Source organism: Benincasa hispida, chromosome 11 (genome assembly GCF_027475165.1).
Source record: "Benincasa hispida cultivar pf3 chromosome 11, pf3_genome.v1.1, whole genome shotgun sequence".
In the NCBI taxonomy this organism is placed as follows: domain Eukaryota; kingdom Viridiplantae; phylum Streptophyta; class Magnoliopsida; order Cucurbitales; family Cucurbitaceae; genus Benincasa; species Benincasa hispida.
In genome coordinates, this window is record NC_143488.1 from 56,888,833 (window position 1) to 56,960,921 (window position 72,089).

The 72,089-nt window shown below is 35.3% G+C and overlaps 1 protein-coding gene, 1 long non-coding RNA gene and 1 pseudogene across 2 annotated transcripts; all 3 read right to left on the reverse strand.

Annotated features, from left to right (window-relative positions):
- Window positions 1–12,844: 12,844 nt before the first annotated feature.
- LOC120090729 (peroxisomal targeting signal type 2 receptor pseudogene) lies at window positions 12,845–13,503 on the reverse strand (annotated as a pseudogene).
- A 10,026-nt stretch (window positions 13,504–23,529) lies between these two features.
- On the reverse strand, window positions 23,530–24,877 carry LOC150032762 (uncharacterized). Its single transcript, XR_016524388.1, has 2 exons — window positions 24,076–24,877; window positions 23,530–23,853 (listed from the first exon to the last, which is right to left on the reverse strand). It is a non-coding gene; the product is annotated as an uncharacterized LOC150032762 (long non-coding RNA).
- Window positions 24,878–33,216: 8,339 nt separating this feature from the next.
- Window positions 33,217–33,582, reverse strand: LOC120090731 (uncharacterized). The gene has a single exon (XM_039048445.1). The coding sequence runs from the start codon at window positions 33,580–33,582 to the stop codon at window positions 33,217–33,219; it is 366 nt and encodes a 121-aa protein (XP_038904373.1).
- Window positions 33,583–72,089: the final 38,507 nt, after the last annotated feature.

The following is a 72,089-nucleotide window of genomic DNA, read 5'->3' on the forward strand; positions in this document are numbered from 1 at the left end:
GTACTAGAACTTTATGTGGAGACATACAAGTGGATCAGGTTCGAGTAAATAGTCAAAATGATCTACAGTATATGAATAAGGTTGGGTGCCTTATTTTGGTAACACTATTGGATGTGGCCTACTCTGTAGTTGTTACAAAGAGTTGTAAAGTGCTACAACCGAAGTGATCCTAATTCGTTCATGTTGAGACATGAGGAGTGGGGGCGTCCTATACAAATGAGTTTTGTACAAGATCGGACCATGGAACCAGTCACTTTTACTTTATAATGATGTTACTGTTTAAGATTGACTATTTCAAAGTGATAACCTAGATAACTTGACCTTAATCCTGAGCTAACTAGGAACTCTTGTTTGTTTGGGATTATCCTTTGATCTGCAAACGGTGAGAGTAGACCAATTGTCTCTGTTCAATAAGCTTTCCATTTTGGGGATAAGATCGAATGAATATCTGGGAACATAGGGTGCAAGACGGACTTCACTTCTACCCGATTAGGGTTAGTAGAGAGGTTGTTCCCTTCAAGTGTTAATTCTGGGTCTTGAACAAGAGGCCTCACCCTCTCATTGGCCCAAGAGGGTTTCAATATGTTGATTGGATCGTAAATCAATTGTTCATTAGGGGATTAATGGGACTTAAGAAACAAGAGGTAATTTCGGGGGATAAAACAGAGATTTGATCCAATCGTTATTACGAGCAACCTGTGAAGGGTTAACTTACTAATCATGGTTATATCGAGTGAACATAATATATCTACAGTGAGGGGAGTTCAATTATGGCTTTAGTGGAATCACCCATTAGTTAACGAATGGGGGTTAGATCGGTCTAATGAGTTTAGCTGATTAATCTCGGATTGTTGAAGCCCATGATCTGTAGGTCCATGAGGTCCCCTACTAGCTCGTAAATGGATTAGCTCTAGAGTAGCGTGATAAGTTAATTTGAAATGTTCAAATTAGAATTAAACGAAATTGGAGAAATAATATTTAAATATGATTTAAATATTTGAAGATGGAATTGTGTAAAAAAATTAATTTAATATTTAATATTAAATTAATTAGAATTATTTAAATTGTTTAAATAATTATTTATTAATTTTATCAAAAAAAATTAATTTATGAAATTAATTTTGTAAAATTAATAATATTTTAAATTTTATTAAAAGAATTGATTTATGAAATCAATATTTATCAAAATTGAAAAAGAAAGAAAAATACACAAAATGGAAAACAAGCATTTTCCATTCTCTTCATGAAGCAGCTCACGAACAACACACTCTTCAAGCTTCATTAACTCCAAGCATGAGCTGCATCTCATGCAGCAAATCTCTTTGCATGAGTGTTTGCAATATATTGAAGAGATTGGAGTGTTTTGAAGCAAGGAAACCAATCAAATTTTTTTGAAAAAATCATAAGAGAGGAAGCTGTTATTCTACTGGGTTGCTACTGTGAGATTGTCTCCTATTCCCTTAATTCAGACTTATTTTGAGTCCCACAACTTAATATAGAGTATCAAGAGGACAGTAGGGAAGATCTTGGAGTGGTCTATTACAAGATTTAGAGGAGATTTGTAGCTAGATTCAATCTTAGAGGAAGTTCTTCAAAGGTATGTCATGAAACCCATTTATTTCTGCTGAAACATGTTTTCATTTCTATCAAAATTAATGAATTAGAATGCTTATAGTTCCTGGTCACTTCCGCTGCACGATGGTATAATCCAACAATAATAACCAACATATCATATCTACGAGGTTAATAATCAAACCTTAGCTTTGAATGAGTCTGCTTTCATACTCTACTTATACACACGGTGGATAGTTAACATTTCACATCTAAAACATTTATTAACCTATGTACACATAGTTCTCCTTTTCACGGGCTCAGAAGCTAGGCTAGTTGGCACTCTGACCATCCCATGCAAGGTTCTTCCCACAGGCTCAGGAACTAGACCTCCCAGTTCCCTGACCATCCTGTGAGATTCCGCTCGGGCTCAGGCACTAGGTTTATTGACCCCCTGACCATCCCGATTAGATAATCTCATTCTCGTGCTCATTGCTCATTTGTAACATAAGCCTATACACTTTACTATAAAAGATATGCTTTAAGACTTAAAGGAAAATACCACTCACCTTGGTAAGGTGGGAACCTTTCTCTAGAAGTTCCTTGGTCTTCTTGGGCTCCTCTTTTGAATCCTAAATTCTAGATTCCATTTAAAGCTCAGATTACTCATAGTTCTAAGCCTTATCTCGAGATACGTTCTTCAAGAAACATGTTCTAAAATATCTCAGAAAGCTTACCTTAAAATATTAGCTCGGAACTTCTTGTGATTTGGCCGGAATCTTTAAATTATCAAGACTGGCTTAAGCTGACCCAACAGCTCGACCCTTCTATATTTTCTTCACTCTCCAGCCCGATTCCCTTAGACATTCTTCTCTGGCAGCCCTATCCTGAAAAACTAGTGTCTCTAAGATTTCAGATGGCTTTAGAATCACTCTAAACGCATGAGTAGTCTGGGAGAAATCCTCGTCCCAAATTGATTCTACTTGTAGACTTCACTGTTCGACAACATCTCCTTCTTTTGGAATTTCATGATCAACGCATGGTTATCTCCGAAACTGCTCTTAAACACTCTTCTTATCATAATTTAAGAGGATTTTGAGTAATGTATTGAAGAGATCTCTTGTGGTGGTATGATAACGGGCAGAAATGCACGTTATTACAGCGTAAAGATATAAAACAATGAAGGATTGCGACGGTAAAAATATATAAAATTGCGTCTAAAAGTATTAAGGTTATAACATTGCAATCGCATGCGTCCTCACATTAAAAACAACAAACTTATGTATTTTGTGCAGAAAATGCGTTGACGCAAAGAGGAATTGCGATCCAAGGAAATTAACGTCCAAACGCATCAAGAGATTGCGACCGCAAGTCTATGCGATCATATGCGTTCGCGAAAATATGCTCAAGAAGGTGGCTGCATAGAGCTGGCGCATCAAGGTGAAGGCTTAATAAATCACGATGGGATAGAAAGCTGATGACGGTTGATTTCGAATTAAGTTGACAAGCGGCTAACGACATACTGTAGCAAGTACACTCAACTTTTTGGTGACAATTATTCGGCGCATCAGATAGAGAATTAATGACATCCCATCAGTGCAATCATTCAAGAAAAAAGCTTTTCAACCTGAAGCTCTATAAATACCGAAGGCCACCTTCGTTAAAAGGGTTTTGTTTGGAGTTCGGAGAGTTCGGTTTCGATACTCAAAATTTATAGTTCTTCTTTACCATAGATAGTCGTAGTTCGTAATTTTAGATATTTAGAAGGCGGAGGCGAGTGAAGGGAGAATATGCCGAGAGATCGTCCTGGTAAACTCGGAAGAGTGCCGAGAAGCGTTGAAAACTGAGAGAGGGCCAACTTTTGTGGAAACAATAAAAACTTTCGGGCAGAATAGAGATAACTCAGTGTAAAAGCCTTAGGAAGCAAGATATTGCTACCAGGCTCTCTATCCTTATTTTCTATTGTCATTTTGTATTATGAACTTATTGATAAAATGGAAATTGCATCTTTATATCCGTCCACTCTCTTTACATTACGCACGAGTAGCTAAAATCGTCGAATGGGTTAAGAAACAATTAGCTAGCATAACTTGGGATCTTCACTTTATGCGATCATCTTATATTATGTATGCATCATTCGTCCTTTAGAGATACCCGGAGGGTAGTCTAAGGATATAATCTAGTCTTGGAAAAGTCAGATTAGAATCTAGGCTCGGAAGATTCAGATTAGAAATGCATAACCGAGAGATAAAAGCTTAGGAATAAGTTCTGTTTGCTATTAATGCATCACATGCACTCTAGAGATAGGATATGATTATATGAGGCCACCTTGTACTTGTGTGCTTCATTCATCATCGCATAGGCAAGAAGTAGAGACTTAGGAATAAGCTCTATAGACATCATCGCATACATCGCATGCGTCCTAAAACTAGGAGCTATCGCATTTGCATTGGAAAATGAATTTCTGTCGCATATGTATAGCATGATCGCATAGCTTGAATGCAATCTTAGGAAACGCTAGCTAAAGACCTTCTCAACCCGTTCCTCCGCATACTCATTGTATCTGTCGCATTATTAGCTCTTTTCTTAATTCTGCCGCATAAACTTTATACTTTAAACAACATACAAACTAACACATTGAATTATTTGTTACCGCAAAGTAATTGAAAATTACCATCGCATACTGTTTCCTTAGTTCCTGTGTTCGACCATAGGCTTACCAGGCAACTCAGTAGCATTTATACTTGGATCTTGCTGAGAAAACTTGCATGTACAATGCATATTCCACCATCGCATTCTACACCATTATTTCATCACATTAACAACACGCATCATGGTATTTATAGGCTAAAGAAAATGATCCTTCTCATCTCTTAAGTCTTCCAATGCATGACACCTCCTACTCTTGAAGTGTTTGCACCATGCTTTACCACCATCTACTTCCATGCCATTCACCTACTCTCATGCCACACACCTGCTTGAGTTATCTTCCTCATGCATAAGACTTCCTTTGCGTGAAACTTTATTCGTCCAGCTCTTACTAACCCAAGTTCAACCACCTCTCGATATAGCCATTTGTCCGAGTGAGCTCATCAGCCTCGCATAACGCAAGCCTCAACACCGCTCCATTGTTTAGTCCATCGTTCAACTTTTGCATTTCATCGCTTAGCTCCATTGTCTACTAAACATCTCACCGTCTCTTGTTGTAATCGTTTAGTGCTTGCGTCCATCACATAGCACCAATGCCCCATCATGTAGCTTAATCGTTTAGTAAACATCTTGCTCTCAACGATTTCGCACATAGCCTATAGCATAGCTGTTGCACCTATCGTGTAGTCCATCACTTAACGCTCGCGCATCGTCTAGCGTCTACGCTCAACGCTTAATGCTATCGTTTAGTGCTATCATATAGCGCTATCGTTTAGCTTTTACGCTTATCGTCTAGCATCTACACTGATCGTATAGTGCTTAACGCCTATCGTATAACCCGATCGTGTAGCGCATCTCTTCACATTGCTTAATGCCGTGTGTAGTTACGCGATTGCCTAGTGCATCTCTCAGCGCCGCCCCAAAATTATACGATCGTCTTTGTAGTGCCTTGCACTCAAGATTCTCTTGCTCTCTCCACTTTCGCTCACACCATCTCAACGCATGAGCAACTTAGGCAATGCCTCTAGCCAATACCTAGGCCAATCATGCATCTAGCCTCACAAGCGTATGGCTGCCTTTGACTTAAACTCTTTTCAGCCTCATCTTTTGCATCAAGGTTTCCTAACACCCAAGCATGGCTTCTTTTGACTTTATACTTAGCCAAATTTCACTAATTAAGGCTTATCTCAAGGCTACTCAAAGAGAATCTATTTAACATTTAGAATTTCCTTCTCTTTGACATAGGATTTAACTTACACTTAGTTAATCCCCTCAACTGATTAAGTAGGGAAATTGAAAATTCGGGTTTCACAATCTTAACTAAACAACAAGGTTTAATTTGACAAAAAATAAATGGACCTGGCTCGACCAGGTCTCAACCTCAACTAAACAGCAAGGTTTAATTTGACAAAAAATAAACATACCTAGCTTGATTAGGCTTCAACCATAGCTAATTAGCAAGTCGATTCGATTTAACCAATAGTAGAATAAACAGACCTCACTCGACCAGTCTTCGACCCCAGCTAAATAGCAAGCTGGTTCAATTTAACCAATATTAAAGAAAATAGACATGGCCTAACAAGGCTTTAACCTCAACTGAAAAGCAAGGTTTAATTTGACAAAAAATAAAATAAATGAACCTGAATCGCCCAGGCTTCAACCTCAGCTAATTAACAAGTCGATTCGATTTAACCAAAAACAAATGGACCTAACTTCGTCAGGCTTTGACCTCAACTGAAAAGCAAGGTTCGATTTAACAAAAAGAAAAAAAGATCTAACTTCGTTAGGCTTCGACCTCAACTGAAAAAACAAGGTTCAATTTAACCAAAAACATAGACAAACGAATCCGACCTTGTCGGGCTTCGACCTCAAAAAACAAGGTTCGATTTATTAAAAGCTTAAGTCATTGAAAACACACTAGATCAATGCCATTTTTTTTTTAGTGAACTTTGAAAACTCTCGCTTATGGTAATTGTCTATATGCATGAAATAAGAAAACTAAATCACTCATAAAAAGTACTCAAGGTTGAGCAAAAGTTCAAGTTTAAGTTAAAACATTTATGCAAGTGCAAGCTTTGCAAGGTCCTATTGATGTGATGAATTTACGCTTAGGTAAATTATACATGTGAGTTAGACGAATGCAATTGCCCTAATGTTACATATGAAACATGATAGGAAGAGGCTTTCTTATGTAAACACATGCCTAATTAGACCTAAGAACGGATTATGCAAATAACAATGTATGATAACACATGTCTTGGTTATTTTTCTTTTAGCCAACAAAGTCAGCATTTGACATGCGATGCAATGATGTACATATATGAGTCTTCTAGATACAACATAATCAAATCGAGACATTTTATTGACATGTTCAATTGACTTAAGTGATTATGCGCTAGTAATGCATGGAAACATATGCTCTGATTCTTTTAGGTTGGCCAATGATTTTAACTTTTGAGACGTGATGTAATAATGTATATTTATAAATCTCATGGATGCAACAAGAATAAACTTCTTAACTAGCATGCTCAATTGAATTTAAGGAGTAATAATGCTACTGATGCATAAAAACAAGTGATCAATGATTTCGACACTTGATACATGATGCAAGAACGCATAAAGATGCAACATGTATGCATGACATGCATGGAACCTTTGCACCAATTAATGAAGTTATGAAAATGAACTTTTAGAAATACTGATGCAATCAATGGCGTATGATCTAATGTAATTCATCAATTGTGAAATCATTTCATTTTTTTATTTAATGCATTTATCTATTTTTTAAGTGATCACTTTTGTCTGTTCTTAAATCGTTCTCATTAGCAAATATTTAACATAGAGTTGAACAAGCAAAGTAATGTCGTTATTGGAGAAAACGTCTATTTTTCTTATCTTTCTTATCTTCTTTTTTTCTCTTTTTTTTTTCTTTTTTTTTTCCATATAATTTTTTTTTTATTTTTTACTTGGAAAGGAACACATGAATCATGAACACTCAACCATATTGGGTATGGAAGGCTTTTTGAAAGTATCTCATGTGCCAGTTTTAAAGAACTACCAAAGGTAATTTGTAGTATTGAATCTTATTTGATTAAACTGCTTCATAACATTAACCATGTAATGAATTAGAAGACTGAGTAAGAAAATGGATTTGGCTAAGAATCAAGTGTTGGATAAGCCAATAAAGGTATAACGAAAACTCTCTTTCCAAAAAGAAAAGGAAGATGAATGTCTAGATAGAAAATCTCTTGAACAATTAGAGATTGATTGTAATTTTTGACTTTTAAATAAGATATCAACATATAATGAATAAATAGATGAATGAAAACGATCTATTTTCTTTGAACAAAAATTATGAGAAGTAGAAGTAGCTCTTAAAAATTCATCTCATACATCTCATCCTTTCTTTGAGTCTGCTCAAGGTCTTTGATGAAATAACCTCTTACAAACTTTATTTCCTCAATACATTATTCAATGCAAATGTGGCTTGACTTTTCCTTGAATGTGAGAAAGATTCCTTGTTAGAGAAATGTAGTCCTCTCAACTATAACTTAGTCTTCATACTTTTGTTTAGCAGTGAACGTCTGGCCCCAATTTAGCGACAATAGCTTGCTAGTAAAACAATGAAAGTTTTGCCCTAGTAAAGCAGTGAAGGTTTTACCCCAATGTAACAGTGAAAGCTTTGATGGCTTTGCCTTAGTTTGATGATGATGACTTGGCTAGCTCCAGCTTAATGATTTGCAATGAAGACTTTGAAGAGAAACTTTTCCCATACATCGACTGTCCCAATCTTGCAATTGAGGACTTCGTGATCTTCTCATACTTTATTATTATTTTATTTTCCTTTTTTTTATTCTTTGTTTTGCCCTTTTTTTTTTTTTTTTTTTTTTACTTTATGGTCAATATACTTTGATATGATTTAGCAAGATGGCACAGGAAGATGTTGATCTCATACAATTTATTTTTTCGTGTCACTTCTTTGTTGATGCTCCTTGGTGTCATGTAGAGATTGTTCTTTAAGTAAAACTCTTTGAATAAAATTGAGACTTTAAGACTCCTTCTCAAATCACTAACTCCATAGTTCTCAAAACTCTTATCTTCAGTCTTGGAATCACTTCCAATTTAAGGAAAGAGAGAAAGACAAGGATAGAAATGAAGAAAATAATTTAGAATGAATTAAACGAAGTCAAAGATGAACAAATGTGAAAGATTATATGTCTTAGTTATGAAGCAGTACATCTTAAGAGTCAAATGCTATTACATTACCCTTGAAGCCCTCTTGGTTTGGGTGGATAATTTTAAAATTTGGCATACAACTTATTGTGATAGACTAGCAAAAAGTTTCAATGGAGATTTACCACACAACTGCATGTGTTATGGGTTATAGACTTTATAGAGGGTCGATAAAAATAACGGTTTATCATAACTTCAAATTTAGTCATTGGTTAGGCATAAGGTTTTATAATGAGTAATTTAGATTTTCGTTTTAAGGGAGCGTTTTCCCCAATGTAATAATTAAAACCTTGTTTGGTGGTATGGTAATATAAGGCTCAACACATGAGAATTAGGAAAGGTAAGATAAAATTGTCTTTAACTTGAAATTTGGCTCAACAATGAAAAAATATTTCAAAAGAGGGATAAAATGGTTGAAACTTGAATGTTTTCCTTCATTCTCAACAAGAGTAGTGAAAACATCTTTTCTTTTTCTTTCTTTTTTCTCTTTTTTTTTTTTTTTTACACATTTTCTCCAAATGACAACAGACCATGACCACTCAAAATTCTTACTAAGGTTTAAGCTAATGAGAATGATTAGAATAAATTCAAAAGTTTCACTTTAAAAAATATTTGAAATACGAAAGAAGTATTTTCATTTTACTTCCAAAGAAAAAACCTTTTTAAAGAAATCATTTTTTTTAAAGCAAGTATCATGACATGAGTGACGCTTGAGTGCAAGTGCAAAATAAAACCTATTGACCTTTTTTAGAAAAAGAAAATGACTTATCTTCACATATTCACATTCTTTCAAGTATTTAGCTAAGTCATGGTTTGATGTTACTTATTATTTACTCAAGTCAAAGAAATCAACTTTATTAATAACAAAAAAAAAAAAAAAAAAAAAAAGGAACAAGAGATCAACGTGGCTTGTTCCATCTCATTATCTCTAAATTTTGAATTCTTAAGTATTGAGGACAAGAAAAGAGCTATCCACGTTAGCAACACAGATGGCACAACTAGTCTACCTGGAAGGACAATCAACAAGTGATGTGGCCTTATCCCAGCCAATCGATTCTGTTGAGGATCACCTATTATAGAGTGACACATGTATACTGCTATTATTTTATTCACTTACTATTTTTGCCCTTTGATTCTAGGGTTTGTATATTAAAAACGCTCGCAGCCTTATTTGGTCTGAATCTGTGAAATAATCAATATTGGAAGATAGCCGTTTGAGTAGTCCTATCAGCCTCCTCTGTATCTTACCCTTTCTGTGCTTCTTTCTTCTTTTTACGTTTTTCTAAACCTTATCTTTAAGATTTGCTCTTGTTGACTAATCTTTTCTAGCTCCACACTTTAAATCTTTGTGATCTTCTCCTGAATCTGATTAATGATACGTCAATTCCTTTTTGTTATACTTTCCCAGGATTTCGTCTTTTATCTTATAAAAATAGTGAACATGTGGTTGTTGAGCTATTTTCTTTAAAAGGAAAAGACAAGGAAAATGTGCATGTTCTTTTTAAAAATGAAAATGGAAACATGTTAATGATGTGATGATGAATGCAATAATCCTGAATTTTTCTAATGCATGTATGGTGGTATAATTGATATTTTTTTAATGCAAAATGAGATGATGTTATATACAAGAAATTAACTTTCTCAATTTTTTTTCAATCAATGGTGGATCATGCATGTCGATGTAATGTCCGACCTTAAATGTAACATGAGTGAGACTTTTTTATACAAGAGTTAGAATTCATTTATAGTCACATATGAAACGAACATAGATACAAATGCATGACCCTTTTATTTTAGATATGATCTCCTTAAGCCTCTCACAAATGCATGACCCTTGTGTCTACATGAACGATATTAACAACATCTTATCCTAAAATATCAAAGATGCTCAAAGACGTTTTGAGTGATTTGGTGACTTTTATAAATGTCAAAACTAATTTGAGGATAAATCCTAATTTTAGAAAAACCAATGGTTTCAAATTAGTTCAATGTTATATAATAACAAATAAATTAACTTGAATGAGGATCTCACACATGCACAATGTTCCCTCCAAAACACTATAATACCCCTAAAGATGTTATGTGTATCTTGATATAAGTGAGAAACTCGATATCAAATTTAGAAAAATGCAACCACAACGATTTTTTTTTTTTTTTTTTTTTTTTTACAATATTGAAAATCATTCTTTCCTAAAGACTCTCCTCTTGAGGAGAAAAAAAGTCCAAATTCAAAACTCTTTATGAAAAACAAATTTTTAATTTTTCTTTTTTGGCATTTTTAGATTTTTTTTTTCTTTTTAAGAGAATTTTTACAAGACTCTTCTTTTTTTAAAAAAAAAAAAAAAAAAAACTCTTTTTGTTTGTTTTGCCTTTTCTTTTGAACTTCTTTTTCTAAATATCTTCCAAATTTAAAAGCCTTTTGTGACTTGTTTTTTTATTTTTAAAATATTTTTTAGAAGTTTTTTTAAAAGACCATACAAAATCCTTTTTAGAACGAAATTTTCACGATTTTTTTTTGTTTTTATTCTTTTTCTGTGGAAAAAAAAAGAAAACTCATTTTTCTTTCTTTTGCTTTTTTTAACCATAGAAAAATCTTCTTTTTCTAAAGACTTCCATCTTGAGAAAAAAAAATCGATTTTTAAAACTTGATAAGAAATATTTTTCTTAAAATTTTTTATTTTTTGAGACTATTTTTTTTAAAGACATCTTTTCATGACCTTTTTCTTTAAAAGAAAAACGGTTCTTTTTGTTTTTGTTTTTATTCGTTCTTGTTTGTTCTTTTTTCTTTTATTTGATCATAGAAAAGATTCTCTTTCAAGAAAAAATAATCAACTTAGAATCATTTAAAGAACTTTTTAAAGAAAATTTTTGGATTTTCTTTAAGACTCTTTTTTTTTTTTTTTTTTTTTAAAAAAAAGAAAATATCTTTTTTAGGTAAAGAAGTATATATATATTTTACCATAGAAAATTTTCATTTTCTAAAGATCCTCCTAACAAAAAATCTAATTAAGACCTCCTATGATTTTTTTTTTCTATTTTTTCCAAAAATATTTTAAAAAAATCATTCTTTTCTATAGACTTTATTTTTGAAAAAAGGAAAGACTTTTTATGTGAAAACTTGCTTATGCTTTTTTTTGCTTTTGTTTGTATAAAACATTTTTTTTAGAAAAAATATATATTTTTTAAAAGCCATTGAATTTTCTTTTTCAAAAAAAAAAAAAAAAATCCAAATTCAAAATCCTTGTGAAAACTTTTTTTTTTAAAAAAAGAATTTTATAAGACCTTTTTTGAGGAAAAACTCTTTCAATCCTTTTTGTTTTTGTTTTGTTTTATTTTTTAAAAAACTATTGAAAACTCTTCTTTTTATATGAGAACAATTTTTTTTATATTTTTAATTTTATTGACTTTTAAAGGATTTTTTCCCGAAGATACCTCATTTTTTAGAGAAAAACTTTTAAACTATAGAAAATTATTTTCCTAGAGGCTCCCATCATGAAAAAAAATCTAATTTTAAAACTATGGTTTTTTTTACTTTCTCCGAAAAAACCTCATTCTTGTTTCTTAAAAAAGAAACTTCTTTTTCCTTTTGAAAACCATGAAAGTCTTTTAATTTTCTAAAGACGTAAAGAAAAACCAATTTTAAAACTTTTTATGAAAATTTCCAAATTTTTCATTTTTATTTTTTAATTATATTTTTAGAAAGACAATTGAAAAATATCTTTTCCTAAAAGACTTTGAAGAAATAAATCCAATTAATAACCTCCTAAATTTTGCTATTTTTTAAAGACTTTCTTAATGACTTCTATCTTCTTTAATTATCGGTACGAACAAACCTACATTTTCTAAAATGCAACTTTGATAAGCGTTAGTTTGCTTCAAAATACATGACAATGTAAGTTTAAGTTCTAACATTCCAGCGAAAAACGTTCCGTAAGCCTTACAACTGTTTTCACAGCATAGTTGACATGGATGGAGATTTTGAACTAGGTTCCACGTAGGTCATATTATCTAATCCTAATGGTATAACCCAGGTAGGAGACTCGTGAATGTGCCTATGAGAAAACAATAAATAAACTATCACAAAATTATTTACAATTAAAGAAAATAGAAACAGTTAAATGAAAAACAAAATAGACTAAAAAAAATGCATGAATAACATAAATAAAACATAACATTACAAGAATTTTGGGCTTTAATGTCAGTTGAAAAAAGTGAAATTAGATGTATAATGTTGGTTTTAAACAAAAAAAAAAAAAAGAAAAAGGATCTTTGATGTCGGTTTTAAACCGACATTAAAGGTCTAATTTATTTTTTTTTCTTACTTTATTAAAAAATCCCTTTCATTTTTCAACTCCTGCGTCTATCTCTCCTAACCAAACCCTTTCATTTCTCTCTTACCCAAACCCTATCTCTACTTGGCCGTGCGAATCAGGGTGTCTGTCGTTCGTCTGTGGTTGTCCGTCGTTCGTCCGTTAGTCTCCATCACGTTTGGGTCTCTCCTGGTCGTGGGTCTCTCTATGGTGGAGCTTGGTTCTCGCACATCCCAAATGCGAACGGTGCAATCGCCAGAGGTGGAAGCAAAGGCAACGTCGTGACGAGGGTTCCAGACGGAGGAATAGACGTAATAGGCATGCTCTTTAAATGTTCTGACACTGGTGGGGTGGTTTAGGGCCCAGAGCTTGGTGGTATCGTCCCAGGAGGAAGTAAAAAATAAGTTGAATGAACGGGGTTGTAGTCAGTAAAGTGAACCTCGCGAATATGTTCGTGGAAGGAACAAATGGGATTAGATGTGGGGGGAAGAGCGAGGTTGTAAAGCTTGACAGAGCCATCGGCGATGGCGGCAACGAGAAGGGAGTCGTGAGATTCGGACCAAGAGACGTCATAGACTCCATCAGCAGTGTCGAAGGAAATGTGCTCGGATATGAGACCGGCGGGATTGAGATCGAGGACATGAAGGCGACCATTGCCAAGGATTCCGAAATTTTGCATGGTGGCAACAACGATGCGGGATTCGTAGAAGGGGCTAAACTTGATGGAGTAGCCATTGAAGGGAGCCTTAAAGACGGGCATGATTGAGGAGTGAGGAGCACCTCTCTGTCTCTCTCTCTTTGAAGTCTGATCTCACCTCTCGGTTAGTTCGAAGCTACGCATCTCTTTTTTAATCCCTTTATCCAACTACAAATTGCCCATTCTGTGATCAAGTCAATGTCGTGGTTCTTCTTTTCAGTAACATGGTGAGTTTGTTTGTAGCTTGTTTCTGGTTTGATTTTTTTGCTCAATCTCTTGGCTTTAAACATGGGGTTATTTCAATATTATGGCTCCAGAACTCTTTAAATTAAATTTTTAACTTTAGAAAAGAGAATCTTTTACTACTGTGTAATGCTAGTAAATGAGTTGATGTATGGTTGTGGTGGTGGTAATTAATAAAGAGCCCTATGTGAATTGTGAAATGCATTATATTCCTCAGCTTTTAGATTTTGGTGAGATATTTTTTTTTAATTATGATTATTATTAGGTTAAGTAAAATATATAGAAAGCATATGTGGATCAAAATAATGAAAGCAAAGAAGAAAATTGAATTGTTTATGGCATGCATAATAGTTTGGTAATGTTAGTGCATTTACTGTTATAATTTGTTGTTTGTTTTTAATTTCTTTTTATACATACTCTCAAAATTGTACACAAATTCAATTCATTTTCCAAATTAATCAAAAAAGTTATGGTAATTCCCTTTGTCTTTGTCAATGGCTAATGTTCCTCCTCCTTCCTTTTGTACATTTCATTGATTTATGAATCTATGAATTGTTGTGATTCTATTTTTTTTTAAGAAACAAAAACAAAAACAAGAATGATAGCATATGATTTTGCCATCTCATATATCTTTCTCTACTCTCCGTTTTTTCCCTTTTGTGTACTTTGGAGGATGGATGCTCGCGATTTTTAGTGGAGGGTTGAATTGAAGGATGGGATAGGAGGTTGTTTTTATAGGAGGGATTTTGATTGCTTGAATTGAAGTATCAGCTGTCAAAGTATTAGTTTGTTATCCGATCTGGTTCTGATACTGAGGTTTTCTGGAATGATGCTAGACATTTGAAGTCTGAGCCTGTTTACAAGCATCAAGTGAGTATCCTTTAGCCTGTCTTGAATATTGGACTTGTTTTTATATCTAAAGTTGCTACTCTCTCCTGTTTACAATCATCAAGTGAGTATCCTTATGCACATTCCCAATAAACACGGTTAGTTGAATATGAATTCTAATAACATTTTCACTTTCAATCCTTTGTCTTAAATCTTTTTTTTGTGTGTGTGTATTTTTTAGGTGTTTGGAACCGCTCGGAAGGTGTTTGTGTCTTAAACATTTTCACATTCCCAATCATTTTCACTTTTGGAGGCCTACTAGTGTCTTTGCTCTTCAAGTGAGGCCCTAAACGCTTCTGTTGTTCCTCCGGTTCAAGCATTTTGTTTCCAGAGAAGATTAATACTGTTAAAACTAAGAGAAAAATACATGGTAAGTTGACGATCTTGAACTTTTATCTCAGTTAATTAGCTGTATTGAGTAGGATTGATATAAGAAATCAGATGATCACGTGCAAATGGTATATGCTTAATTGTTATCATGTTAAGCTGAACTTTCCAAATCAATAATGGTAAATGGTTAATCCCTTGCAACTAATGAGAATTAGTATCGGAGTCATTGATCAATATGGGGACATTGATCTGAAATATTTTTGGGGCTTCAAAATCTGACAGCCTTGTATTCGTTTCTGAAATTAGTGATTTAAGTTGTTCGAACAATGTAATGTAATAGTTTTCTTCATTTAATATTCATTTTGGCATAGAAAGTGTTTTAGTACATCATCTGAGTTTAAGTTTATCTGGCTGTGAACAAGTTGTGGAACTTGGAAACGACATGTTTGGATCAGATGATGTGGATATGGAGAAAGAGACAATGGCAATACCAAAGAAACAAAACTATGTTTCTCAATCTGTAGTTGCTCTACGCTGTCGAGTTATGCCTCCTCCTTGCATGAAGAACCCGTACTTGAAAGATGCTTCAGATGTAGGCGTAGACCCATTTAGTAATCAAAGAACAAAATGTGCAGGTACAATTGACTTAGTTCTTAATGACATCAAAAGTAATAAAACATTTTTTTGAAATCGTTTCTTCTCTGTTTTATCCATTATTATATTTTCCTTTAATATCGTTTCTTGTAAGTTTGAGCATTAGATTCTTTTTATTATATCAATGAAAGGTCTTGTTTCCTTTAAAAAAAAATATTTTTTTGAAATCGTCTTTTGCAGTATGATAGATTTTTCTGGAAAATGAATTAGTTTTGTGTTTTTCAATTTTATGTAGGTTTTTTTCCTGCACCGACCACTTCGAAGACTTCCATCCCGAAGAGAAGGCCCAGAAGTTATCCTTCTTCAACTGATGGATGTTCAGCATTTTCTTTGGCACTCTCTTTGCCACCACCACTCTTGTTTACATACAAGAGAATGTAGGATGGAGCTTGGGATATGGCATTCCCACTGTAGGTCTTGCAATAGCCATTCTCATATTTGCTGCAGGCACACCCTTTTACAGGCACAAGCTCTCCACTGGAAGCCCTTTCATCAGGATGGCTTAAGGTCATTGTAGCTACTGCTTGGAATTGGAGGCAACCCTTTCCTTATGACCCTCGGCAACTCCATGAGCTTCAGCTTGAGGAGTACACTAAGCAAGGAACTTTCAGGATTGATTCCACTCCTTCCTAGTCATTCGTTGCAATTTCAAAACTTAATCAAGGTACTGATTACTAATGTCGTATTTTGTTTTCTCTTCATTTCTACTGACTATGCCTTTTGGCCTGGACTCATCCTCTAGTGAACCTTATGGTGGAATCTGGTCATTATATACTTACCCATGTTTGCATTTTTTCCCACTAATTTTACTTTCCACTAAAAATGTAAAAAGTTGTCATTGTCAAAAGGTCAAAACTTATGCCAACTAAAGTAAAAATGTATAAAGTTGCATCCTTACCTTCCAAAAGACAAAAGAAAGCTACATTTATTTTTTCCCTTTAGAAGTAACACTCGTCTATGACTCATGGGTACTATTTATTTCTCTTTGGACCATATTGGATTAGAATGTAACACCCGTTTATGACTCATGGGTACTATTTATTTGTAGTTTAGATTTGATTCAAGATGCTCGAGTTTGTAGGTCGTACTATGGTAGTTTGTGGGTTATTCATGCACTATGGTAGTCTTTGTGACAACTTTTGAGGTTTGAAGTATATTGTGAGCTAAATTTACTTATTGATGTATGTGTTCTTGCATATTCATTTTTTGGGAATTCTGATAGTTCTGTTGAGAACAAGTGGTTGTGAAATATTTTTGGGAGTGTGTTTCTTTGAACAGGTTCAAGGTAAATTTTTGGTTTTGTTGTGGTAGCATCGTTATGCTGCCGAAATTTTTTCATTGTCTTCGTATCTCATATCTAGGTAACCAAGCTTCTCTTCTTCAAGATCTTGAAAAAGAAGATTCTCTCATTTATTCAACTATTGAGTTTTCTTATTTTGCAGATGCAAAAGGAGTAAATATTTGGTATCGCAACCTCTTTATGCTTTTTCTTGGGGAACTTTAGATCTAACACATTCATTACAAGAATTTTGCCTTGAATGTACCATTTATGCACATTCCCAATAAACACGGTTAGTTAAATATGAATTCTTATCACATTTTCACTTTCAATTCTTTGTCTTAAATCTTTTTTGTTTGTGATCCTTTGAACAACAGTGGTCAGACAAAGATGCCTATAACCAGACACTGCTGAAACTAGGGGTTTGGTTCAAGAAGAATTATGAAGGGATCCATACTTACCAAGTGGAGAGAGACAGTAATCTCATAATGTTTGTATTACTTGTAATTTGTATTTTCAAGACTTGAATTATTGTACAGCCTTTTAAATTATAATTTTATAGCAGAATTTGTGGATTAAATGTAATAGATTTATAATCCATACATGTATAATATGTCATAGCCACAACGTTCAATGATGATGTGTCATGTTGTACTTTTTGACCAAAAAAAGGGATTCGGCAACGAAATTTAAAAAAAAAAGACAAATTCGGGCTTCAATGTCAGTTCATAATTAAAAAAAAAAAAAACAGAGGCTTTAATATCGGTTGGAAATTTCACCGAAGGTCTTTAATGTTGGTTGGAAATTTCACTGAAGGTCTTTAATGTCGGTTGCAATTGACATTGAAGACTGTGTTATTGAAACCTTTTAATGTCGGTTTAAAACAGACATTAAAGGCAATCGACATTAAAGTGCTTTAATAACATTATCTTTAATGTCGGTTTAAAACCGACATTAAAACCCAAATTTCTTCTAGTATAACGAATTTGACCCTCTATAGTCCCCAGTGGAGTCGCCAAACTGTCGCAACGTCATCACGACGTGAAGACGACATCCTCTCTTTCGAGGTGAAAGGTTTGGAGTCGTCACCAATCATTATGAGTGTAATTGGTCACCTATTTTTAAAGAAAAAAATGTGGTCTACTTAATTGAAGTTAGGTTTGGGGGTTGTTGAGCGCAGGGAAGGAATTAAGACCCTACAACACTCGTTTGAAAACATCTCATTTTGTTATCCAATTTATCATATAAAAAAATGTTTATTTTATTAAAAATTCAAAAACTGTTAATGAAATTAAATAAAATACAACTAATGAATAGTTCAAGGTAGAGGCGTTCCTTTACGGTCAACTTAACTAGCTCAGCCTAGACAGAACTTATTGTATATAGTTAATTTTATTTACAGTTCATTGTCAAATTTTGTATTATTTTTTAGATACAATTTAGAAGATGAACATTCCATTAACACATAAATGTCAAAATAAATGTAGATAATGTCTCACTAAATCTCATTCCAATTTTAAATAATAAAGTAAAGTTAACACTTTGTGAGTGGACAAACATCCATTAATTTATTATCATATCGATGTTGGAATTTCCCGATTAGAGAAACATTTACCTCAAGAATTAGAGATATTTGACAATCTCAACTCCGTCATAGGATTAACATGATAGTTAAAGAAATGTCTCAAGTAGATCAAATCACATTTTAGAGATAAAATATGAATTGATCCTTATGAGTGGTGTAAGCCCTTCAAAGGAAGATTGAAATTTATTTTGTAAACCAAAGTGAAAATCCAATTGGAGCTTCATTTAGAAAATTCAAATTTAAATGTAATTGAAATACATTTGAAAACTTTGAATTAAAACCAATTTAAACATCATTTATGAAAGATTCAAATTAAAGGTGAAATTGAGGTTGCTTTTAGAAATTCCAAATTGAAATGATTGAGAATCATTTAAATCAAATAGAATTTTATTAGAAAATTTGAGTTAAAAAAAATTTAAAATATTTAAAAATTAAAATTGAATGGAATTGAAATTCAATTGAAAAATGTGAATTAAATAGCCAACAATAGCATAGCCCAATTGACATATTGTTTATACTAGATATTGACGTTATTTTTTAGAACTCCAATTTGAAGATTAAATTGAAATTTGGAAAACTTATCGAAGTTAATTAGAAAACTTCAAATTAAATCCAAATAAGTTTTATTTGAGAGTCCTAAATTAGATTTTTTTAAAAAACAACTAATTGAAACGAAATTGAAACTCCAACTATGACTAGAATCGATTGATTTTTTTTTTAATATAACAAATTTGAAAACCTTTAGAAAAATTGATACAAGTTTTATGAAAATTTCAAATTGATATAAAATTGGATTTTAAAATCCATTTAAAGAAGGAAGGTTTTGGAGAATAAATAAATAAAAGAAAGAAACTAAAGTGATCAAAGAAATTAAAAATGAGACTCACCACACTTCTTTACCTTTTCTTCTCTTCTCTTTCTTCCTCCATGATTTTTCTTCTTCCACCCTTTCTTCTTTCTTTCCTTATCCTCTTCTTCTTTTATTATTATCTTTGCAAGTGGATTGCAGCTTTGGGTTCATCGGAATCTAACTCGCACGTCGTTCATGTGCGTCGATGGGAATCTCGTCGGAGTTTACACTGTGATGGATATCGTTGGAATGTTGGATATTTACTAAGATTTTCTTCTACTCTTTTCTCTAAAATGTCTCCACCTAAACTCTCTTCTCATCTCATCTCAAATTTCTTTCTTAAATCTCTATAATACTCTCACTTCTCTATTTTCAATGTGTATAAGAATTCCTCAATCCCCTTCTTTTCACCTAAATCTCTTTTCCATGTGTTCTTCCACTTCCAAAATGTATCGTGTTCCCTTTTTATAAGCCATATTAAGCCTTAGTTAACTTAGAGAGTCCATAAAATGGAGGAGAAAAGTGGGGAGAAGGAGAGAGATGAGGAAGAATAGGAAGAATAGGAGAGGAATGGGAAAGAAGGAAGAATGGAAAAGAAATAAAAAATAATAATATTTTAACTTAATGTTTTTTTTTTTACTTTTCTTTCATTTCTATAAAATATTTATACTTTTAGATTTTTTAAAAACTCCATTAACAAAATAAATAAATAAATAAAATAACATATATTTTTTTAAAAATCGAGTTAGACCAAATACGGTGTCTACATGTAGCCTTGAAGTTGAGCAATAAACACATTTTCTTTAAGAGTGTCCTGAAGAAACGCATTACTAACATCCAACTGATGGATAGGCCATTTCTATGTAAGGACAATAGTGAGAACAACCTGAATTGTTGAGGGCTTGATCACCGGACTGTATGTACCAAAGTCAATACCAAGGGTTTGTTAGTAGTCTTTGGTGGCAAGGTGAGCTTTATACCATTGAACATTACCATCATCATCACGTTTGATTTTATAAATCCATTTTATGCCAATGAGAGTATGAAGGGGAGGTGGAGAAACTAACTCCCAAGTTTTGTTACTTAGAAGGGCTGCAAATTCAACATCCATGGAAAGCTTCTAAGGGAGGTGAGTGAACAACATCACTGAATTTGGTAGGCTCCACATGGGACCAGTCAAGGTTGGGGGCAAGTTGAGTAATACTAGTGAAGGGGTGTTTTAGTTTATAGATGCCAGCTTTAGCACGTGTTACCATGGTGTGAGTGTTTTGAGAGATGGGAAGAGGGGAAGGAGAAGTGGACACAGCAGGAGAGGAGATTGTATTGGTAGGGAGAGGTGAAGTATCATGTGAGTTAGAGATATCACGGTAGATGAAGCGGATGCAATGATGGGGGCTGCAAGGAGAGGTAAAAACAATGGGAGGCTATGGAGAGGAATGATTGGTTAAAGTATGGATTAGGGGTAGCCATGACAGTATGGTGGTGGGAGAAGGAATATGGTTAGATTGGGAAGTGGCAAATAAAGTGGGATAAGGAAAGTTAAATTCATTGAAACTAACATGACGAGAGATGTAGATTTGTCCCGACGCATTGAGGCATTGATATCCTTTATGTTGATCACTATGTCAAAAAAAGATGCATTTCTCTGTACGAAAGAAATTTTGTGAGATTGATTCAGACGCAAACAAGGGTTGCAAGAGGAACCAAATACACGTAAGGAGTTATAATCAGGATGCTGTTATTTTAAGAGGAAGAAAGAAGTAAATCCTACCACGATTGGTGAAGGTAATCGGTTAATTGGATAAACAGCTGTATGGAAGGCTTCCCACCAGAAGTGAAGAGGCATTTTTGCTTGAGTAAGAAGAGCTATCCCTGTTTCAACATGTCTATGTTTTCTTTCAATTCTGCCATTCTGTTATGATGTGTAAGGACAAGCAAACTGAATTGAGATTCCCTATTCTTTCCCATAGTTAATCAATGGTTGGAATTCTCCCCATATTACATCTCACAGTTTTAATTTTACAGACATACTGATTTTCTACTTGATGTTGGAATTGTTTAAACACATTAAGAGCATCTCCTTTAGATGATAGAGGAAAGATCCATGTGAAATGTGAGTAATCATCCCAAAAGGCAATATAATATTTGTAACCAGCAGTAGATTGAATTGGAGATGGTCCCCGCTGAAGGAACCGTCGAAGATTTTTGAGTGGAAACGGATCGGACCCAAATCCCAAATTTTACAGAATTTATAATTTTATAGAAAAAGCACAAAATGTTATGCATTTTAATAAAAAAAAAAAAGGTGCTTACAAATAAAAAAAGAAAGAGAGAAAAGAGAATAGAGAGATGAAAACTAGCCCTTGAAGAAGGATTTCTTCACGTTTATCCTCTCTGCAAATTCACAAACATGAAACCCTAATTTATCCCAAATGGCCACTACCAATTGATTTTCTCTGTATTCTCTGGGATGAGAATCCATTGATTTTCTCTGTATTCTCTGGGATGAGAATCTAGGAGTGTGTGGAGCATTTTGGTGAGGGAAAAATTAAGAGATTTAAGAGATAGGGAGGAGAATTACTTTTAGAAACCCTTTCTGTAAAAACCCAAAGGAGGAAGAAGATGAAGAAAATTCAACCAACCCCACACATCCCTCTGAAATGTGGGATTCATGAGAGAAATAAGGGGAGGGAAGTTATTTAATTTAATATACATAAAATAAAATAAAATAATTTAATTTAATTTTAATAAATTAATAAATTATATATATATATATATATATATATATATATATAATAACTAATTTAGTATACATATATACATAACTATATGTTGTATCATATATAACATATAACCTATAGTTTCTATAGTATATCAGATACAATATGCTTTATAGTTTTAATTCTCTCACCAATGACTTTTAATATAAATCCCATTTATGTTAAATTTAATTATATGAATTCAATTCATATAATTAATATTTGAATCATATTCAAATATTTATTTCCTCTCAAATAAACTTTATATTATAATGTATCAAATACAAAATAGTAATTATATCATACATAGTTAAATTAAAATCATTATATCACATATAATTAATTCCCTCAATTAATTTGAATAATTCAAATTAATAAAAAAATTGATTCTCATAAATCTCCATTAAGTTATAAAGAAGACCTCATGGACCTGTAGCTTGAAGCACCAATGATACTTGAATAATTAATTAAACTCTTTAACTAATTTACTCAACATTCATTACTTGTCGGTCATTCTACTAAAGACCGACGACTGTACTCTTTATATTACAAATATATTTCTATGTCCATTGGATATAACCAATCAACCGCACGATGACCCTTCACAAATTGCTCATAAGTCATAAGTACAGTTAGATCAAAATTACCGTTTTTTCCCTGTAGTTACATCTAAGTTTACCACTAATCCCTCTAATTAACAATAAATCATAGTCCAACTATGACTAAACCCCTCTTGGCCGGTGTGACACTATATTGTTCAAGCCCCAGGATTAACTCTTAAAAGAGCAATTTATCTGCTTACCCCTACCTTAGGGAATGAGTGAATTCCGTTTTGTGTAACAATGTTCTCAGCTCCCCAATCAAATGAATCCCCAAAATGGTAGACTTATTGAGTTGGCGATCTGGCCACTCTCACCCATACAAATCAAAGAACTACCTTCATGGGCAGGAGTTCACAACTCACTCAGGATTCAGATCATGTTACCTATGGTCACCCTGGTGAAATGTAAGTCTCCATTATGAACAGTGTTATATAATAAGACTAGTCATTTCGTGGTCTGGTCTTATACAAACTACTTTGTATAGAATACCCTCGCTCACATGTCTCCACATGAATGATTAGGATTAGATCATTTGTAGCACTTTACAACAATTGTAACATCTACAAAGCGGGTCGTACTCGTAGTGTCACTAGGATAAGGTATCCAATCTTATCCATCTACTACAGACCATTTAGGTTATCACTTAAACATGACCTACCTGTATGTCCCTACATACATGTTTAAGCTACAAAAGAAAACTTTGGATGTTAGTTTATTGGTTTTGGGGTTTAATGCTACTAAATGTCAAATAAAACGTCTCATATTTTATTAAATAAATGTTTGTACAATACAATTACAAACTATAAAACCCTACAAGATTTAGGGAACGAACCTCAATATCCATAAATTTGTATGAATAAGTTCAAGAGGTCTTAGGGCATGAGAATCAGAGAGAGAAAAAGGTAACTGATGTGACTTTCCAAATTTGCAAGTCTCACAAAAAGTCATTTTGTCATTACTGTTAACAGAAACATTACACTAAGCCAAGATTTGATTCAAAATCTTAGGGGATGGATGGCCAATCTGTGGTGCCAAACAACTACTTTCTTCAGATCTTGTGGTCACTGTCGCACAGTCTCCATGGAGTTAGTTACTGACATGTAGACTAATATTTCAGCTTCTTTATTTAAAATTTTCTTTACTGAAGCTTCATTCACACCAAGCAACTTCTACAAACCATTCTTAAGGCTCCCTACCAAGCACACCAGCTTAGACGTCTTTTCCTTATCAAAACATAAATTTTCAAAAAATTCAACTGAGACATAATTATCTTTGGTAAGCTAAGAGATTCTAAGGAGGTTCTTTTTTTTTTATCAAAGGAATAACCAGAATATCTTTAAGAACTAGACTTCCAGTCAAGGTTTTGACATAGACAGTCTCAACACAGTTAATAGGTAACTTTGAACCATTTCCCACAATAACATTTTTGAAGGCAGGGGGTTTACCTTTGAGAGACAATGTCACACCCCTTCCAAGGTTACTCTCTTAATCCGAGAAGAAATGTGAAGACAACAATTGTCAATCCTCTTATGATAACTATTGCTCAACATACTCTTGAAAACCTATATCCTTAGCACCTGTTACACTTGATTAGCAGTTTATAATCATCTAGAACTTAACACACAGTTTCAGAAATAACTTTAAACATATAATTTATTGCTAATCAGAAATATCAACATTAACATACATAAGAATTTTTAAAAAACAAACCATATACAATATCTGTTCAACATAACTCTACCCTTTTTCTCTGACATGGACATAAAACTAAACAACAGAACATGATGAGCCACCTAAATTTTCGCTCTCCGTGGGTCAGAGAAGTGATTGACTAGCAGAACTTCTAGGCTTCGGGACGTTGAGCCCAGTGAGTGATTACCATATGTAAAACATACTTTAAATCATAAATAATGTGAACATGCTTATCAAGGAAACATTTATAACATCATAATCATGATTTTGAAAATGGAGCTGAAATCGTAAAACACATCATGTAAAAACTTGAAATAAAATTCATTAACATCATCCTGAAAACTTTGCTACTCCACTACCTAAATATGTGGGAGAGTCATTTTGCTCAATCCTTAATAACCTTAGTTGAGAGAGAACCCTTTTGCTCGATCTCATCAACATCGATAACATGGTCATACGTGCACGTAGAGCTGAATTGGGTCTTGATCACCTTACCATACCTTTGGTGTCGAGGATCCCTAACATCACTGAAATCTGGGTACTTTACCATATCTTCTGTACAACATTAGAGTACGGTTTGTACAAGGTACCAACATTTAAACATATAAAAACATACACAAAATACATATTTGGAATAATCATATTTCATGGTTTCATATCAACACATAGTGCCTTGTAAAACATGGAGTATATTTACGTTATTTCCTTAATAAATTTCATCTTGCGATAAAACATGGCAGAGGCTTACTGAAAAATGCATGTTAAAATCATAAATAACTTCATCATTTAAAAGCATGGATCATGCAATCAACATTCATTTAAAGGCATGTGTTGAAGAAAATCATAATATAAAATCCTCATATAAAATGCCTATGCGTTAAAACTATTCATAAAACTAACATTGGAAAAACATTTATTAAAACTTATCACTCACTGTCTTAAGCTGCTTATCCAAGGTGTTACATGCCTCTCCTATTTGTGTTTGCCTTGAAAAAGAAAGGTCCTTTGGTCAGTATACTTAGCTCATTTTTTAGCTTAACACATAACTTACCTTTACCGCATATTTATAGTCATCATATCACAACTAAGTTCGACGCATCGAACTATCTTCACCACATCGGCTATCCTTAGCCATCTTACCTTATAACTTGGTTGAAATTGGGAATCCTTCTTCAAGGTTTTTCGAATAAGTGCTGAAACACCTTCTTGGCCTATGCGATGAAGGACTACTATACGACGTACTCTAAGTGCCTTTGTTGTGAACTGACTATGATGTATATGTTAACACATAACATCACTGGGTCAACTGCTTGCTTATTCTTAAGCAGTTGTCTGCTTATTCATCCACAACATCATTTTCAGATTCAATCTTCCAGATTTCTTAACTTAATTCTAACATTCATAAAAACTAAACTCCATTTTAGGAAATTGCTAAAAAACATCTTAACTTTTACTTACCTTAGAATTTGAGCATCATTTCTTCTAGAATCGATTAGAAATTCCTCAAATTTTCCTTTAGTTGGCCGAAAATTCTTTAACTTTCAAAATCTTGAGATGACAGCAACACTTCTCATTTGGGCGTTAGAATACATTTGGCAAAACAATCTCTTTCATTGCTAAGCCTATTTATACTTTAACGTGCATGAAGAGTTTGCTTAATTAATTGTCACATGGCATGCTTATCCTTTCATTGACCTTTATAAGGCTGCCACGTGGCGTACTTACTCGTTAATTAAGTTGAATTCCTTAGCTTAAACTTTATCGCATGGCCTTGCAGCCACCCAAGCCTTCTCCCTTCAACGCATGTTCTTCTGTCGCATCACTTGTCAGCTTAGCCTCAACATTGATATACAAATTTGGTTGCATAATTTTTTCATACCACTTTGTTGTACTTAGCCATAACACCCCATTTGTTGGATTTTTGGCAGCGTAGTTCAACCGGACTGGCTGCATGCCGCCTCATAGTTCCAACGCATGGATCTCTCTCTACCTTCTCTAAGTGTTAACTTGTTTCTACTTCACCTGAGAACTCAACGTTCCACACATAACATATTTTCTTGTCCTTTTTCTAGTTTACCATTAATAAACTTCTTAAACTCTCTATGTGTCAACCATGTTTACAACTTGAACGCATATAGTCATAACACTTAAAAATTTTTCCTTCTCTTACATTTCAGATGCATTATTCATTATATACACTTAACTTAATCTTTCCATTGATGTTAATATACATCTTTAACTCATAATTAAGAGGACTTGAACTTAATTAACTAGTGAAACACTATCAACAGACAACTTGCTCAAGTCAGATGCTACATGGTTGCTTACTCTACTATCAAGATACCAGGGCTAATCTTGAAGAGTTTCAGGGAACACTATCAATGCAGATGGAGAGTTGGGTTCTTGATTGGGATGAGATTAGGTCGAATTCCTTAGAGAATATTGAGTGGCAGTAGCCTCAGGTTTTTCATACTGATGATAACAAATAACAGTTGTGTGTCTTAACTTTCTACACAATTGACAAATGGAACAAGAGTTGGAAGAAGAAGAGTTATACCTTCCTCTACCTCTAGATCTTCCTCTCTTTGAAAGGATGGACAACTTCCTTGAAAGCCTTGATTCTGAGTGGAAGTACGAGAGGTATTTTTTTGTTTCTCCAGACTTATGTAGTTGGCTGAGGCTTGATTCACAGTAATAGTAGTCTTGGAAGTTTGAAGATGATCCGTACGTTGCTCGTTGGATAAAAGTTCAAATTGGAGCTCACTCCAAGATAAGTTCAGGCTTCTTACCACACAAACAATTGGAGTAAATTCTTCATCAAGTTCAACAAGAATATAAGATGAAAAAGCTCACATATGCATTGGAAAACCAACAAAATGTAAATTATCAAAGTAACCTTTCATGGTAGTTAGATAATCTTCCATTTTGGTGTTACCTTTCCTTGTTCGTTGTAGCATTTGGCGATTGAAATCCTCTTGAGATCTAGAGTGCACTCCATAGTATTCTTGAATTGCCTCCCACAGTGATTTAGCTTCATCGTGACCCATGACTTGAGCAGCCACAGTAGGGGACATTGAGTTGTATAACCACTAGAAGTTGATCTATCGCGAACCATATGTCATACTTCGGATTAGGAAAAGGAGTCTCTTTGGTTCATCTTCACATAGTGCTATAATGAGTGATTGTTCATGAGGAGGAGTTTTCCCAGTGAGATGTCCCTCTAGTTTGTAGCTTTTCAGGATTGGCATAACTATGTTTTGCCACAGAACGAAGTTGCTTTTGTCGAGTTTAATGGAGGTCACATGGTTCAAGAGGTTAGTGAAGGCAGGGGTACTGACTGGCATAGTTCCAAATCTTACTTGGTACCTGTTAGGATCAAGTTGAATTTCTTGGCTAGTTTTGAGCTCAGATTGGTTGTGAACAGAGGTTGAAGGAGTGAGAATGATGGGTTCTATTGTTGGAACTTTGTCTTGAGAATCGTCCATGATCAGACGCTCTGATACCAAGATTGGTTATGAGGAGAGTGGCGGAGAGACAAAGAAGAAGTGAACTTAACTTGTTGCTACGTTTTCTCATTAAACAAATAGAGATACAAGTGCCCCTTAAATAGGGAGAGAATGGAAAGATTGGTTTACCTAACCGGAGAGAAACAAGGGGTTTAGGTAAGAAAAATCAGACCAACTAAGTAAGATTTTGACAATTTGCACAAGATATCAAATACAGTAAATGAGTGCAAGAGGAGCCAAAAACATCAAGTCACAACAATAAAGATTAAAGAAAAAATTAATTTCAAAATAATATATAAACTATACCTTAAAATGAAAATTGAGGTTTCTTTTTCTTTTAGTTTTTTTTTTCAGTATATAAAAAGTATAACCAAAACAATTATATTGAGATATGATTTGATTTGAACTTAAATTCTCCCAACTGTTTTGGTACCTCATTTTTCTTTCTTATTTTTTTCTCTAGTTCTCTTTTCTTTTAATTTCGTGAACACGTTGTTGGGTAATTGACAAAAATGACATTTTTCAAGTTTTGATTTTGATTTTTGGACCTTTTTAAAAAGTATGTTTTTTTGACCCCACAATTTTGAAAATGAATGAAAATTACCCCAATACCCTTCACATTTCAAAACTCACTCAAACCCTCCAAACCCTCATTTTTCTTTTCCATTTTCACTCTTCTCCATTTCAAAAATCCTCAATCTCACTCCATTTCACTCTTCCCATTCGATCTACATTTCCTTGTCATTCTCCTTTTCATTAAAGATCATTGAGATTTTTCAATTAAGGTATGGATTTTCATTTTGTTTCACTCAATGTGTTAGTTTATGTTAGGTGTTCTTGTGTGAATATTTGAAATCTAGGTTAGATCTATGTTGAATATTATTTTTTTTTTCCTAAAAACATCATGTTTAGCATTTTCTGAATAAGTTTGAGCCTAAAATGCATTTCTAGAAATCGGTCTTACCTGATCGGGCTTCATAACATTGTGACCGGGTATGTGACTGAGCAGGCAAATGAGGTTGCTTGGGGATAGATTTGGGGAAGAGGGATTGTGCCCGGTGGTAGACCGGCCGGGCCGTAAGTGTATTTCGAACGGGTATGGGCAGGAAAGAGAGGAAAGGACGAGGGGGAAGGGGGCAAAACTGGATAGGAGTAGATGGCGCCCGGTCTCGGCCAGTCGAGTATTGGACTGGGTAGGGGGAGTGCACTGGGTAGAGAGGGGGTGTGCAGAAAGGGAGTGGGTATTGAGACTAAACGATCGCTTAATACCATCACCTAGTACTAAACGATCACTTAGCTATGATCGGTGGGAATTAAGCGATACGTTGGATTTTCTAAACGATGGTGCACTATATGATCATTTAGCTACGACGTGCGCTAAGCGATGCGATGAATTACTACGCGATAGCGTTGAGCGATCGTTTAGATGTAGAGCTAAGCGATTGTGGCGTGGGAACTAAACGATACGTTGGATTTTCTAAACGATGGCACTACACAATCGTTTAGCTACGACGCGCGCTAAGCGATTCGATGAAATGCTACGTGATAGAACTGAGCGATTATTTAGATGTAGAGTTAAGTGATTGTGGCATGGGAACTAAACAATACGTTGGATTTTCTAAACGATGGCACTACACATTCGTTTTGTTACAACGCGCGGTAAGCGATGCGGTGAAATGCTACGCGATAGAACTGAGCGATTGTTTAGATGTAGAGTTAAGAAATTGTGGTGTGGGAACTAAACGATACGTTGGATTTTCTAAATGATGGCACTACACGATCGTTTAGTTACGACGTGCACTAAGCAATGTAATGAAGTGCTATGCAATAGAACTAAGCGATCGTTTAGATGTAGAGCTAAGCAATCGTGGCGTAGGAACTAAATGATATGTTGGATTTTTCTAAACGATATCACTACATGATCGTTTAGCTACAACAAACAATAGAAGATAGCCGTCTAGGGGGAGAGGAATCGGGTAGTGAGGGGCGAGCCATGGAATTTGGCCTGGGCCGGCCTGACCAGGTATTGGACTGGGTAGGGGTATTTTTTTTCGCTTGGCCCCATACCTGGTCGGGTATGGGTTGGGCCATTTTATTTATTTTTTTATATTTATATATAATTTTTTGTTTTTTTAAGTATGCATTGATGATCATGATGTGTTGTCTTCTAATTTATCTATTTCATGAAAAATGTAGGTTATAATGGAACTAGATATGAAGGTACATCCTAATGACCATTTTTCTATGGCCCTTTCATGTTGTTCCCACATAGGAAAAGACTATCCCTAAAATTAAGAAAAAACTATCTCTGACACAATTAGCCATGTTTAGACAAACATGTTGGTCCTCTCCTTGACACAAACATCATATTCAATGGACCACTAATTCATTATATTTTTCTTCGGGAGGTAGAGGAACCTAGGAGAGATGTTATTAGCTTTAATCTTATGGGGAATAAAGTATCCTACAACCAAGTAGAGTTTAACCTTATCACAGGACTAAAACATCAAGCTAGAAATGTGAGGGGAGAAAATTCTTTTGTTAGATTTAGAGCCAAGTATTTGAACGATAATGAGGGCATGAAGGCATACGAGTTGGACTCTATTTTTCCAAGTCCTGAGTTTGAAAACGATTTTGATGCAGCGAAAATTGCATTGTGTTATTTTATTGAGTTTGCTATGATGGGTAGAGAGAGAAAAAAGCAAATGGATTTTGAAAATTTAACGATTATAGACGATTGAAATAGATTTCGTAATGAGGATTGGAGCAAGAAATTTTTTGCCAATACAATTAAATGATTCAAACAAGGATTGGAAGATAAAGTACAGGCTTATGAAGGCAATGCATATGGAAAACAACAGACGTACAGTCTTTACGGATTTCCCCATGGTTTTCAGGGTAACTTAATTAGTTTGATTTAATGAATATTCATAAAAGTACACCACTGATATATACTTACATTTCATATAGGTATGGGCATATGAAACAGTTTCATCATTATCCGGACGCATTGCAAACAGATTGAATGATAATGCGATACCACGCATTTTGAGATGGTCGTGCTCACATTCTCCTCCATATGGAGTGATTAGAAATGAAGTCTTCGGGTTAGATGTAGTATGTTTCTTCTTAATTTTTTTGGGTTAGAATTATCTTGATGATTATAGCTTATTAGTTTATTTATTCATGATTACAATTTTTTGTAGGTGAGAATTACATTGGAACTTGTTCCTTCTAAGGAAGAGATTCAGTTTATTAATCGTGTTATAGAGCCACCCATCCCTCCACTTGCACCAATTGCACCACTTGCACCACCTGCACCACTTGCACCACATGTACAACCAAAACCCACAAATGATGGCGATGTTGCTAGACCTTTAAACACTAAGGAGGTCGATGACAGTGACAATCAACAAAGACATGATGAGAAGTCACAGAAGAAACAGAAGAAGTACTACAAATTGGTTAAGCTAGTCAAACATCTTGATCGTTGCGTGGAAAGTGTGAAACGTGACCTAAAAAGCATTAAGAAGTACTTGCGACGATTATCAAAAGTAAGGATATACCATTATGATGCTTCTTGTATGTTATCTTCATAACTAAGCACGCAAGGATATACCTAAAAAGCATTAATAACTATGCATGCAGGGAAAAGACTTTGACTGCACTAGAGGTGGGGACCATGGAGGTACGAGTGATCATGCTGTGGCTAACGATGGTGATAGGGATGGTCATTCTTCTGGTGCTGTAGGTGTTGTAGTTGGTGATATTGTACCTGTGGCGGTTCTAGGTGACAATGTTGTAGATGAAGGGTCAGCCATTGATGGATGGAAGGACGAGGTATGACCTTGTTGAGAAGTTAACGACCAAAACTGTTGATGTAATATTGTTATTCAGAAGTTAGGATATTTTTTCATGATCCTTGTTGTCTGTTCTTATCGTCTATGTCTTCCTATTTAGTATGAAATTTGGAAGTTAGGATATTTCGTCATGATCATGCTATGACCTCCTATTGTTGTAATAATTATTATTATTTTTTTATTTGATTGAATAACCCTATAATTGACATAGAAGTGTAGCCATCATTGTGTAGGTCGATCAAACACAACTATTCTTATAAGTTCACTACAAATTTTATTGTGTAGGTTGTCGATATAAGTTCACAAGACACGGAAAATGTAAATGTAATAGAAGGTCGCAGTGGCCGAATGAGAAAAATTTCTTGGAAATTAACTACACCGTGGAAGGACACAAGTAAGTATGGGAAGAGGCAAAAAATGCTTCAGAAGTACGATCCCCTCGTTGACATACCTGAGGATCTTAGTTTTAAATTTCAAATGTGGATGGACAACATAGACCTTGCTACGATGATTTAGAGGAATGTATATGCTTAAATGGATAAAAATTGGTTTAATAGTCTGTTAACACCGTCCCAATGGATGAATGATGAGGTATATAACCTTTAATTTTGATTATCGTGTGTGTATATGTGTCCTTATTTACTTGATCACTCTTATCGTACAGGTAATAGACACATTGTTTATGTTCATAAAAATGAAAATGCAAGCCCAACCAGGCTTGTGTCATTGAAAATTTGCTATAGCTGACATTGTAGTTACGGTATGTTATCTGACATTGTAGTTACGCTATATATTAGGCCATTTTCTGAAATTGTTTGATTTTCTCGTTCCTTTAGAACTTCCTAAGATGCGATCGCCATACTATCGACTGGAGTAAGGTGACAAACGTCTTAAAGTACGTTCATGGTAAACACACTGACTACGATGTAGCTTGGAGCAACGTTAATGCTGTTTACATGCCTTTTAACCTCTCTAGGATGCACTGGGTACTTCTTTGTGCGGACTTCCAGGTCAGAGAATTAATCATATTCGATTCTTTGTAAACTTTTTTTGTAATTAATAATTGAAGTGATAAATGAAGTTTATAGTTGGGAGTGGTTTGCTAGTTAAAATTTATTGTTATTCATCAAAGTATACAAATTTCTGGTTGGGCACATGCAAATTGGCGCCAATTCCCAGCCGGGTGCATGCAAAAATGAAAAAATTATACAAATTCTCGGTCAGGCGCATGCATGCCAATTCCCGACCGACTATGCAAATTGGCGCCAATTCCCGACCGTGTGCATACAAAAAAAAAAAAAAACAAGAATCTCATCTAAATTCACAAAAATATCATTTAAGTTCACAAGAATATCATCCAAATTCACAAAAATATCATCCAAGTTCACAAAAAAAAAAAAAAAAAAACCATACTTCACTCGATAGTATTAAAAGGTTGATTGCATGTCATTTTGTTGTGACCCCGTTTACCACATCTAGAACACCTATGGACTTGATGAAATTCACCTGTAGAAGGAAATCTTGTTGTTCATGGGCGACCTATTCTTGTAACTCTTTTTGGAGGTAATGTTTCAACATCGACGAAGGCTGATGATTGTTTCCACTCCAAAAAGTGTCCAAGTGATCGTACAGGTTCAGCATACGCAGCCAATATTGCATCAATAGAGTATACCCATGAACAAAGAGAGGTAGGATCAATATTCTGAACCCTACATGCAGCAATGGCGTGTGAACAAGGGATTTTATAATAATCAAACTTGCGACACGTGCATGTTCTTGTGTGAATATTGACACGGCCTTCCAATCCTCCATTTATCACCTCAAACTCATATTGGTCAATTGGTCGAACTTCATATCTGCTCGCTTTGTCCGCCGCGTCAAGAATTATTATCATCGCATAGTCCGACAGTCTTGATGTACTGTTTGATGCTTCCGTTTGATATCTGTAATAAAAATCTTATAACCAGCCTCTAATATGGTCTAGAAATGAAGTGATTGGTAACTGTTGTGCATCTTTTAACACTCTATTTATGCACTCGACGAGATTTTTTGTCATCTGATTGTATCTTCTATTACATTGGTACACCCTAGCCCACCATTCAAGGCTGATATTCTCTAGGTATTTGCGTGCACCTAGATACCCTGTAAATCGACACCAATGGTACTTGAACATAGACTCATGACTTGCCTTCGCTGCTTTATCAAAAATATCGAAAATATCTTTATTCTTAAAATTAACTAATAAATTAGCTTTCAAATGATGGATGCAGATACCATGAAATGCTTCTAGGAAGACCGTGATAATTGTTTTTATGCTAGGGTGTCTATCTGATACTATAACCAAATCATGAATTTGCCCAATTGCACATCTTAATTGTTAAAGGAAGCACGCCCAAGATTCATTAGTTTCTCCACCAGATATACCAAATGCGACTGGGTATATTTGATTATTTCCATCGACCCCAGTCGCAAGTAGGAGTTTACCACTGTATTTGAATGTGTTCCATCTACAATTAAAACAGAGCAAATGCCATTCAAAAACCCCCTTATGGAAGCACCAAGAGCCATAAAGACATGCTTGAAATATTTATCTTCTTGCAGATCATATTTAAAGGCTGAACCAGAATTTTCAATTTGTAAGGCTTTACCAAATTTAGGTAACTTCTTGTACAATTCTTCTGGTGACCCCTAAACAAGCACTAACGTTTCTTCCCTTACCCTCCATGCCTTATCATAACTTAAACTCACACCATACTCTTGTTTTATATCCTTGACAATGTCTTTCAGTCTATATGAACGACTAACATCTTCAAACTTCGACGAAATTAGATGTCCGTGAACCCAACTAAAAGCTTGTCTATGTTCGTTAGTCAATATTTCATTTCTACATGTGTGGACATTGTCATACTTAGAGATCTTAAATATTTCACAATTTTTCAATTTAAGGGCTCGAAGTCTCCATTTGCATTCTTCAACTAAGCATATAACTTTGTATAATGTTGTGGTCGACTTCTTTACCCTAAACTAAAAGTTACCTCTAATTGCTAACATAGATAACCACATCTTTAAATCCTTCTTAGATATAAATATGTCACCAACTTGCACATCTTTAGAAGAATAAGACTGACCTGACATGGTGATTATGCTACTAGAAGCATGTGATAAGTCACGACCCGTTGCATGTGACGAGCCTCCGTAGTCTTCGATTGTTCATTCTTCTGCATGAAGTGTTTGGTGGGTGTTAATCTTGGGTTCCTCTTCATCGTCATTCTCCCTCCAAGACCAATCATTGCAATATTGACCTTGGTTTGCATCATTCCCTAAGTTATGAGTCGCCAAATTACTAGGCGATAAAGTAAGTGATGGGTTAAAATATGTGGGAGAAAATTGACTATCCGACTCCATCTTCCACAATACTGGCCTAGATGTTGAAGGGATTTCTTCAGTTTGTCGGACATATGAATTATTTGGATGAAATCCTTGATTTGTTGAATACTGGAAGCGTGGACACGTAAAGAGGTATTTCTGAGACCTTTTCCCATGTAAGGAATGTGTGTAGATCTTAGTCAATTGAAGTATACATCTTATAACAAGATCATACTCATCCGACATTATACCACTTATCCTATAAACTTCGGTCAGGAATTCATTATAGGTCGTGCCCAACTCAATGTCAAACCCCCACAACTCTCCTCTATCATAATCTTTTTCCCTTTCATTCCAAACGCCACCGAAACAAATCCAAACATGAGGCATTCTCCTACATTTTATATAGAAAATGTATTAATATAATGCAATAAAAAATCAAAATAAAAAAAACATGATTTTGTTTTTTGGCCCGGTGGTCCACCCAGCCGGGTCCACTATCGGGTCAAAAAACAGAAGCATGGACTTTGTGTGCACCCGGTCAGGTAACCCGGTGAAGCATGACCGGGAATCTAACTTTTGCTTCTTACCCGATGAAGCCTGACCGGGTATAAAAAAAATAACATATTTTTTATTTTTTTTTATAAATTGATAAATAAATATCAAATGCAATTCATTATTAACAAAAAAAAAAAAAAAAAACACATACAATTAACAAAGCAACCATAACTCAAACTCCAAAAATCAACCTCCAAAAATTTATAAATAAATATCAAATGAAGGCATTGTTAATTTTCCTAATAGTTAGTGAACTATTGAGAATACTATAAAAATGAAATACATACCTTCTTATGACGGAGTGTACTGACAGCTTCGTGAGATACAAGTTTTGGACTTTTGATGAAGAGAACTTCTTAGTAGAGAATTTGATGAAGAGATAGAAGTCTAGAAATGGTTTTTATATAAATTAATTTTAGGTGGAATATGAATTAATTTGGTAGATTGGTGGTTGAAATTGAAAGTAGGCATTTAAAATGGGCTGAACCAGATTGCACCATAAGAAAACCAGTCGCTTAGCTCTATCGTTTAGAAAATCCAACGTATTGTTTAGTTCCCACGCCACGATCACTTAGCTCTACATTTAAACGATCGCATTGCTTAGCACGCGTCGTAGCTAAACAATTGTGTAGTGCTATCGTTTAGAAAATCCAACGTATCGTTTAGTTCTCACGCCACGATCGCTTAGCTCTATATCTAAACGATCGCATCGCTTAGCGCATGTCGTAGCTAAACGATCGTGTAGTGCCATCGTTTAGAAAATCCAACGTATCATTTAGTTCCCATGCCACGATCGCTTAGCTCTACATCTAAACAATCGCTCAGCACTATCGCGCAACACTTCATCGTATCGCTTAGCACGTGTCGTAGCTAAACGATCGTGTAGTGCCATCATTTAGAAAATCCAACGTATCGTTTAGTTCCCACACCACGATCGCTTAGCTCTACATGTAAATGATCGCTCAGCGCTATCGGTAGCATTTCATCGTATCGTTTAGTGCGTGTTCTAGCTAATTGATCGTATAGTGCCATCGTTTAGAAAATCCAACATATCGTTTAGTTCCCACCGATCATAGCTAAGCGAACGTTTAGTACTAGGCGATGGTACTAAGCTATCGTTTAGTCCCAATACCTACCCCCTCTCTATGCGCCCCTCTCTACCCTATGCCCTCCCCCTACCTAGTCCCAATAATCGCTCAGCTTCGGTGAATATTCGTCTAACTTTTCTTCACATTGCTATATGATCGTCTAACTATTTTTTCATGTTTTTTTTTTTATAAAATATCATTTTGGAAATAATTTGGTGAAGAGAACTTTGTATGGGGTTGTAAACAAATTATATTTGGTGGAGGAATTTTAGTGTTGGAATGTGAAAAATAATTTTTTGTCAATTATTTTTGGATAAAATAATTTTTTTGAATCAATTTTTGAGGTGGAGAATTTTTTGTAAATTAATTTGGTAGGTTGGTTGTTGAAATTGAAAGTGAGAATTTAGTAAGGGGCATAAGAGTAACTGTACATCCAATATTTTCCATGGTTACATCATTTTCATCATCAAGGGGGTCGAAAAAACTTGTTTTTCAAAAATAGGTCAAAAATACAAAATCATACTCCAAATAGATCATTTTTGTCAATTTTCCTTAACTTTTCTTTCTCTTTATTATTATTATTATTTGTAGCTCAAGTAGGCCTTCTCCTCTAATTTACTTGTTTCATGAATAAGTTCATGAACATCGAAACCAATCAAAGCTTCAAATCAATTCAATGGAGAGAAGAATAAATTCACTTGTGATGGGTGGAAAACTATTTATCATAAAACATTTTACTCTAGTTTGTTTTTTTATTCTTATTTCCCATGTACTTTAGAAAATATTATAAAAAATTATTGGACAAAATAGACTTTGATCCTTGAGATTTGGGGTTCCTTACTCAAATTTCAAGGGCTAGTTACATAAAGGGAAATGTTGGGTGAAAATTTATTTATTTTTTCAAAAAAATCAAAAGGAAATCAACCTTTAGTTAGAAAATCCCACATTGGAAAATTTTGAAAAGGAAGTCTCCCTTTTGTACTCCAACCTTGGGCTATGGGTTTGGGCCCCAGGAGTACCCATATTTTCAAGGGAGTGAGGAGATGTTCTTCTATTCCTTTCGTACTTATTTTTTCTTTCCTCGCTTCTGTTTTTCGAGCATTTAGTCAGAAAGGTGTGTGTTCCGGTCGATAATGGTGCATTTCCGATTACGTTTTCTTTTTGGGTTGTTTTATCTTGGGGACGACGTGGCAGTATTCTTGACCTGCTTGCACACTTGGGCAAGCGCAAAACGCCTTAAAGAGAGCGAGCTCCGCGACTCAGCCTAGAACTAGTTTTTGTTTTGCAAGTTTCGTTCTTTCCCTGATCGCCATTTCCTGACTGTTTGCTGCTGTCTCGTTCGTCATCTGAGGGTCTTGTCGTTTGCAAAAATTTTAAGACGTTTTCAAGGGAGTGAGGAGATGTTCTTCTATTCCTTTCGTACTTATTTTTTCTTTCCTCGCTTCTGTTTTTCGAGCATTCAGTCAGAAAGGTGTGTGTTCCGGTCGATAATGGTGCATTTCCGATTACGTTTTCTTTTTGGGTTGTTTTATCTTGGGGACGACGTGGCAGTATTCTTGACCTGCTTGCACACTTGGGCAAGCGAAAAACGCCTTAAAGAGAGCGAGCTCCGCGACTCAGCCTAGAACTAGTTTTTGTTTTGCAAGTTTCGTTCTTTCCCTGATCGCCATTTCCTGACTGTTTGCTGCTGTCTCGTTCGTCATCTGAGGGTCTTGTCGTTTGCAAAAATTTTAAGACGTTTTTCTGCCACTAATGGCCCTCGCTAGCAACAATGACATTATGACATCTGACCTCAACCGCCCATTTTGATAAGAAGGAGCGAACTTCGAACGGTGGAAGCAAAAGATGCTGTTCTTTCTTACCGTCAAGAAAGTTGCCAACATATGTACCAGAGATAAGTCGATCGTCCTGTTAGAAGAACAAACTGAACAACAAATAAAAGAAGCTGATGACTGGGAGGAGAAAGATTTTCTATGTAAGAACTTTATATTAAATGGTTTGACTGATGATCTGTATGACTACTACAACACAATTAAGATAGCAAAGGAGGTTTGAAACGCCTGCAAAAGAAGTATGATACCGAGGAGGCTGGGTCGAAGAAATATGTTGTCAGTCGTTAGCTCAAGTTTCGGATGACAGATGATAAAACTATGGAGGCCCAGTCCTATGAACTGCAGAAGATAACCCATGAGATAATTACTGAAGGTATGCCTCTAGAGGAACAATTCCAAGTTGTTATTATTATTGATAAACTACCCCCTTTGTGGAAGGTTTTTAAGAACACTTTGAGACATAAGACCAAAGATTTTTCCTTGGAGAGTCTTATCACCCAACTAAGGATTGAGAAGGAAGCCCGGAAGGAGAACCAGAGGGAGGAGAGAATGCCGTACCTAGTAAATTCGCCTCTGTCGTAGTAAAACCTGACCAAAAATCAAAGGGGACAAAGAGAAAAGGTCAAAACTATGGCTCCAACAACCAGAACCAATAGAAGAAAAACAAAACCCCCCTTCTAGAGATGTAGTACAGTTCTTTTGCTTTAATTGTAATAAACCTAGACACTGGCTAGGAACTATAGGAACAGACGTTGTCTTGCTAGTCAGGTGAACCTGACAAAAGAATCGTTAGTTGCCATGATCACAAAAGTAAATGTGATTGGTGGTTGTGAAGGGTGGTGGATAGACACTGACGTTATGTGTCATGTCTGTCATAACCTTAGTCTCTTTAAAACCTATACTGAAACTAAGGATAAGAATATTCTATTGGGGGATCATCACTCCATGAAAGTTGCTAGAACCGACGAAATGGAATTGTAGTTTACCTCCAGGAAGACCCTTACATTAAAGGACATCTTGCACACTCTAGAGATAAGAAAGAACTGGGTCTTGGGCTATCTCCTTAACAAGGTCAAGTTTACTCAAGCCATAGGGGCAGACTTATATACCCTTACCAAAAATAATATATTCGTAGGGAAAGGGTATGCAACTGAGGGAATGTTCAAATTAAATTTAGACCCTAATAAAATGAAATCTTCTGTGTTTATATTGTGTTCTATGAATGTTTGGCATGCTAGACTCTGTCATGTGAATAAGAATTTAACTACTAACATGATTAGGCTGGAAATGAAACTTGTTATCCACGAATTAATTTGATAAATGCGAGTATTCTACTAAGGCTAAAATTACTAAAACTCTGCATAGATCTGTACTTAGGATTTCTAAGCCTCTAGATTTAATTCATTCTGATTTATGTGAATTTGATGGCATCTTGACTAGGAATAATAAAAGATATGTCGTTACTTTTATTGATGCTACTCTGATTTTACTTTTGTATATTCGCTGAAAAACAAAATTGATGCTTTTGATGTCTTCAAATTATTTGTTTCTGAAGTAGAGAATCAGTTTAATAGAAAGATTAAAAGACTTCGTAGTGATAAGGGAACTGAGTACGACTCAGACAACTTTAATGAGTTCTTTAACTCACATGGAATAATACACAAAAAGATCGCACCTTAATATCCTGAAATGAACGAAAAAGTCGAAAGGAAAAATAGAACTTTAGTTGAGCTAGTAGTTGTTATTTTACTTAGTTTAGGAGTTGTATCTTATTGGTAGGGTGAAATCATCCTTACTGTGTGTTATGTACTAAATAGAATCCCAAATTCTGAAAACATAACTTCACCTTACGAAATTATCAAGAATAAGAAACCAAACTTGTTTTATTTTAGAACATGGGGTTGTCTAGTCTTTGTAAGGATTCCAGACCCGAAAAGGAGAAAACTAGCTAGTAGAGCCTATGAGTGTTGGGTTTTATGTCCTAAAACTCGCAGTTTGTAAAATGATAAACATTTTCTATAATAAATAAACTTATTATTTATTTTATGAATTATATACATGAAAGTCTAAATCCAATAAACTAAAACCCATGATTATTACATGAGTACTTGAACATTATGTGGAGACATAAAAGTGGATCAGGTTTGAGTAAATAATCAAAATGATCTATAGTATACGAATAAGGTTGGGTACCTTATTCTAGTAACACTATTGGATGCGACCTACTTTGTAGTTGTTACAAAGAGTTGTAAAGTGCTACGTACGAAGTGATCCTAATTCATACATGTTACGACACGAGGAGTGGGGGCGTCCTATGCAATGGGTTTGCATAAGATCAGACCAAGAAATAAGTTACTCTTACTTTATAACGCTGTTTACTGTATAAGACTGACTATTTCACCTAGATAACCTAGGTAACTCTATCTCAATCTTGAGCTAACTATGAATTCCTGTTTATTTGGGATTATCTTTAGATTTGCATAGGTGAGGGTTGGCTAAATAGCGCCAGCTCAATAAGCCTCCCATTTTAAGGGTAACACTGAATAGATAGCTGGGGACATAAAATGCAAGATGAAATTCACGCTTACCCGATTTAGGGATAGGAGAAAGGTTGTTCTCTCAAGTACTAAATCCAAGTCTTAAACAAGGTGCCCCACCCTCTCACTAGGCTGAGAGAGTTTTGGTTTAGTGACTGGATCACAAAAAAATTGTTCATTAGATGATCAGCAGGAACTTGAGGAACAAGAAGTAATCCCGGGGGTAAAACAGATATTTGACCCAGCCGTTATTACAAACAACTTATGAAGGGTCCACTTACTAATTATGGTTAAATCATGTGGACATAATAAATCTATCGTGGGTGGAGTTCAACTATGAACTTTAGTGAAGTGACTCATTAGTAACGAATGGGGGTTAATTTGGTCTAATGAGTTTAGTTAATTAATCTCGGATCGTTGGAGCCCATGATCTATAGGTCCACAAAGTCCCCCTACTTGCTCGTAAATGGATTAGCTCTAGATTAGCGTGATAAGTTAATTTGAAATGTTCAAATTAGAATGAAAGAAATTAGTAATTATATGAGATATACTTACACGTTTAATTTTAAGAATTAAATGGAATTGGAGAATTAATATTTAAATATGATTTAAATATATGAAAGCGGATTTGTGTAAAATTACTTTAATATTTGATATTAAATTAATTAAAATTATTAAAATTGTTTAAATAATTATTTATTAATTTGAAAAAATTAATTTATGAAATTAATTTTTAAAATTAATAATTTTTTATTTAAGAAATCAAATTTAGAATTTGGATAAGTTGAAAAATACACAAGAAATGGAAAGCTGGATTTTTCCATTATAGTCCCGTAGTTGGCTCCATGGGCTCCAACGATCTGAGATTAGCTGGCTAAACTCTTTAGACGGAGCTAATCAACATTTGTTAACTAACAGGTCATTCCACTATAGTCCCGTAGTTGCACTCCCCTCACTATAGATATATTTGTATCCATTTGATATAACCATGATTAGTAAGCTAATCCTTCATAGGTTGTTCGTAATCTTGGCTGGGTCATAAAAATCATTTTACCCCCAAGACTACATCTTTTTCCTTAAGTTCCACTGATCCTCTAATGAACAATTGATTTAAGGTCCAACCTATAAACCGAATCCCTCTCTGGCCAAGGAGATGGTGGGGCCCTTTGTTCAAGACCTGGATTTAGTACTAAAGGGAACAACCTATCTACTATCCCTATAACGGATAGGAGTGAATTCCGTCTTGCACCTATGTTCCCAGCTATCCACCCGATCTTACCCCTAAAATATGAGGCTTATTGGGCCATCGATGTTGAGCTGCCCTCACCTATGCAGATCTAAGGATAATTCCGAGTGAACAGGAGTTCATAATTAGCTCAGGATTAAGATTAAGTTATCTAGGTCATCAATTAACGAAATAGTCAGTTTTAACATAAAACGTCATTTAGAACGTAAAAAGTGACTATTTCATGGTTCATTCTTATGCAAACTCATTGCATAGGATGCCCCCACTCACATATCTCTATATGAACGATTGAGGATCACATCGTTTGTATTAACTACAAAGTGGGCCGCATCCATAGTGTCCCCAGAATAAGGCGTCCAACCTTATTCATATACTATAGACCATTTTGGCTATATATTTGAACTTGATCCACATTTATGTCACTACATAAAGTTCAAACTACATTAAATAGCCTTAGGACCTTAGTTTATTGGATTCAAGATTACAATTTCAATAAAAACTTTATCGAAAAACAAAACAGAATATGTCTATTAATTTACAAACTACGAGTTTTAGGGCATAAAATCCAACAAAATATAACCCTAACATGCATACTATATATCATAACATTTTATAACATACTGTCAAGCATGTAACATGCTTCCTACGATGGGGTTTCAAATCTACATGGCATACTGTATACATATACATGAATTTTTTTAATTATCACATACATCTCATGCATAAACAATTAAATACTAACTGTTATGGTTTTTGTTTTGGCATAAACAAGCAAACAGATAGTTAACTATTACAAATAGCTTCATAACCGTCTTTGAACCGCTCAAACCACTCCAAACCAAACCCAAAACAACTTGAACCGGGCTAGACGAGTCTAAACCGGACCAACAATGCCTGAACCAGACCAACCACAACCATTTGAGGCTGAACCGGATTGAACCTTGAGTAAATCGGTTGAATCGGTTGCTCTTGGTCCAACCTCAATATGTTGTTAAGGCCGATCATGTAACGCTGGGAGATAATTGTCTAGCATCGTCACCTTGGGTTGAGAGGAAGTACACGATCGCATAGTGTTTTCTGAAAGCTAGACAATCGTTTAGTTTTATCGCATAGGACCAGACGATCGCTTAGTTCCATCGCAATGCAATCGCTTAGCTCCATCGCATAGTACTAAACGATCGCATAACACCATCGCCCAGCGCATTCAATACATCGTTTAGTATCCGTCACAGCTAAACGATTGCATAGCTCCATCGTATAGAACATCATCGCATCGCATAACATTTATGTACACGACCACTTAGCTCCACGACCAAACGATCGCTCAGTGTTATCGCATAGCACTTCATCACATCATTTAGCACGCATCGTTGCTAAATGATCGTATAGCGCCATTGTTTAGAAAAATCAACGTATCTTCTAGTTTCCACGACCAAAACTAAACGATCGGGTAATGCTATCGTATAGCAAATGAACACATTACTTAGCTCCCGCAGGTACACGATCGTTTAGAGTTCAACATCACAACGACCAACGCATATTACTAAACGATCATCTAGCTTTTCTTCTCATCGTGTAACGTCTAGAGCTAAACGATCATTTAGCAACTGGACCTCAGCAACAGATTTAAGTAGAAGCTGAAAACTCTAGAACAGCAGCTCGACCTCATTCGCTTATTTCTTCAATTACATCTTAATTTCAACTCTAATGACTCCAAATAAGTTACAGACTCTTGCTAACACATAAAAGCTCATCAAACAAGAGCTAATTACAAATTTAAAAAGAGAATTAAGATGCCAAAACAGAGAAAACCATAGCAGTGCAACAGTTTTATATATCTCATGAAAAAACACCCACCTTGCCAAAGTTAGACCGAATTGAAAGCTTAAAAGATGCTCTGATACCAATTGTAAGAGTTAAAAAACATGCAGTGGAAGTATCAAGGATCCATAAGCATTCTAATTCACTAATTTTGGCAAAAACTAAAGCATGCTTTTCATAAAAAAAAATGGGTTTTTAGTACATACCTTTGAAGAACTCTCCAAGAAAACATCTGTTCAGTTGTTGTCTTCACTTGATATAAATGTGAACCACCTTAAAGCCTTCCCTAATATGCTCTTGGAGCTTTAGGTAGAGTTGTGGGACTCAAGAACAACTTGAATATGTGAAGAAACAAGAAAAGCTCACAGCAGCAAATTGAAGAAGACAGTTTCTTCTTCGCCCAAATTTTTCTCTCAAAATTCTGTATTCCTTTTCTTCTTTTCTTTCTTCTCCAACAACTCCAATCTTCTTTATATATTTAGATGAACATTCAAAGTGATGGAGTGCATGACTTACAACTCATGCTTGCAGAATCAAAGTAGAGAAGATAGTGGGTTTTGTGTGAGCATAAAGATGATGGTAATGGAGAAAATCCATTTTCTGCAACCATGCAAAACATTTTTCCATTTTCTTTTTAGAATATGAAATGACTTTAAATCATATTTAATTCAAAAATTGGTTTTCTTAAATTAATTTCATAAATTAATTTTTGCACAATAATCATCTTCATATATTTAAATCATATTTAAATATTTATTCTCTTGTTTCGTTTAATTTGAACGTTTCAAATTAATTTCTCAAGCTACCCTAAAGCTTACCCATTTATGAGCTAGTAGGGGGACCTCATGGACCTATAGATCATGGGCTCCAATGATCCAAGATTAATCGGCTAAACTTATTAGACCGATCTAACCCCCATTTGTTAACTAATGGGTGATTCCACTAAAGCCCATAGTTGAACTCCCCTCACTGTAGATATATTATGTTCACTCAATATAATCATGATTAGTAAGTTAACCCTTCACAGCTTGCTCGTAATAATGGCTGGGTCGAATCTCTGTTTTACCCCCAAAATTACCTCTTTTTTCTTAAGTTCCACTGATCCCCTAATGAATAATTGATTTGTGATTCAATCAACAAATAGAATTCCTCTCAGGCCAATGAAATGGTGAGGCCTCTTGTTCAAGACTCAGAATCAGCACTTGAAGGAAACAACCTCTCTACTAACCCTAACCGAGTAGGAGTGAATTCCCTCTTGCACCTTACGTTCCCAGCTATTCATCCAATCTTATCCCCAAAATAGTAAGCTTATTGAGCAGAGAAAATTGGTCTACTCTCACCATTTATAGATCAAAGGAAAACCCCAAACAAACAGGAATACATAGTTAGCTCAGGATTAAGATTAAGTTACCTAGGTCATCACTTTGAAATATTCAGTCTTAAACAATAAATAGCGTGATAAAGTAAGAGTGACAGGTTTCGTGGTCCAATCTTGCACAGGACACCCCCACTCTTCATGTTACCACATGAACAAATCAGGATCACTTCGTTTATAGCAGTCTACAACGATTGTAATAACTACAAAGTGAGCCACATCCAATTGTGTTACCAGAATAAGGTACCCAATCTTATTCATATACTAGAGATCATTTTGACTATTTACACGAACCTGATCCACTTGTATGTCTCCACATAAAGTTCAAGTACTCATATAATAGTCAAGGGACTTAGGTTTATTGGATTTCTAAAAAACAATATATTCAACAACAACTTTATCGAATTCTTAGAATAAGTTGCAAACAATATTAGAAGTGTTTTCGCAGGCACCCTTTTTACCTTGGGCGTATTGTAGCATATGCGACCAAGTTGCAAACAATATTCGAAGTATAGGTGATGCGTCGAAAGCCAGTATTGACCCTGAGATAAAAAGGCTATCTGTCGCATGAGCTGAAAGCAGTTATAAGCGCATGTCGACCAACATGCGCCCAACAATTGTCGGAAGTTCCAATGGTCACGACGAGTCTCTTGACCTAAGAAGTTGAGATCAATCTCAGGCATGGAAGACTCCTTGCGGTGGCTTCATTCTAATTTCTCCAGGGACGTCTTTTACTCTATCTTTACTTTGCTTTCCTAGTTTAGTTTATTTTGGATTTGTGGTTGTTTTCTTGGATATGGTGTGAGTTCGCTCCTTATAGGTGCGATAATAATTCTCCTTAGTGCATAGTTTCAAGGGAAGAATCCTCTCCATCATTCAGCACATGGCTATGACCGCACATGAATTCTAAAGCATGATCACAAGTGTTATTCTACTCGAAGGTTCTTTTCTTGTTATCTTTTATGCATTATCCTTTTGAAATGCTCTTTTGGCACCTTGTCTACCTTAAGGAAAAATAGAATAACCGACATTGCTCTATTTTTCCCCTTAACCAGCTGGCACAAAACAAGGAAGAAAAGCTCCACTGTTGGTGACAGCTACCGAGACATTATACTCAGTAACAGACAAAGAAATAGAACTGAACGAGACCTTACCCTTACAAGCTGAGATACTCACCAAGATGCACGATACCGACAGCAAGTCGAGCTGCTTCGCTCCATCCTACTCGTTTCCTTAAGCACTTTCGCATTGTACAAGTGCTTAAGGCTCCTTGGGGCCGTGGCCACAACTATTTATTATAGTTGTGTTGATAAATTAGCATCCATAATGATACCTATAATTCACTACATCCGCTAATTAAACATTGCAAGGCTCACCTCACTTTAATAACTTCTTCAAGGTTTGATAGTCTAAGTTTTGTTATGTGTAAACCTTTGCTCAAAAATTTGTTACTGCATTCCTGATGAGTTTACTTTTAGCTTTTCGACGAGAGCACTGCCACTTTCTAAGTTTGTGGGCGGCAGTGGTCCGAGCAAATGTGTCCATCACATTACAATGCCCATTAAAAAAAATAGTAATAAAAACTCCACTGTTAGCGCAAAGGGGAAACCAAGCTGATAAGAGTTAAAAGTTGTGAAAGACACTTATCCATAGTTGGATACTTTGCATGACACCCGTGCAGGTAAGTCAAAACAAAATTAAGTGGCCAAGATCAACACATAAGAATAACTCCTCTGTCTGGCGCAAGCCCAAATTAAGCCAAGACAAGAGTTGAGTTGAATATGGCATTCAACTGAAGTGGGATGTCTGCATGACACCTGTGGAGGCAAGCCAAAATGAAGAGCGTAGCCAGGTTCAACTCCGCACTCTAATAATGAATTGCAAAGCTTTGAATTTTTTTAAACAAACACGTTGTTAAAAGCTAAAAGAAAGGTTACTTGAAATGAGTAAAAAGTTTTTGAACAGAGGCTTGCCAGAGTTAAACTTAGAAAAGGTCTCTTTGAAGAAGTAGCCAAAGTAAGAAGAGTGTTGCTACCAAGGTTAGAGGTATGGCTGAATTATATTTTGAAAGGCTGGTCATCGCAAAGGAAAGCCAGAGGGTTAATTATGAATTTCCTAAGTATAAGGCATGCTTAAGGACAAGCATGATTCTAAGTTTGGGGGTATGATAACTGGTAGAAATGCAAGTTATTATAGCCTTTTATTTAGAATTATGAGGGCTAACAAGTAAAATATGCGGTGATTATACTAAGAATTCATGTGAAAACTGAGCTTGCGTCGATCAGCATTGAAAATCTCGGCTAACCCAATATTATACGTTATTCTATGACAAAACGTCTATTTTGTAGCTATCGCAAGAATCGATCGCATGCAGTGAATCCCAAACCATCGCAAGGGTGATTGCGTACGTTCATCGCATGGATGTTGCGGCTATTAACTGCATGCGTCCATCGCATAGAGGTTGCGGCTACAAGATAATAATCATGATAGAAGGATGAACGCAAGGGTGGTGGAATGTGATCGTACTTCAGAAACCAACCATGAACGCATATATTGAGAGTATAAAAAATGATGTTGACATTTCACCTACCACGCCGTTAGTACAGAGATTTAGAGTAGGTCCATGGTGCCGTTAGTGACAGGGACTCAGAGAGGGACCATTAATGCTGTCGGCGATTGAGCTCTATAAATAGAGCTTTAGAGCCCAAATTCAAGGCATCCGAGTTTCTGCCTGAAGACAGATCCTTGTGATCATGGATGAGAGCGTGAGAAGACATTCTTTGAGAGTTCTTCATTCTTTCACCCATTCCGAGTGACGACCAGAGCTTTCTTAGAGATAGATCTCGAGAGAGACTACTTCACCACCCTTCCATGGCACATCGGCAGCCTTAACACACATCTGATGGAAGTAAGAGATTACCTATATCTAGCCCTCCATCTCTCTTCTATCTCTGTATTGTATTGCATTTTAGCTTAAGATATTAATACATTTTGTAATCAATGCATCTCTTTATTTCCTTCGACTCCATCTTCATTTACTTCTTCTTTATCACCCCTTACTTTCATTATAATGAACTAAGTAAGATTGCTAGAGTATCGCATACTTAATCATGCGACATAGACATATGAAATATGTAGCAACCCACCGAGAGGTATGCGTTGCGCGAGTATAGTGAGTAAATCCTCTTTGCTTGGTGTAAGGCTGTAGCAATGCTTGTCTATGAGCGGTTGCAATGCTTGTCTATGAGCTAATCAGCAACGACTAACTGCCCAAGAGGGTAAGTAGTGGAACTCACTAAGAAAAGTAAGCACTGTTCCTAGAGATAGGAATAATCTTATGTTCAACCATGTCTTATGTGATCATCTTGTCTTATGAGTGCATCATTCATCATTTGGACATACTTGGGAGAGTAGTCTAAAAACCAAATCTAGGCTTGAGGGAGTCAGATTAGCTCGCATAAGCAAGAGTAGAAGCTTAGGAATAAGTTTTATTTGCTATTTACACAGCGCATGCGCCCTAGAAATAGGATATGGTGGTATGCAGTCCCCTTGTCTTATGTGTGTTAGATCGCATAAGCAAGAATAGAGACTTAGACATAAGTCCTATTGACATTATCACATATGCATCGCATGCGTCCCAGAAATAGGAATCGTATTTTTATGTATAGCATGATCGCATAACTTGTGCTGCCTGAGTTACCTTCGCGATCAAGCTCAATGATGCGGTGAAGTCATCCCCTCTATAATTTTATCTATTTTTCCATGCATCTTATTACGCGTTAACAATTGCTGCTTCTCTACCAACTCTCATAGTCATACTTCCCTTGCTTAATCTATTTAGTTAGAAGTAGGAGTAGTGCATAGTTCTTAAACTTCATTATTCTTTTATTCTTTGCTGCAAACACATTGCTTCACAACATTTAGTTACAAGTCCCTGAGTTCGACCTTGGATCACCCCGAGAAACTTGTGTTCTTGTTATACTTGGCGAGAAAGCAAGAAAACTTGTGGCAGGAACACATGGTCATTGCATACATTCTTAAACGCCTCTTGCATATTTCTTAGTCCAACGCATGACCATCGACGCATGGAGAACGAACGCATATCATAAGATGAACACATATTTACTCTCCATATTTTCCTATGCTGATCGATGCAAGTTCAATTTTCACATGAATTCTTAGTATAATCACCGCATATTCTACTTGTTAGCCCTCATAATTCTAAATAAGAGGCTACAATAACGTGTATTTCTACCAGTTATCAATAGACAAGATGTTGTCTAGGTATAAGATGCAAAATTCCAATAAAGGATTATTACCTTTTAAACATGGAATTCACCTGTCTAAGGAACAAAGTCCTAAGACACCTCAAGGGATTGAGGAGATGAATCGAATTCCATATGCATCAGTAGTAGGGAGTTTAATGTATGCAATGTTGTGTACTCGTCCCGATATATGCTATGTGATGCGTTATTTTATGATGTGAAATTATGGAGGAAATACGATGATGGAATTGCGTTAAGTAATCAAGTTTTCTCAGTGGAATCCAAGTCTAAACCCCACTGAGTTTCCTGGTAAGTCCAGGGTCAAACTCAAGGACTTGGAAAACAATATGTGGTGGTAATTTCTCGGAAGACTTTGCGGTAACCGGTAACTCAAATAGTTGTTTGGTTTTATTGATTACGGTAATGAAAAATAAACAAACACGGCGGATTTGAGGAAAGATTGATTGTGTGATAGATGCACTGAGTATGCGGATGAACGAATTGAGAAGGCCTTTAGCTAGCGTTACTTGGAAATGTGTCAGACTATGCAATCATGCTACAACCATGCACAGCAAGTCATTTTCCAATGCAAATGCGGTGCTCCTAAGTCTAGGACGCATGTGTTGAATGCAAAAGTGTCCATAGAGCTTATTCCTAAGTCTCTACTCTTTTCCTATGCGATGATGCAAGATGCACAAAGGCAAGGTGACCACACACAATCATATCCTATCTCTAAGATGCATGCGATGCGTTAATAATAAACAATGCTTATTCCTAAGCTCCTATCTCTTGATTATGCATTATAATCTGTCTCTCTCGAGCCTAGATTCTGATCTGACCTTCCCAAGCCTAGATCCTGTGCTTAGACTACCCTCCCCAGTATCTCTACTGGACGAATGAAGCATACATAATACAAGATAATCACATAGAATGAAGATCCCCAATTGTGCTAGCTAAATGCTTCTCAACCCATTCAACAGATTTAGCTACTCATGCGTAAATAACAGAGATTGAACAAATATAGAGAAGTAAATTCCATTTTTATAAATGAGTTTGAATACAAAATAATAATGGAAGTTAAAGGTAGAGAGCCTGGTAGCAATCCCTTGCTGCTCAAGGCTTTTACACTGGCAACTCTATTCGGTTCAAAAGATATTCCTGCTTCTGTAGGAGTCGACCCTCTCTCTAATCTTGAAGCTTCCGGTGGTCTCCCAAGCTTATCAGAATGATCTATCGCACAACCTTCTTTTCTCGCGTCCGCCTTAAAATAAAAGAAAATCTAAGAATAAGGACTTAGAAAACACTGACAACTCTATTGTAAACTTAATGCTTTTGGACGCAATTTAACATATTTTATCAGCGCAGGCCAGCATTGTTTAAGAACTTAGCACTATGAAAACGTGCATTTATGCCCGTTATCACACCCCCAAATTTAAACAATGCTTATCCTCAAGCATAAGCTAAATATTTCCTTTAGCAAGTCGACCGCAATGTTCTTTTCCTAGGTTTCTCAAGGATACTTCATTCAACTCCTATATACCAAAATTTCCTTAAGTCTTATTCAAGTCTCTTCTTAAAATATTTCTAAGACCTAGGGATCGTAATATTTCTAAGCACTTTACTAAATTCCGGAACATCGCATGATTTATTTCAAAAAGAAAAATTTTCCACCGAGTTGTCAATTGATTTTTATCCTTGCATATTTCTTGACATTATTATTTTTTTTTTTGACCTTGCGCTGATCTAAGTGTCTTGCCTTCGTTTTGGCTTGTCCCCACGTGTGTCATGCGGATATCCAACCACGAGCAATGCGCTCTTTCTCAGACTAAACTCATACCTACTTGGCAGCGGTGTTGCGGTCATTTATTTATGCGTTGATCCTGGCGACTTACTTTCGTTTTGGCTTGCCCCCACATGTGTCATGCGGACATCCAACTACGGGTAAGTGTCTTTCACAACTTAACTCTTGTCAACATGGGTTTCCCCATTGTGTTGACAGTGGAGTTGTTATTCAAAATTTTCCTCTTTTCTTCTTCTCTCTTTTTTTTTTTTCAAAATAGCAAGGTCGAAAATAAATTACCTCACCCCCAAATTTAAAATGCGGCAATGTCCTCATTGCCAAAAGAGTAAAAGAAGTCATGCAATGTTCTTGGAAAGCTTCTAAAGAGAGTTTAGAAGAAAGCTAGCAGACCTCTGACTTCTAGAAATGTTTCATGAGGTGACTTTTCTAAGATTAAGTTGACTTTAGTATATACGAAAAAAATAGAGGCATGTTTTTCATCATTAAAATCATAATTGGCAAAGAGACAGCATGCGATGACTCACAAAATTTATCAATACTAAATGATTGTGCTATAGATCACTTGCAATCTGGCCTATCTGTAATTCTAGATTTCAGATGGACATAGCCTGACTTTGAAGCACCGTTTCATTTTTCTCTATGTATTGCTTCAATAGGCTTTCCAGGGAGGAAGATTGTGGTAGTTGCGAGCTACTCAGTTGATTGCTTGTCTGACCGTTATTGCACGAGAAGAATCCAGGTGGCTCTTCTTTCTGCGCCACAGGTTGGAAATTCTGTTGCTGATTCTTCTATGTAAAATTGGGGTGGTTTCTCCATCCGGGGTTGTAGGTATTCGAAAAGGGATTATTTTTCACAAAGTAAATAGACTGTGGATTCTGTGGGCATTCTTCCATTGCGTGCCCATCACCGCAAGTCGCACATCTTGCGGTGTTTTCACTAATTGCGTTGATTTGCCCATTTTGCAATATTGGACTGCTGATCGCAATTCCCTGAATTAAGTTCATCATTGCGCTCATCTGATTCTGTAGTGAAGTAATAGCACCATTACTTGCGTCCTTATCCTTGATTCTCAGTCTCTGATCACTCTCTTTCCAATCTTGTGGTTCTTAGAGATGCGATCCAAGATATTCTTAGCCTCGTCATACATTTTATTAAGCAGACCACCAACAGCTGCCGCATTGGCAGCAGTGTGCAAAGCGGGATTCAAACCATGATAAAAGATTTCCATATGAAGGCAGTCAGGAAAACCATTGTATGGACAGCCCCGAACCAACCTCTTAAACCTCGCCCAGGCATCGTTGAGCGATTCATCCATGTCTTGTTCAAAATTTGTTATGAGTTTCTTTCGTTTAGCATTCTCAGTAGGTGGAAAATATTTCTTCATGAACTTCTGTACGACCTGTTCCCATGAAGTGATCTCTCCCGGTTCGAGGGAATATGCCCATTTTCTTGCCTAATCACAAAGAGAAAATGGGAAAAAGTTAGTTGAACTTCTTCGGCAGAGATGTTCGGGAACACAAAAGTATTACAGATTTCGATAAAGCTACAGAGGTGGGCGTGCAGGTCCTCGCCATGCCATCTTTCGAATTATCCTGCAGTCTGGATCATCTGCAGCATCACCGGTTTCATTTCGAATCTGCTTCCATCGAGGGCAGGCCTCATGATTCTTAGAAAGAAATCATAGAGGTTTGGTGATGCATAGTCCCTAATGGGCCTATTGCAATCGTTAGCCAGAAGGATTGGATTCGCCATGATGTTGTTTTCGTTTGGTGCTCCATTTCCATGTTGCTCTGCCATCTCTTCTTTATCTGACTGTTGTTGTTGGCGGTCTCTTAATCTTCTTCTGAATGTCTTCTCAATCTTCGGGTCGTAATTCGCCAGAGATTTAGAATCTGCAAAGAATTAAGAAAAATTACCTTTAGCACACTATTTTGCCGAAGTCCTGGCAACGGCGCCAAAAACTTGATGTGTGGTTTTATGATGTGAAAATGTGGATGACTGTGATAGTGAAAAATGCGTTGAGCACTCAAGTTTTCTCAGTGAAATCCAAGTGTAAACTCCACTAAGTTTCTTGGTAAGTCTAGGGTCAAACTCAGGGACTTTGGAAAATAGGTTATGGTGGTAATTTTTAGAAAAACCTTGTGGTAACCAAATAAATCAATAGTTGTTGAGGTTGTTGTTTGCGGTAATGAAAAATAAACAAATGTGGTGGAGTTTGAAAGGAGTTGAATAAATGGAAGATGCGATGAGTATGCGATGAACAGGTTGAGAAAAGTTTCGGCTAACACTTCCTAAGATGCATTCATGCTATGCGATCAAGCAACATGCATACAACAGTAAACCACCTCTCGGTGCGAATGCCATGGCTTCTAAGGCTAAAATGCATGTGATATATGCGATAAGTTTATAGGATCTACACATAAGCCTCTATTCTTATTTATGCGATGACAAAATGACACACACACAAATAAGGCGACCACATAATATCATTCCCATCTCTAGAGCGATGCAGGTTGACAAACAGAGCTTATCTCTAAGTCCATATCTCTTGTTTATGTAGTTCTAATCTTGCTCTCTCGAGTCTAGATTCTAACCTAGCTCTCTCGAGTCTTAGGTTCTTTCTTTAGACTCTCTCTCGAGTAGCTCTAAAGGGGTATTTGGCACGCATAACACAAGATAATCACAAGCAATGAACTTCTTAGGTCATGTTAGCTTAGTTCTTCTCAACCCATTCAACTAGTTTAGCTACTCATGCGTGCTAAGAGAGTGAACAGATGTAGAATATGAACTTTAATTGTATAACTATAAAGATGAAGTACAAAATAACAATGCAAGAATAGAATAAAGAGCCTGGTAGCAATCTCTTGCTGCCCAGGCTTTTACATTGTTTTTCTACTCGTGTTCAAAAGATAATCTCGCTCTCACGAGAGTCGGCCCACTCTTTACTTCTACACCTCAAGGTTCTCTCTCGAATTGCCCTGAGCGATCTCCGGCATCTTTACTCTCCTCTTGCTCCGCCTTAAAATAAAAAGGAAAAACTATGAACAAAGACGTGTGATTTGAACTTCTAAATTTTCAAACTGGTGAACCCCTTTTCTGAAGAATGCCTCTGGTATTTATAGAGCTTTGGGGTGAAGGTGGTTTCTCTCTTATGATTGCTCAAATGGGATGGCTTTAATTCCCTGACTGATGCACTGAATATTTGTCAACGAAAAGCTGAATGTACTTGTTATCGTTAGCGGCTCTCAGCTTAATTCGGATTCGGCTGTCATCAGCTTTCTGTCCTATTGCGATTAATTATGCCTTTCACCTAGATGCGCCCATCAAGTTTTATCGACCAGGTTGCGACAATCCTTCTTGAGAAAATATTTGCGAACACAATCACCGCAAAGCCTTGTGATAATGCTGCGCTCGACCAATGATTTCTTATGATCACAGTTTCCACTTTGCATCAACGCATATTCTACATAAGAATAAAAAATAAACTATTCCTATGCGATGAACGCATGCGGCCGCAATATAATAAACTTAATGCTTTTTGGACGCAATCTAACATATTTTATCAACGCAAGCCAACATTGTTTAAGAACTTAGCACTATGATAACGTGCATTTCTGCCCGATATCAGTAACCGCATGAACTTTGCTGACCTAAGATTGTTCCTATCCCTAGTGAACAATGAATTACATTGCTTAATGTGACCAACCACTTACCCTCCCAGGAAATTGGTTGTTGCTCACTTTACTCATAGACAAGTAATGTGTTAGCCTATAGACAGGCATTGCCGCAGCTTCACACTAAGCAAATAAAGTTTTCTCACATACTCGCACAATGCACACCTCTTGGTAGTTTGCTACATGCTTCATATTCCTAATCCACATGACTAAGTATGCGATACTCAAGCAATCTCACTAAGTGATGCAATGAAGTTAAAGATGCTAAGTAAAGAAGATGGAGATGGAATCGAAGGAAACGTAGAAATGTATTGAACACAAAATGTATTAATTCCTTAATCATAAAATGTATACAATACAATATAAGAAAAGAAAGGAAAATGAAATGACCGATTAGAAGCAAAGACTTGCTTCCAGCGGATGTGCGTCAAGACTATCGGTGGTGCCATGGATGGGCAGTGGAGCTGACTCTCTCGAGATCTAGCTCCGGTCGAAGGCTCCATCGTCACTCGGAATGGAGGAAGGAGGTGAAGAACTCTCAAATGTCTTCTCACGTATTTTGTCTGGATCACAGGGAAAACCCTAGGTTGCAGGGGTAATCCCCGGATTACCTGAATTTCTGCTCATCAGCTTCTTTATATAGAGCCTGGATTGCCGACAGCATTAATGGACTGCTCTGATTCTGACATTCGGCACGTTTAGTCCTTTCTGAACTTCTGCTGCCAACGGCGTGGTAGGTGAAATGTCAACATCATCTTTTGATTTTCTTGAAGTAGATGCGTTGATGCATTCATTCCACCAACCTTGCATTGATCCCTTTATCATGCATTATCGAGTAGTCGCAATCATACAGTGATCACATTCACTTAATACCGCAACTCTACACGATGACTGCAATCACTTGACGAGGGCAACTCCCATGCGATGGACGCATACGGCTAATTACCGCAACGTCCATGCTTTGATCGACGCGTTCGCCTTTGCGATGGAGAGTTTCTCAGCATGCGGTCGTCTATGTGGTGGTCCGATTTTCGTGTTTGCATCCACTTCCTGCGATAGCTATAAAAATAGAACATTGAATGCATAATATCGCATAATAATGGGTTAGTCGAGATTCATCATGCTGAACGACGCAAGCTCACTTTTCTCATGGATTCCTAACATAATTGTCGTGTATTCTGCTTAACAGTCCTCATAATTCTAAGTAAAAAGCCTAAGATGACATGCATTTTTGTCTGTCATCACTATGCCGTAGGAATAGTCAGTAGATTTCAATCCAATCCTGGATATGATCATTGGACTGCTATTAAGAACAATCTCAAGTATCTTCGGAGAACGAGAGATTATATGCTTTTGTATGGTGCTAAGGATTTGATCCTTACTGGATACACTAATTCTGACTTCCAAACTGATATTGATTCTAGGAAATCAACTTTGGGTCAGTATTCACTCTAAATGAAGGAGCAGTTGTGTGGAGCAGTTGTATTGTTGACTCCACAATGGAAGCTGAGTATGTAGCTGCAAGTGAAGTAGCAAAAGAAGTGGTATGGCTCAGAAAATTCCTGACTGACCTGGAAATAGTTCCCAATATGCACCTGCTTATCACTCTCTATTGTGACAATAGTGGAGCAGTTGCAAATTCAAAGGAACCACGAAGCCATAAAAAAAGAAAGCATATCGAGCGAAAGTACCATCTCATTAAAGAGATTGTACACAGAGGAGACGTAATTATCACCCAGATAGCTTCACAAGATAACTTAGCTGATCCATTTACAAAGGCCCTCTCGGCTAAAGTGTTTGGGGGTCATCTAGTAGAACTAGGTCTACGAGTTTTTCATCATTAGGGCAAGTGGGAGAATGTATGGGTATTGAAAGGCCCTAGTTTATTGTATCTGTATGTTTTATTCTCTTGATGGGTGGAAAATGGAGAGTAAATATGCATGCATCTTATGATATGTGTTCGTTCTCCATGCGTCGATGGTCATGCGTTGGACTAAGAAATATGCAATATGCATTTAAGGATATATGCGATGACCATGCATTCCTGCCACAAATTTTCTTGCTTTCTCGCCAAGTATGACGAGATTGCAAGTTTCTCGAGGTGATCCGAGATCGAACTCAGGGACTTGTAACTAAATGCTACGAAGTAATGTGTTTGCGGCAATGAATAAAAGAATAATGAAGGTTAAAGGACTATGCGCTACTCCTACTCCTAACTAAACAAATTAAGCAATGGAAGTATGACTATGAGAGTTGGTAGAGACGCGACAACTGTTAATGCATAATAAGATGCATGGAAAAATAGAAAAAATGGTGGAGGGGTTGAATTCACCACATCACTAGGCTTGATCGCAAGGGTAATCCCAGTCAGCACAAGTTTTGCGATCATGCTATGCACAAATATACGCATGCGATGCATATGCGAAAATGTCGATAGAACTTATTTCTAAGTCTCTATTCTTACTTATGCGATCTAACACACATAAGACATGGTGACCGCATACCACCATATCCTATTTCTAAGACGCATGCAATGTGTAAATAGCCGATGGAACTTATTCCTAAGTTTCTACTGCGCTGTTAGTGGCATAGGTTCAGAGCTAGACCATCATGCCGTTAGTGGGAGAGATTCAGAGTGGGACCATTAATGTTGTCGGTGATTGAGCTCTATAAATAGAGCCTTAGAGCCCAAATTCAAGGCATCCGAGATTTTGCCTTAAGGCAGATCCTTGTGATCACAGATGAGAGTGTGAGAAGACATTGTTTGAGAGTTCTTTATTCCTTCACCCATTTCGAGTGACGACCGAAGCTTTTCCAGAGATAGATCTTGAGAGAGACTACTCCACCACCCTTCCATGGCACCACTGGTAGCCTTGACATACATCTGATGGAAGCAAGAGATTGCCCACATCTAGCCCTTTATTTCTCTTATATCTCTGTATTGTATTACATTTTGGCTTAAGACATTATAACATTTTGTAATCAATGCATCTTTTTATTTCCTTCGAATCCATCTTCATTAACTTCTCCTTTATCATCCCTTACTTTCATTGCAACGAACTAAGTAAGATTGCGAGAGTATCGCATACTCAATCACGTGGCATAGACATATTAAGCATGTAGCAAACCACAGAGAGGTGTGCGTTGTGCGAGTATAGTGAGTAAATCCTCTTTGCTTAGTGTGAGGCTATAGCAACGCTTGTCTATAAGATGATCAGCAGCGACTAACTGCCCGAGAGGGTAAGTAGTGGAACTCACTAAGCAAAGTAAGCATTGTTCCTAGAGATAGGAATAATCTTATGTTCAACCATGCTGTATGTGATCATCTTGTCTTATGAGTGCATCATTCATCATTTGGACATACTTGGGAGAGTAGTCTAAAGACCAAATCTAGGCTTGGGAGAGTCAGATTGGATCACATAAGCAAGAGTAGAAACATAAGAATTAGTTCTATCTGCTATTTACACATCACATGCATCCTTGATAACTTGTAGAAATACAAGTTATTTATGTTGTGTTATTTAGATATTGCGGCAAAAAGAAGAGAAAGTTGCGTCGATTGTATAAGAATTGGCTGAGAAATACAAAAATTATAAAATGTCGTAAACGCATCCACTAACCCCATTGTGATGGCGAAATAGAATGTTCCAGTCTCTGATTTGTAGGAAATAGGTCACCGCAAGCATTAATGGCTCGAGGACAAAATGTTCAACGCATCTACATCGCATGCGCCAATCGATCAAGAACAAAGAACTGTTCAACGCAATGACGGTGCATGCGACGATCGATCGTGTTTATAGAGATCAACGCATTTCAACCGCATGTGGTAATCAAAACAATAACACTGCATACGGCGATCGATCGAAGATATGAAGAGCAATGCATTTGCAGACGATTCTGATAAGGTACAGCTTTCTGTTGTGCAATTTTGACAGATTGATCGTGGAGCAGAGAGGAAGTTTCCATTATGCCATGGCTGGAATTATCGGAATTATACAGTAGAACCACAAACTGAAAAAGCCAAGGTCTTATCTATAAATAGCTTCCTTGAATTCATTTGCAAGAGAAAGAGAGGCTGGTCTGAAGAGACTTTATAGAGAAAATCTGGGAGATCGACGAGACAAGGCTGAAAAGTGAGTCTCCGAGCAAGAAATTCTTTCGATTCTCGAAGTTGAAGCTCTGTGCAAAAGGGTCACTTCTACCGGGAAAGCAAACCTGAGAGGGAAGCTTTCTTCTTTACTTCATCCATACGCCGGCAAGCAAAAAAATCTCTGATCAGGATCTGTGTCAAGACGTTGACACGCTTTCCATATTTTTTTCTATTCTTTCAATTCATCTTCTGTGTTCAGCTTCTTTAATCTGACATTCATAAATCATGTATCAAATGCTTATCTTTAGATTTAAATGTGATTATCATCATCATCATCATCTCTTTGTCTTTTTCCATACATTCATCATCCATTTTCTCCATGATGTGTTCTTAATCCCTTGGGTAAAAAAGAAGAATTAAGCGAGTGAGTTAATCTGTGTTAAGGTAATCGGCTAAGTTTAGCTAAAGCATGCTTGATAGCATCTTCACCTGTGAGAGCAGAAGTGAAGATGTTATTCCGCCTATCGAGAGAGGGTTGGAAGAATGCGTTAACTAAAGCGAAAAATATTTTCAGAGATGGAAACAACCTTGCATTCATCACGTTCATCTCTGTTTCACCATAGGCGTATGGGAACACGGCCGATCACGGAAAGGTGTACGCCAAGGGAAAGCGGAACCTTAGTTGCGTCCTTAATGCGATTGACGAACTTGCGATGTTCTTTCTCTTTACTCCTTCTGTTTCTCCCTCATTCACAAGACTTGCCATCACATTCATTAGATTCTTTTGTATAACTTCACAGCCAGTTCTCAACCTTGTATCATAGTAGTTTAGATATTTACTTTATCAACGCATTTTATTTTATCAATGCAATTTTACTTTCAGTGTAATTTACATTTCTGTCAAAACCAAATTCTTTATTCTTTATTATAACCGGTCGCATATACCACATTAGTATCACATATAAACGACAACAATCCCCGTGTTTGACCTCAGATCATTCTGAGAAACTTGCGTTGGAATTATACTTGATTTCAACGCAAGAAAACTTGTGACACGCACTACTTCATCGCATACTACGAGCATATCACTATCAACGCATACACTTAGAACGTAGTATCACCAAAGTATCTTTATTGTAAAGCACTTGAGCGCATAGCACAGTATCACACTTTCATTCATTCATCAACGCAATATAGATAGATAACATTCCATTTTTATCCTCACAAGTTTATGGCAACATGAGCTTGTAGCATAATATCTATCATCATTGTCCATATGCTTTAAAGATATATATAAATTTTAAGTCAACAGTCCTAGAAATAGGATATGGCGTTATGCGGTCACCTTGTCTTATATGTGTTAGATCGCATAAGCAAGAATAGAGACTTAGACATAAGCTCTATTGACATTTTCGCATATGCATCGCATGCGTATATTTGTGTATAGCATGATCGCATAACTTGTGCTGGCTAGGATTATCCTTCTATCATGGTTATTACTTTGCAGCTGCAACATCCATGCGATGAACATACACGATCACCCTTGCGATGGTCTGGGATTCACCGCATGCGATCGATTCCTATGATAGCTACAAAAATAGACATTTAGACACAGAATAATGCATAATATTGGGTTAGCGGAGATTTCCTATGCTGATCGACGCAAGCTCACTTTTCACATGAATTATTAGTATAATCACCACATATTCTACTTGTTAGCCCTCATAATTATAAATAAGAGGTTACAATAACTTGTATTTCTACCGGTTATCATCTCTCCGTGTAAACTCAACATTGTATATATTTGTATATATTTGTATATATTAATGTATTGGAATTTCAAGTGGGAGTATTGTTGGGTTTTATGTCCTAAAACTCGTAGTTTGTAAACTTATAAACATTTTTCTATTGTCAATAAACTTATTATTGATTTTATGAATTGTATACATGAAAGTCTAAATCCAATAAACTAAGACTCATGACTATTACATGAGTACTTGAACTTTATGTGGAGACATAAAAGTGGATCAGGTTCGAGTAAATAGTCAAAATGATCTATAGTATATGAGTAAGGTTGGGTACCTTATTCTGATAACACTATTGGATGCAGCCTACTCTATAGTTGTTACAAAGAGTAGTAAAGTGCTACATACGAAGTGTTCCTAATTCGTACATGTTATGACATGAGGAGTGGGTGCATTCTATGTAATGAGTTTGCATAAGATTGGACATAGAAATAAATCACTCTTACTTTATATTGTTGTTTATTGCATAAGACTGACTATTTCATTTAGATGACTTAGGTACTCAATCTTAATCCTGAGCTAACTATGAACTCCTGTTTATTTGGGATTATCCTTAGATTTGCATAGATGAGGGTTGGCTTAACAGCACCGATTCAATAAGCCTCCCATTTCAAGGGTAAGACTAAATAGATAGCTGGGGACATAGGGTGCAAGATGGAATTCACACCTACCCGATTTAGGGATAGGAGAAAGATTGTTCTCTCAAGTACTAAATCCATGTCTTGAATAAGGGGCCCACCCTCTCACTAGGCTGAAAGAGTTTTGGTTTAGTAACTAGATCACAAACCAGTTGTTTATTAGAGGATCAGTAGGAACTTGAGGAACAAGAAGTAATCCCGGGGATAAAACAAATATTTGACCCAGCCGTTATTACACCTGTGAAGGGTCAACTTATTAATTATGGTTAAATCATGTAGACATAATATATCTACAGTGAGGGGAGTTCAACCATGAGCTTTAGTGGAGTGACCCATTAGTTAACGAATGAGGGTTAATCTGGTCTAATGAGCTTAGCCAATTCATCTCGGATCGTTGAAGCCCCTGATTTGTAGGTCCACAATGTCCCCCTACTAGCTCGTAAATGGATTAGCTCTAGAGTAGCATGATAAGTTAATTTAAAACGTTCAAATTAGAATTAAAGGAATTAGTAATTATAGGAGATATAATTACACGTTTAATTTTAAGAATTAAATGGAATTGGAGAATTAATATTTAAACACGATTTAAATATATGAAGGTGGATTTGTGTAAAATTAATTTAATATTTGATATTAAATTAATTAGAATTATTTAAATAGTTTAAATAATTATTTATTAATTTTTAAAATTAATAATTTTTTATTTAGGAAATCAAATTTTATTTTCTAAAATCAAATTTGGAATTTGGATAAGTTGAAAAATATACAAAAAATGGAAAGTTGGATTTTTCCATTACACCTTTATAGTTGCTCACACAAAACCCATTCTTTGGTCTTCAATTACTCCAAGCATGAGCTGTATCTCATGCAGCTATCATCCTTGCATGATATTCTGAAATATATTGAGAAGATTGGAGTAAATTTGAGGCATGCAATCGATAGAATTTTGCTGAAAATTCTTAGTGAAGAAGGTGTTCTTCAACTAGATTGTTGTTGTGAGCTCTTCTCAAATTCCCTTGATTCAAGCTTGTTTTGAGTCCCACAACTCAATCTAGAGCACCAAGAAAATAGTGGGGAAGATCTTGAGGTGGTCTACAACAAGATTTGGAGAAGTTTGCAGCTAGAGATCGTGCTTTGAAGAAGTTCTACAAAGGTATGTCTTGAAACCCACACTTGTTTCTAGAAGAGCATACTTTATATTTTGCCAAAATTAATGAATTAGAGTGCTTAATGATCTTTGTTGCTTCCGCTATTGCTAACTTAGGTTAGTGGCAAAGGGCTTTAGACAAAGAGAAAATGTAAACATCTTTAACACCTTACCTTCTGTCACTAGAATTACCTCAATCCGTGTTTTGTTTTCTCTCGCTGCCTTTTATAACTTCGCAGTACTTCAGATGGATGTAAAGACCACCTTCCTAAACGGTAAACTTGATGAAGAGATTTACATAGAACACCTGAGGCCTTTGTAGTCCATGGTCAAGAAAATAAGGTGTGTAAATTAGACAAATCTCTCTATGGACTGAAACAAGCTCCTAATCCTATCTAAAGATTTCAAGGTTAATGAAAGTGACAAATGCATCGACTATAAGTTTGAAAATAATCTTTGCACTATCATGTTTCTATACGTAGATGATTTATTGATTTTTGGATCGAACTTGCACGTCATAAATGATGTGAAATCAATATTGAATGCAAACTTCGACATGAAAGACTTAGGAAAAGCTAGTGTAATCTTAGGCATAAAAGTGACTAGGTCTGAAAAGAGAATTTCTTTGGATCAATCTCACTATGTAGAAAATATTCTAAAGAAATATAATTACTTCGAATGTAAACCAGCCTGTACTCCTTATGACCCTAGTGTTAAGTTGCTCAAGAACACTGGTGATAGTGTTGATCAATCTGAGTATGCGAGCATTATAGGAAGTCTTAAATACGTTGCTGACAGCATTAGCCCTCACATAGCTTATGCTGTAGGATTACTTTGCAGATTTACAAGTAGACCTAGTAAAAAGTATTGGAATACTATAGAAAGAGCGATAAGGTACTTCAAGAAAACCCAAAACCTAGGATTACATTATCAGAAGTTTTCCATTGTCCTATAAGGGTTCAGCGATGCTAACTGGAACTCTCTTTCGGATCATTCAAAGGCAAGTGGTTATATCATTAATATAACAGGTGGAGCTTTCTCTTGGAAGTCCAAGAAATAGACTATTTTAGCCCAATCTACAATGGAGTCAGATATGATAGCATTAGTAACAGCTAGTGAAGAAGCAAGTTGGCTTAGAAGTTTGCTATCAGAGATTCCCTTATGGAAAAAGTCGGTACCAGCCATATTGATTTATTGCGATAGTACTGCAGCAATTGCAAAAGTTCAGAACCGTTACTACAACGAAAAGAGATGATAAATACTTCATAAGCACAATACTATTCGAGAGTTTCTCACTCTGGTGTAGTTATAGTGGATCATATATGGACTGATGAAAATTTGGCAAATCCTTTGACAAAAGAACCGATCAGAGAAAAGGTTTTCAGAACCTCAAAAAGGATGAGACTCATGCCTATAAAAAGATGAATTATTGTGAGGAAAACCCAACCTGTAGACTGGAGATACCAAGAAATAGGTTCAACGGGTAATAACTGATCACAAGTGATATATAGTGAATCATGCTAAACTAAGCACAGAGTTCCATTCCTATGACTTAGAGCCTAAGCATGATATCCTGAAGCGTAAAAGAGGTTGAACTCAGTTCTTAATGAGATCTATACTTGATGACAAGTGGGGTACCTAGCTACAGGAATACTCTTGATAGACTCACCTATATGAATGTGGAAGTGAGGGCCGCTTCCTATGGAGTTTTTTAGGCAAACTCTCTAGAGCATTCACTAAATCGGGATACACGTGCTAGGCCTTAAAGCACGGACTTTCAAACTACACCCTAATGACACTTTGTGTGAGATGCTGTTAGAGATAGAGTTCAAAACCAAGGGTTACTCTAGTATATTTTGAATCAACTACACTATGTAAAGTTTCAAGTCATAAGACACCTTTGCTTATGCACAGTGTTGTATAAATTGAAACTGCTCGATAATTTTTTCTTATTTTCTCTTATGTTTAAATTTTCAAGTGGGAGATTGTTGGGGGAAAATTTATTTTTTTTCAAAAAAATCAAAAGGGAACCAACCTTTGGTTGGAGAATCCTACATTAGAAAATTTTGAAAAGGAAGTCTCCGTTTTGTACTCCAACCTTGGGCTATAGGTTTGGGCCCTAAAGGGTACCCATGTTTTGGAGGGAGTAAGGAGGTAGACTAATGTGGGTTCGGTGGACGTCCCATATGCACGCTGTCGTTCGTCCAGTTGGATGGGCCAGGCGCGCGTGTGTGATTATTTTTTAATAAAAAATTTTTTATTTTTTGTTATTTATTTCATTATTTTTTATTTTATTTTTTAAAAAAGATAAAAAAAAATCCTCAGTTGGCCATGTCTTCCCTGGGCGCGTCTTCCATTCGCATCTTCCTGGCTATCCACCTTTTGCGTGCACGTTCAGAGGTTGACCACTCTTCTCTCACGCGGCAGTTAAGCTTTGAAGTCCTATAAAATGCGCGTCCTTCAGTAGTTCAAAGCACAACACTTCTTCCATTCCCTTCGTTCTCTTCTGCTTATTTTTTCTTTCCCCGCTTCCGTTTTTCGAGGATTCAGTTAGAAGAGTGTGTGTTCTAGTCGGTAAAGGTGCATTTTCGATCGGGTTTTCTTTTTGGGCTATTTTATCCTGAGGACGGCGTGGTAGTATTCCTGACCTGCTTGCACACTTGGCAGAACTGTGAAATATCTTAAAGACAGCAAGCTCTACGCCTCAGCCTATAACTAGCTTTTGTTTTATAGGTTCCGTTCTTTGCCCGACCGCTATTTTCTAACCATTTGCTGTTGTCCTGTTCATCGTCTGAAGGTCTTGTCATTTGCAACAAGAATTCAAGCCTGTAATAATAGAATATGTAGTACAAGAATAAAATAATTTCATATATAGAACAAAAAATGGTAAAAGACTAAAAAGCCCACGTCTAGGCACCATTTTGCTCGCTTCTTCTAAATTTTCTCAAATTGAATGCTACCAGCTCTTATCAATTGATACCATCGATAGTTGCTATCAGTGGTAGCTTTCAATTTAAGAAATATTAATATAATCTTGAAATATTAACTTTTAATTTGCTTTCAGTTATCAATGACTATCATTTAATATATTTTCATCAATTGGAATCAACCTTAAAATATTAACAGTTAAGGCTATCAGTGGCTATCAATGATATACTTTTATAAGGAGTCATCAACATTGAAAGAAAACCAACAACTTTGAAAAATTGAGCTATACCAGTGGTGGAAAAACTATTAGTGGCTATCATTGATTGACTTTCATATGTGACTATTAACTTTGAAAGATTAACACAGTAGCCATCACTAATAATCTTCTATCGTGGTTATCGATGATAGTAGCTATCAGTCACTATCATTGATAGACTTTCATTAATTAGAATCAACCTTGAAATATTAACACTTAAGGCTAGCAATGATAGACTTCTATAACTAGTTATGAACTTTCAAAGAAACTCGATATATATATGTCATCTAACTTCTATCACCGATATCACTAATAATACTCATATCATGGTTATCAGTGATAGATTCTTTCACTGATAAGATGCTATCAATTGTCTCATTGATATCATGCTATAATGACCTCATTAATGTCATACTATCAGTGATAGTTCTCTATGTCCGATAACATGCTATCAACGGTAGCTTCTATCATTGATAACGTGCTATTAGAGGTAGCTTCTATCATCAATAATGTGCTATCGGTGTTAACTTCTATCACCGGTGACATGCTATCAGTAGTAGCTTCTATCAATGATAGTTGCTTACCACCTTTTTGTCACTTTCTTTGTCATTTCCAAATATTCGTACGATCCCTTTTCTTTTCAATACCTCTCAAGGGCACTTCCATACAAACAACGAACAGTCAAACCAACCTTTCTTTTTCGTTTGATTTTACATATATACGAAAATATTTCAATTTGTGCCCTTCATTTTGGGCCATCTATGCCATTTTTTCAAGTTTATTTCTGATATACATCATATTCTTAAAGTTCTATTGACCTATCTGATATCGTTTACATTTCTCATTTTTTGAGAAATAAACTTGTTTAATAACTATTTTTGTTTCTTATTTCAAACTTTTAAGAAATGTTTCTAAAAATGGTGCAAATTTGTGGACTAAAAAAATAGTTTTTTCAAATTTGTCTTCATTTGTTATTTATATTTAATATTACATTATAATAATCAAACTTGATGATTGACTTGTTGGTGTTAAGTCACATATGAATTGGGTACTTTCAAATATTGAGTATTAAACTCAGTTCATAATTCTTATGAAAAAGGGAAGAAGCAAAAACCGGATGAATGAAAGAAAATTTAAAAAAAAACAAAAAAGAAAGAAAGAAAGAGAAAAAGAAAGAAAGAAAAAGAAAGAAATAAAGCAAAAACCGGATAAAAGAAAGAAAATTATAAAAAAAAAAAAAAAGGAAGAAGCAAAATTTGGAAGCAAAAACTGGAGAAAGGAAAAAAAAAGAAGAAAAAACTAAAGAAAAAAAGAAAATAAAAATAAAAGAAAGGAAAGAATAATGTGTGCAACAAGACAAGACAATGGAGGACGAAATTGAAAATTATAAAAAGTTCAAAAGTTGATTAGTCAACATTTCCATTTGTGCAAATATTTTAAAGATGTGATATATTTTTAGATTTTTTTCCCTTATTTTAAGATCTATTATTCATGAACATCGAAACCAATCAAAACTTCAAATCAATTCAACGGAGAGAAGAACAAATTCACATGTGATGAGTGGAAAACTATTTATCATTAAACATTTTACTCTAATTTGTTTTTTTATTCTTATGTCCCCTATACTTTAGAAAACAATAAAAGCATTATTAGACAAAATAGACTTTAATCCTTAAGATTTGGGCATACTAAAATTTCAAAACAAATACTTCACTGAAAAATTGGAGAAAATTGCAAAATTCGGTGGTTCATTTGGATTTATGACAAAAGCTAGAAATAAAAAGATTTTTGGCCAAACCTATACTACTCTCATGAGGTCGACTTTTATAATACCAAATTTGTTCCTAATATGGTCCGCTAACAACAATAATGAATATAGTGTAATTACTATAGCATGTATCAATTTTGAATAGAAATACAATGTAAATGGGTGAGCGGTTATCAATTTCCAATCAAACGAATTTTAGGAAAAATAATTTTCCCATAAGTTTGAATTTCAAATGGACAATTTTTTATTAGATTTGATTTGTATAATCACTTTTTCAATCTCGTATCTCCATTTAAATTCTAATTCATAGTAAATCTTCAAATACTACATTGTCTTATTAATTTTGTTTTCTTATTTTAAATTCTTATTAACATATTTAATTTCGACTAAATTTTTATTCATTGTTTTATAAATATTCTCATCAAACAAAGTGTATATTTCATTCAAATTTATCGATTTTTCAAAATTTTATCACATTTTATCACTTATCATCTTATTATATTATTAGATCCTTTTAAAATTCTTTATATACACTTTGTTTTATTAGTATCTTAACAAAAGTTTATCTTTTCGACAAACAAGTAAGTATTCACTTTTATAATCTTGCTATTTTTGCTATGACTCTACAACGATTTAGGCTTCTTGTTGTGTTTTTCTTTTATGTATTTGTAGGTTTTGTGGTTGATGGAGTTATAAATACAGTATAATTGTTGAAGGTTAAATGAGAATGGAATTATGAATACAGTCTGAAGCTTCAGTCATCAAATTATGACCTAACCAATTCAAAAAATAATAATTAAATAAATAAACGAACTTCCTTCCCGATTTTTCTCCCACAAATTATATTTAAATTTATATTTTATTATCAAATTAGATTTTATCTAACTACTTTTCGAATCAATCACAATCTTTTTCTCTAATTTATATTTGAATTTATATTTTATATCAAATTTGATTTTATTTAACTAACTTTCTATTTATTATTAGATTTTATCTAACTACTTTTCAAATTAATCATAGGGCAGTTTTTAAATATAAAAAATATTTAAAAATATTTACACTTTACAGCAAAAATACAAAAAGACTTTTTGTGTAAATATTTTTGAAATTTTTCTATTTATATGAATTTGCCTTATAATATCTCATAACAAACAAAAACTTCCTAATTTTTCTCTACAATTTATATGTAAATTTATCTTTTATTATCAAATTTGATTTTATTTAACTAACTTTCGATTTGTTTAAATGTTTTTACAGATTCAATTGTATCTAAGTCTTTTTTCATTATTTTATACATACTATAATCAAATTAATTTGATCTTTGTACTATTATATTATTATTATTCAACCATCTAAATAAAAGAAAATAAGAAAAACTCTAAATCTCATATTCTTCCCAATTCCATATCTGCGATCGTCAGTTCAACAACTATTTCTTAAATTCCACCGTGTCTTCGCTAGCTTGCTTTTGATGATCGCCCTCGCTAGGTCACTTACCTTGGTCGCTCACACACATGTTACTTGCTTTTGTTTCTACATTGTTTTCAATAATTATGTTGTAAGAATGATAGTGTTTAAAGTTGGTTTTCAAGATCCTATGGGGAAACTAGTCATATGGAATGAAGACAACGAAACTCCCCACAACTGGTTTTTTTGTCAAACACAATCCTATTTCTCATAGTCACGTCATCATGAGGTTGTAATTACTTCAAATACTCACTTGCAAACAACTTAGGAAGTCCATGTTGTGGACATCCATAAATTTCTAACGACCCTCGATGCTTGGTCATCGACTTTCCTCGCATACATGTGTTCTATAGGCAGCCAAAAACATTAAGGACCATATTAGACAATTTATATTGGGTGATTTTGAATTGAGTGTATTTGTGATTCTAGAATGTTTAGATAGAATGTATTTGTGGTATTCAAGTTGAGTTGTTCTTGAAGCCGCATACGTTTGTACTCTCATTTGTGCTGAATTGCACTCTCATTTGTACTGAATTTGGTTTTTTTAGGTAGTTTTGTTATTTGTTAATTAGTATTTTCTAATATATAAATTTATTTTGATATTTTTACAATTTGAAATCATTTTTCCTTTTTCCAAATGAAAATTTAAAGTTTGTTGTTTTTCTTATCTGTCCTACTTTACTCCCCTCAAGTTTGTAGATTAGCTCTAAATAGTTCATAACTTAAATTAAAGTTGACTCTTAGTTGGCTAATAGAAAAATAAATGACATTGATATGACAATTTTAGTTTTTCTTTTTTTATTAGTTTGGGCATATGTGGTTTTATTGAGTTTCGTGGTTGATGTGTTGTATTCACATGTTAATCTTTTCTTTTCTAACAATTGTTCACGACACCTTAAACATGATAAAGGATGCAAAATTATCTTCAATAAAGAATGTGAATCTGTTGCGATTAGATTAATTTCTATCCATGTTTCCTTATACTCTTTAATTGCTATTATATAAATATCGTGAGGACAAGGGTGTACATTGGTCCCAAAATCGACACCAAAAACCCACCCAAAAAATGTGCAAAATTAGACTGGTCAGTTTGATTTTTTATATATATATTTTATTTTTTTAAGATAAAAAGAAGTAAAACCAAGTTGAATGAAAAGGAAAGATGAATTGATGAAGTATTATGATTAGGTTAACATAATTTACAACTTTTTAAAATTTAAATCATAAATATTTTATCATTTTTAAATCATAGTTGAGAAATCAGATTTTGTTCAAAAAATATAGTATTTTTTCAAACTAATGACAAAAATGAGGTATATGAGAAAGTATTTTTAAAAATAGGCGGATATTGAAAGTAGTAAAAAAGTAGAGCAGTGAAATCGTGTACGATATACACTTTTGCCATGTGGCAATTCCAATCAACACCACGTCGGCTGACTTGGTTGACCGGTCGCATGGAAACTCGTGGACCGAGTCCACGATTTGTTTTTCTTTTTTCTTTTTTTAAAAAATAGATTGACTAAATATTTTTTTTTAATTGGAGATGTATAACAATATTAAGACTTTAGGAACGGATCCACAAATTCCTTCATTATTAAACTTAATTATATATTTAATCTACAATGAAAAACATAATTATTTTGCACTCATTAAAAAAAAAAAGATATTAAAGAAGATCTACAATTAGTTCTTTAATTTATAATTTGAAAATAAAAGTTTACATGAAATTTAAAAACGACTCCCTTGGCCCTTACCCCTCATGGGGGTTGTCTTCGTATCCCTTTAAATTAGGTTCACCTACTCGATCGGTGTTAGTAACATTGAGTCGTCTTATTTGTTAAATAATATCTTCTATGTTGACCAATGTTTATAAAATAAAAAAAATAAATATTAAACAATATTCATATCATATATATGGAAAATGTTTGATTTTAAATCTCTTACCATACAGTAATAGTAAGCGCTGTGATAAATTGCCTCGTGATTGAATTGTACCAGGAAAAGTAGTCATCTGATATAGCTGGCCCATTTGTTAATTCTCCCTGTGCACGATGATCATGTCATCCATGCTAGTAGGATATATATTTCGCGTGGATTCGACACTAGTCTTGGTTGTGCTTACCTCTCATATCAATTTGGTGTAGTGCTAGGTATCATTTGTCGCAGACCAAACTGTCTCAACACACAATCTGGATGATATTACTCTACTATATGAAAGCATATAAGAGGACTAACGGTCAACCAGATGTCTTCACCATCACGATAATAATCAGGTAGGGATGAGCAAATCTATTGTGTGTATGACGTCCAAATAATCTATCCAAAAAAATGTATACATCCAAAATGTTTTAAATATTCATTTATATAAACATTTGTTACCTGATTGTTCATCAATCTGTCAAATATTTTTTGGTACACAAGCAACATATTTGTTGACTGTTCAGAGGTAGCTATACACCACTCCATCTAAAATTAAAAAAATACAATTAATTTATATTCTTACATAAAATGATAATGAAATAAATATATAAATGAAATAATACCTGGCACTAAGTCGATGATGATCTGGGGTCTGTACTGGACTTGTGGTGTTATAATTGGAAATCTATCATAAGCCCATACCTGTCAGTGGCCCCACTATTTCCAACACTTGTGCATTGGTAGCCCAACAAAGTTCTTTATACCACCATGCAAGACATGCACGACCCACAAGTATGTACCAACATGCTCGAAATCAGA

Bases quoted from the DNA above. Each gene is read 5' to 3' on its own strand.
- LOC120090731 (XM_039048445.1), bottom strand. From the start codon at position 33,582: ATGATAATAATTCTTGACGCGGCGGACAAAGCGAGCAGATATGAAGTT.